This window comes from Eucalyptus grandis, chromosome 3 (assembly GCF_016545825.1).
Source record: "Eucalyptus grandis isolate ANBG69807.140 chromosome 3, ASM1654582v1, whole genome shotgun sequence".
Classification (NCBI taxonomy): domain Eukaryota; kingdom Viridiplantae; phylum Streptophyta; class Magnoliopsida; order Myrtales; family Myrtaceae; genus Eucalyptus; species Eucalyptus grandis.
The window spans coordinates 61786024-61858112 of NC_052614.1; the positions used below are offsets into that span (position 1 = coordinate 61786024).

General features: G+C 41.5%; 2 protein-coding genes across 2 annotated transcripts; both read right to left on the minus strand.

The window, feature by feature from the left end:
• Positions 1-2015: 2015 nt before the first annotated feature.
• LOC104438093 (heat stress transcription factor A-9) lies at positions 2016-5272 on the minus strand. The gene is given in 5 exon segments (XM_010051170.3): positions 2016-2314; positions 2422-3243; positions 3246-3297; positions 4380-4492; positions 4495-5272. Coding segments are annotated over 4 exon segments (1518 nt in total). The 5' UTR covers positions 5063-5272; the 3' UTR covers positions 2016-2314; positions 2422-2458.
• A 25623-nt stretch (positions 5273-30895) lies between these two features.
• Positions 30896-34064, minus strand: LOC104438091 (heat shock factor protein HSF30). Its single transcript, XM_010051168.2, has 3 exons — positions 33228-34064; positions 31319-32195; positions 30896-31211 (listed from the first exon to the last, which is right to left on the minus strand). Exons 1-2 carry the CDS (start codon positions 33909-33911, stop codon positions 31356-31358), a joined length of 1524 nt encoding a protein of 507 aa, XP_010049470.2. The 5' UTR covers positions 33912-34064; the 3' UTR covers positions 30896-31211; positions 31319-31355.
• Between the last annotated feature and the right edge of the window lie 38025 nt (positions 34065-72089).

The following is a 72089-nucleotide window of genomic DNA, read 5'->3' on the forward strand; positions in this document are numbered from 1 at the left end:
GCCCCCCCCCCACTCGACGATGCCGCCCTCCCCACGCGCGCTCCCTCGTGAAGTTCCTCCTCACGGCCCTCGCCTCAATCTCTGCTCTTTCTCTAGCCATCTCTCGTAGTCGTGGGCTCGCCTTCGCTCGCGGCCTCATCTCTACTCCCTCGCCCTCGCCTCCACCCTCCATTGTCTTTCGGACACGCGTGTCGAAACGTGTCAACAAAAGTTGACCGCGTGTCGACAAATCTGACACGCGGTCAACGCATGTCCGAGCGTGTCGACGTGTCCGACACGTATCGGATACAACACGGAAGCACGTGTAACACATCGTCTGTGCAACCTAGCCTATCGGTTTGCTTCTTAGGTTCTAGGTTCTACCATGAAATTATGCTCATCCTTATCGAAGACTATATAAAAAGATTAATACACATTGAATATAATATATAAAACTAAGAAAGTCATGGATACAAATATAGTCACATTCTCTCTATGTTGTGAGCATGATCTATAGTGATATACTCTTTTGAGAGTTGTCATTACTCACTTTAATTTGCAATTTGAAGAGTGTACAAGCATGTAGATAGAAATTGTTGATTGATAGTGGGATCTATCTATTTTGAATAGAAGCAACAGTGTTTCATATTAACTACTCACTAAATTATGAGTGGACTTCGGCCTATTGATTGCTATTAGTTTGGGAGAATGGATGTAGACTTGGCATAAACCAAACCATCATAAAAAATCTGAGTGCATCGTGTTCTATTTCTTTACTTATTTTATCATTTATCTAATGGAAGTATCTTGCATCTTATATCATCTACTATTCCTGCATCTATCAACCTAGATTGAGTAATTCCACAAAAATTTGTTATGTTTTGAAAATAAACTTAGTTGTAGTATTAGTGTTAATAGAAAGTGCCACATGATATGCACATGCTCAATGATCGACGATAGTCGGCTAGTAAGCTAGGAGTAATTTTGATACTTAGTCACCCACTTTAGAGACTAATTAAAGAAAATATTCACTTTGAGGACTCTTATAAAAAAACGACCTCCTTTCATAAGGCTATTTGAAATTTTCACGAAAAGCTTTCCCAACCGTTTTGAAGGATTAAAACTCTAATGCTAAAGAATATGCCTATGAGATTTTGTGGGACCATTGTCAATTGTTCTAAAAGCTTAAGCCTCATGGTTTATTACTTAAATTATTCTAACACTCTCTCTCATGCTTAGATTGGTCTTTTTACATTATATTAAAAGTGAACATATTTAATTGGGAAAGCAAATAAGACTTGTAGAGATATGAATTCAGAATCTCAGCTTTGATATCATATGAGATTTTGTGGGACCGTCACCAATTATTTTAAAAGCTTAAGTTATCAGAAGAATGTGTGATTTCCAATGCTTTGCATTTGTCTCCTTTAATTTTGAGCAATTTGAATTAAGTCCTCTTGAATAAGTAGTGTCCTCATGAACAAGGTCCAATTATGATATCAATCACATCCAGCAGTGATTGGAACAGCTCGCCAGTCAAATAGATGAGAATAGGACTGGTAAAGAACTCCTTGGTAGATCAGAGGAAGTAGATCTCCGAGTTAAAGGTAGCCCAAGTCAATCAGTCCATTAGTTGGTCAGTGGTGAGGCTTGGCTTCGTGCGGTTCATTACACCAAAGCAAAGCTTTCAGTGAACTATTGAAGCTATTGAGAGTACCAAATGCTGACGGTAACGAAGGTTACTGACTTTCGATGGACACGGAGTCAACAAGTTCAGTCGAATAGCGTAAGTAGTCCAAGGTTACAGAAGCATTCACCAACTTGGATAGGTCTCCCTTCTTGGCACATTGAAGCTTGCAATAAGCACACATATTAGATTCACAAGAAGCACACTGAGTTTAAACAGAAAAGAAAAAAAAAAAAAGAAACATGTCTCCCGGTAGAGAATACATGGACATGTCTTGTAACTTCTGGTTAGCATTTGGTCATGTCAAATATCTCGGAAAGCTCTTCCCATAAAAAGTGAAGATGAACTCTTTGGCACAATAAACGCTTTTATTTATTATACTAACTGGTAACAACACAAGCGCAGAAAGAAAGAAAAAGTTAGTGCAAACTTGAGAAAAGAACATCGGGAGGACTTTTATACAACGATGAAAAAGTAAGAAACTACAACAAATGTACACGAGCATATTCCATTGACCCACCAAAACCTAGTTCATTGGTTGGATTCTTCTTCTTTCCTGTTTCCGGCACATATACCTTCATGCCGTGAAGCGAATGGTGGCTTCCCTCCAGAAAAACTCCCCACTATGCAAAAGCTGCGTTATGTGATCTGGGTCACAAAAAACAGCAGCAACAATGATTCTGATGTCCAGCTTAAAATAACTAAAAGGAACCCAAAAGGGCACGAAAATAACAGAAAGGGCAGCGCGGGAGTACATGGAAATTTAGGGCATCAGTCTCACTGCTTGCTCCATCAGTTCCCTCGTGTACCCAATCCATCAATCAGACCCTCGAGTTCAAGATTAATTCCCATGTCATTCACTGTCAGGTGGTCTTCTACTTCTATGTTGTCTGCGTCATCGCCAATAACCACGTCTTCCCTGAGGAGTTTCTCGGATATCTCATGGAATACCGAAGACAAATCAGAAGGACTAGCTCTGGCCATCTGATCGGGCGTCTGACCCAGCGAAACTCTGAAATCTTCAACATCCATTGAAGGCCACGGGTTGTGCATCTGAATGGTGTCAAAATCCTCCGGCATGACCCTATTTGGCCAATGCTCCATCTGTGCCAAATCATCACTGATTCTCAGGCAATCAACGTTTGGGCTTTGAATCATGTGATCCATTGCTTCATTCAAGCATTTGGTGGCTTCAGCATCGGGACCAAGCAATTTGCTTTTCTTGCTGGATTCACAAGTCTCTAAATCTCTCTTCTGCCTCTTCTTCTGGATTAAATGCTGGACAAAGTTGGGCCTTTTGGCTGCTTTTGTGAGGAAGAGGAATATCTGCTGGTTCCTGCACTCAGCATGGTGAACCCGCTCGGTGACCTGCTCAATCTCATGCTGAAAGTTCTCCCGCTCTTCTCTTAGTTTAAGGATCTTGGTCTTCAACGCTTCCTGGTCCTTCTTAAGCGTTTTGAATTCCACTTCATTTTCAGCTTTCTGGTAATCAGAGGTGACAGTACTACTCGATGTTTCTCTATGCTCGCTGGATTTGCATCTCCTCTTTATATTCTTCAGCAAGTGCTTCTTCCCTTTGTAAACCCCTGGTTCGCAAACTCCCATCGATCTGGATCGATCTTCCTAAAACCCTGCGACATATTTTGAATTATGATGCATAAAGAATAGAAGATAGGAAGACTCTACGTCTATGAGTTCATAGTGAACCAAAGGCTAAAGAGTGAAATAAGCAGAATGAAGGCCAAGAAAGTTTCAAAGGAAGATGTGCACAAGGGGTATTACTAGGCCAATATAGAAAGAACACGGCTTATAATGCTCATCAAGGAGAGATCCTTTACAATGATCCAAATACCAGTACAAAGAGCGTGTGGAAAATTTTAAGAGTAAAGGCAAACGACTCAAAATCAATCCGGACACTACTACATATAATATGAACACAACAGTGCAGAATTATGCTTCTGGTCTTGCCTAAAAAGAAGAAAGGTATCCGAAGGCTTTACAGAACACTGGATAGAAACAAAGCAATGGCCAAAGTACCTCCGAAGGCTTTACAGAACACTGGATAGAAACAAAGCAATGGCCAAAGGAAACTTATCTTCAGCTAGAAAGTGCAAAATGGACAATTGAAACAGTAAAATGCAAAATACTAACCACTATAAAGGAACTGCTGTAGTGCATTTCTGAATCCAGTTAAGAAGATAATCTTTAACGGGTGTTCTGATAGCATGGTTGGTGGTTTCTGCAAACTACCGTCTAAAGCATCATCACTTGAATATGATGACAGACCGAGGGCTAGTAGGGGCCATCGTCCACCGGCCACTTGATGCAAATTTTTGTGAACATGTGCCGCGTGATTCATGAAATTTCATATGGAATCTGGGTATCTCGCCTACCATTTCAGGTTTCTTGGTTCCTTTTCCCTTATACTAGGGTAAAGCACAAATAGTAACCGACAAAATGGGTTAAATTGAGTCTCAACACCTGAGCAAACCTTTTGAGTGGAGTCCCTCGGAGCGTAGCCTATTGCCGCGGGGACTACCCGCTAGCTGCTGTAAGAAGACCACACTCTCGACGACATCCAAAAAAAGAACCGAAGAGTTAAACCAAAACACACACACACACACATACATACTTTATACACATCAATACAATAGATAATGACCGCAACAAATGATATAGGTTTGCTCTTATCCAAACATGAAGAAGTACCCACGTAAGTGTTGAGCTGCCTGATGAAGCTGGAGAAGTTGGAGTGCTTGAAGTATCGAGGCAGGACCTGCTTGGAGAACTCCTGCTCGTCCCACACCACGAAGCTGTCCGCCTCAAACCCCACGACACCAACGGGTCTGTCCCCGGGTCCGACACCATCTCATACGTCTTCCTCAGGAACGGCGTTGGCCCCACCTCTCCCAGCCCCTCCATCGGCTTCGCCACACCGTCCGCTACTGCCTGCCACGAGCATGACGGCAATAAAATGGTCGCATCCCTGGGATCAGCAATGGTCGGGACCTCCTCCTCTTCCACTTCCTCTTTGATCTTCGCCGCCTTCACGGCCAGAGCTGAACAGGGTTCGGGCCGGGTCAGGCACGAATGCAAGCACGACCCAGCTCCAATTTTGCCATCACCAATGGCTACTTCTGGCAAGTGACCCGAATGGGAAAGCGACCCACAGCATCCTAGCTCGCCTGCACGGGGCTTTGATTGTGACCGAGGAGAATCGGTTCGGGTTAGGTTCAAGTACAAGGGCAACTGGGACCCTATCTCGCCATGGTCGCCACCGTCAAGAACAGCAACGGACGCGATTTCTTCCCTTGATTTTGCGAAAGGTTTTTGCCTTTTCCAGCTCAAGACTTGATTCTTGGAAGAGGGTTTTGGAAAACGACACGCAAGAGCCATTGGTACGGCCGGCGGAACGCCGTCGTTAACTTGAGCTCGAGCTCAAGCTTTTTTCTTCTTCTTTTTTTCCCGTCAGAAGCTCGAGCTCAGGTTCAAAGGTGGAGATAGCATGAGAAATTTTCAAGCGAGTGAATATACATGGTAGGGTTTCGAGAGAGAGAGAGAGAGAGAAGCTTGAATTGAAAAGTGGAGTGCGCAAGTGACAACGGCGATGGCAGGTGGCCTTACAGGGGAAACGTCGAGGAGCCGCCATGCTTTTGTCTTTTGCGTCTTAGAAATGTTTTCCTTGTGGTTGTTAAAGGATTAATATCTTGAAAACTCTCAAATTAATATATATATATATATATATATATATAATATTTTTTTTAATTAATATATTTGTAATAAATTTATCTTTAATTAATACATTTATGATAAATTTATCATTTATTATCGAATTACTAAATTTGATAATACGTGACAAATGATTAGTGTACCAATTTAAGATTTTACTCTTCGGATGTCACAATTGTGATTTTTTGTGGCATTAATCTAATTTATTTAATGGTATATTTGTCACAAATATATCATTTTGAGTTTTTTTGTAGTCAAATAAAATTAATTTTGGATAAATTTATTACAAGTATATCAGTTTTTAGATTTTTTTGTAGTCATTTGGGATACATTTATTACATGTGTACCGGATAAATTTGTCACATGTATATCGATTTACAGTTTTTTAGGATATTAACTCTATTGTGATTCTATCTTTAAGCTTTTTTATATTAAAAGATTCATGTCGGCGTGGTTTAATAATAATCAATTATATTTTATAAGTTTTTTAAATAAAAAAGTCACGTGAGCATACTTAATCACGTCCAGTTGCTGTATAAGATTATGCGGACAAAGAAGATAACAGCAGCCATATTTGTTCCACCAACAAGAATAAGTGACTTCCTTTTAAGTATTTTAAAAGTGAGGTCATTAAAGTCTCCTAAAAAAAGCATGTGATTATGTTTACAGATTTTTGACCATTTATAAACTAATAGTATGGTATTATAACTACTCTTATCAAATCAAATGACGTATGGCATAAATAGCGTAAAAGCATTCAAAATTTATCTTAAGTTATTTCATGATATCATTGATGCTTAACAATTAGAAATTGTGACATTTTATGTCAGTTTCAATATTTTGTTTTTCAACTCAATGGGACAAGTTAGCTTAGGTTGACTTGGATGAGTGAGTATAGAAAATTATGCACGAATCGTGCCATCATAGGATATAGGTCATTCATATCTAGTTCTCAATATATCATTTCATTAGATTATAATGAGACTATTTATATTTTGTCTAGTATCTATTCATATGTAAGTTTAAACTTTCCGATTTAATTTTTTAGTACAGTATCGGAGTCAAGTTTTGTCCTCGCTTATGGGAATATTCGCATTACTAGTCCATGAAATTTTATTTAACATTATGTTTATGTAGCCTCGTGCTACCTATTAGACCAATTTCTTTCTTTTTTTAAGGTTTTTTTTCTTAATTGTTGAAAGTGTTAATCCTTTTCCCCACTAGCAAACGAAAACAGTGAGGATGTAGTTACCGAAGGTCTCGAGAAAAGCTGAGAGTATAAAAGTAAAGACAAGAAGGGGGAAAGGAGCAGTTAAGAATTTGTTTCTTTTCCCAACGCTTTGGGAGAAGGGAGATGGACAGGGGGCATATGCGTTTTGATTCTTTAATTATCACTTAATGTGTGTTATAGAAGCGTGGACCAATCATCATTTACTTTCGTTGCCAGCTCAATCATCTTGCTTCCCTGGACATGACAACCAAAATGTGTGTTTGTCGCGACCTCCCTTTTTGGGTGCTCTTACGTGCGGACGCATGCGGAGGCTAATGGCTCGACTAAATATTAGGCTTAATTCGGACTTTCTCATGCCCATCAATTTATGACTTAATGATTTGAGTTTTTAACCTACAAGTTAATTTTAAATAGAAGTCACAACTAATTGATTTAAGGTGGGTCAATTACAAACCCAAATGAAATATCGAGGGAAATATTTCACTTCTATGCAACTAGAAAAACTAAGAACGTGGACTTGTAATGCCTTTTCGACACCTCACCTTGTTTAAAGCTTGAGGTTTAATTTCTTCTTTTTTTGTTTGTTTTGATTTTCAAGATTTTTCCTTGCATTTTTTGAGACAATTAACCAAAAATTATTTTTTTGACTTTTTCTGATTTTTATAGAAAATATAAAGTTCTTTTATTTTTTATTTTCTGGAGAAACATAAATATGAAAAAGATAATAATAATATTAGTGACCAGGGCTGATCAGACCCGCGACTCAAACTGCCGGATTCCATGTCTTGTCCTTTCTCTTCTCTGCACACGCCAGACTAGGAAAAGAGATAGGGATCCCTTACCCACCCAGCCCGCCTATTGTCTCCTTTCATTTTTATCTTTTCTTTTGAATTTGTTTTTTCCCTTTCTCTCTCCGGTCTCTTCTTCTTCACGCTGCCCCGAGACCGATCCTCAGCATCCCATGAACCCAGAACGAAAAGAAATAATAACTGTGAAGGATCGCCCGATCCTCAACGACCACCAACGGCTACTGGAACGCTTTTGTGAACGATCATTCGAAAGTAGGGTAAAATAAGGGAGAATAAAATAGAAAATAAAACTTAGTACAGGCAAATAATATCAATATTTAGGTGATGCGAACAATATTTTTGTTAGGGCCAAATTGGTCCCCGACTTTTTTATGAAATTTTATCTTGAAAATTTAGAAAAAATTTATGTGTCAACAGTATTTAGAATAAAAAAAGGGGCATCACAAACTTCATGTTACACTTATGACACAGTTATTTTAAACTTTTTTCTGCATTAACGTGGCGCGACGCAAGTGCTATATTAAAAAATTTAAAAGAAAAATAAAACCCAAAGTTACTGTTAATCAATTGTCTTCGAAACCCATATTTTCAGCCCAACGACCTCAAATCGCTCAAGACTCTCAATTCTCAAGCCTCCCTAGGTTACAAGCCCTTAGGTCAAGCTTCAAGCTCAAGTGACCACAATGGCTAGATTTGGCTTTGAAGCTCGCCGCAACTAAATCATCGTCAAGGGACTCGCCCCTCCTAAAACACTTGCCTAGATATGAAATTTCAGATCTGCGAGCAAGCGGCGATCACGGGTGATTAAGCAAGGGCTCACCAATGTCCTTAGAGGTCTAGGCAACTTTGGGCATTGATGGACAAGGGACATAGGCGTTTTGGCTAGGCAATCGTGAGCTTGAAGACAATGAACAATAACTTTGAAGATGATGAACAATAACTTCACGATAAACAGAAACTTCGATTTTTTTTTCTTTTTTAATCTTTTTTTTATAATGCCACTCGCCACTTGTCCTTGAAGAAAAATTAATAATGTCACATCAAATTTTTAACAACAATTTTTACCAAAATCCTAATAGAGTATAAATATGTCACTCAACTATAAATTTATGATTTTTTGTGCCACAATTTTTTTTGGGTAAATGTGTCATGATAGACATTGCTTACAAAAATTAAGGTTTTTGTGACTTTTAACCTTTGGATTACGGTGATTACTTATGCATGTTTAAGACGCTTGAGCAAACATAATTATGGCAAATTGGAAATAAGGCCAAAGCAAACATGTACTTCATATCTAATCATTAAGGGTGCGTATGGTCACGTTTCTATTCCTCGTAATAATTTCTTTTCAAAAACACTATTTTCTATTTATGTTCTCGGAAATAGTTTCTGAGCATTTAAAAGCGATAGGTAATTGAACAAAATTTCAATTCCCGGAAGAGAAATGCGTTTAGTACAATTTCAAATATTTTTGTAACTTAGAATTTCTTTTAATTTATTAATAATTTTATTACATTGTTCTTTTTCTTTCTTTTCTTTTTCTTTTTCTTCTCCTTCCTCTAGTCAGTCGCCAGCCTTGGCCATGGCCGACCTGCGACCGGCCATCGGTGAGGTCCCCTCGAGCCCGGCGACTTCATCGGCCCTCGTCTGGCCGGTCATGGCTCGGCGAGGCTCAACCTCATCCTGGCTAGGTGAGGCGACCTCGCCTAGATCTAGCGAGGTGGACCTCGCTTGACCACCGCGAGGCTCTAGGAGGCCTCATCGATGGCCAGCAAGCTCAAGGCGACCTCTTGGCGAGGTCGCCGAGTCTCATCTGGCTGGTCACCAGCCTTGATGGGGAAGAAGAGAGAAAGAGAAAGAAATAAAAGAAAAGAAAAAAAAGAAAAAAAACTTGTTTCTTGTTTATTGTTTTTTGAGTTATTCCCGGAAATAAGAAACAATTTTTTTTTTCTTGTTTCTATTCCAAATCTATTCTCATGAACAAATTGTTCCTAGGAATAAAAAAATTACCAAACATGTTTTTGTTTTAATTCTATTCCAGAGAACAAAAAAACATAAACAGGTATTCCTCGAAGCATTACCCAACAAAACCTGAGTGAACGGACTGCAGAGCCCACCTATTTTGAGGCCCAGATTAGAACAAGGCAAAAGTAAAAAAAAAAGTGACTAAAATGTTTCTATGGCTGATATATCATAACCTCCCGAAACCAAATTGTGCATACTATAATTGCCAGAGCTTTGATCTTGTATCAGCTTATGATATCCAAAGAAGTCAACTCTTCTGAGTCAGGGTGATTTATCTGGATTATCGTAACATGTGTAATAAGTCCACACATGTTTCAAGCAATTCACAACCTTTCGCAAGTAAAGAAATTATTGGCGGGAGAGCTAGAATCTTTGGAAACTACATACAACGTTTAAAAAAAAAAGGCTGCCGCAACTTAATAAATTGACTAATGCAAGGCTAACGAATTTGTTCTCCGACAGATCTAAAATTCTCAATGAGGACCTGCAACTTAATAAATTGACCAATGCATGTGGTATGCACTTTGAGGTAGTGATGTCACTGGAATTCTCGGGGACGCCCAGAAGGCCTCATGCTCCTTTTGCCTGTTCTTTTTTACTTTATTGGATGCAGTCATCCAGTTCTCTAGCATTGAGCATCGGTGTGATCTGTACTCTGGCTTGACTCTCTCAAGAGATCTTGAATAGCAACAATTTCCTTTACCATTTAGGTAACATTCATTTAGGTCCCGTGCAAGCACTGAATGGTTTTATCCTTCTTCAGATGTTTTGAGCTGATGCAGTGCAGCTTCTCTTTTGGCAAATAGGATGACTCTCTAGATGCTAACTTCTCGTATACTAAGATGGGGCGATTCTTACCCGACCACGGCATGCATCTAACCGAGATTCCCTCTCCGTCTTGTTTCTGATATGATGGTGCAACAATCTCAAATCGCTAGGACTTCAATTTTTTAAATGCCATACTTTGCCAAAGATTTTGATATATGTTCCCTGAGGCATTTACTCGGAGGCTGCTCTTTTTTTTCTTTGGTGGCATCGGAAAGGAGGCTGCTCCAAGGCTTAGGGTTATCAGAAATTCTTTTTGGTCAAATCGAAGCTTTCCCTTCATTGTGCATCTTTGAGGTTTTATGTTGGGAACTTGGGATACATGTGAGAGATGATAAATTGATTTTCTAAATTTGCTGTCGATAGTATCAAGTATTAACTTGTCCAAAAGATTTTACTGATACATTTGTGCTCTTCTGATCAGTTGCAATCTTAAGAGTGGTGCAGAAGCCTAATAGATATTCTGTTAATTGCGAGTGAGGCCCGTATGTGCGTGTTGTAATTATCCTCCTCTATCGACTTACATGATAATGTAAGCTTACGATGGAAGATACTCTGGGTGTTTATGGAGCTAGAGAGGGCAAAAGCTCTCTTCAAAATTCTCCCATTCCGCAATTCTCTGTTATATGTATATACGTGCACACCTATGCTTGCATTTTCTTTTGTTTTATTGTGATCGTCTTTTGTATCTGTAAGTTACCTTAATTGCTGCTAATGTACATGTTCCGTCATGCGTGACTAGAATATTCCGTGCTCCATTTAGGTATCGGCTTTCGGTTGGCGCTCAACTTCGGATCCCGTCCAACGCATTCTCTTCAGAGCTGGTCGCTGCCTCCTCCACCCATGGCGGCAGTGGGACGCAATGGTGGACCATCCTGTTGATCCCGAGAAGCAAACTGCTTCCGTCAAAGCAGATAATCCACCCCTGAAGATGCAAATATGCTCAAGGCGACGAGACTAGACAGTGAAACTCAGCGGCTGCAATCTCAGTTGCTTTCACTTTTCTGGAGTTCCCTGAAAATATTTTCGCGGAGCGCTTCAGAGAACACATGGCAAAAGACATTGGGAAAGGGACAATTGAAAATCTTTCTTTTTCCAATGAAGTTGCCAACCTTTTGTGAGAAGGAAGATGGACCGCGCAACCGTACCAGGATTTAATTCCTTAATTATCATTTAATGCCTTGTTATCTACACGTACGCCTTGCGCAGAGTCTCATTTTCTTCTTTGCCATCTCAATCATCTGACTTCGCTTGCATTCTTGTGACATGACAGCCAAAGCGTTTTTATTTATTTATTAACATTTAGGCTCTGTTTTTTTTTTAACCGTTTGTTCAAAGGAAATAGTTTCTTGATTAACGGAAAAATTTTTCAGCATTTGACTCGTGTAGAAAAATCAGTCAATGGAGAAAGGGCATGTACTGTTTATTGATGCTCTCTTCTCGGGCGATTCCGGCACTGTTTTTGCGATCCGTCAGGTGCTGATGCCACGCAAGTTGACCGACGGTTGGGGCCGTTTTTTCGTGGCAAGAGGTGCAATTTGCAGCTCTTTAAACCCCTCCGCCTTGTAGCCTAGTACGTCTCTTTTTCGTGGGCTTCCTGGTGTGCGATGGGTTAGGGTTCCTTGAGTTCTGTTGATTGTTCCTGCTGTCATGGAATCCGAATTAGTTTGGGCCCTTTCAAGTGATGAAGGGCCGAGCAAGCGAACCTCTTTCCCTCCTGATATTGGTAGACCCGCGGTGGTTGACAATCGTGTGAATGCTCAAGGTCGAATGGCCCCGATTCCTTTAGGTGGTGTCGCAGGGCCTCGACATCCTTCTGGATTTGCGAGAGGCCGCAATAGCAGTAGGGGTAGATCCATATCAAAGCGACCTCAGCCTAGGGGTGCTTCGATTAAGCCTGCTCCTCGCTCGTGGGCTGCTGTCGCAAGTAGTGCGAATAAGGGATACGATCTGGAATTCACTCATCTGCACTTTGACAGCAATGAACCTGTTATTCAGATGGATGAAATGGATTTGGAAGTTGCAGACCCCAAGTTATTTGATTGTCTTGTGGGTTACTTCATAGGAAATAAGCTGCCTTTTAAAGTTGTTGATGATGCTTTGAGAAAAGCATGGGGTCCGGCATTGCTGGAAGTTATGTCGAACAGCCGCGGGCTGTTCTTATTGCGAATTGCGGATAGGGATTTCAGGAGGAAGATCTCGGAAGGAAGTACGGTTACTGTCGCAAGAATCCCTTTAATCCTTCAGCAATGGAAACTAGGAATCGAGTTGAACAAAGATTCTCTCCAATTTGTTCCGGTTTGGGTGAGATTGAAAAACTTACCCTTCTCCTTCTGGTCTGCTCATTCCATTGGAAAGGTGGCGAGTGCTCTCGAGAAACCTCTCTATGTAGATGAGAAAACTGAGCAGATGGCGATGCTAACTTTTGCCCGGGTGTGCGTGGAAATAACAGTGCAGCAGCCCATCTATGAGACCATTCAGCTGGTAACCATGGGGAAATCGGTTGTAGTGGATGTCAAATATGAATGGAAGCCAATGGCCTGTTTAAAGTGCGGAATCTTCGGTCATAAATGTAAAGTTTCTGATAAGGAATCGGTTCCAATCCAGTCGGATGATGGTACCAAGGATGTTGAACCCGCGTAGGTGAATGAAGCGGGGTCGCATTTGGCAAAAGGTAAGGAGGTGGCTTTTCCATCTGCTTTTGGTAGGGAAATTTCTACTGTTGCTACTAAGGATCCTCAGCCTGGTAACAGGTCCACCCATGTTGGAGAGTCCAGTTCGCCAGCAGGAAACTCACTCAACGCTCAGGAACAATTGTCGTTCCATCCTACTAACTGTTCCACCCTTGCTGAATCTGAATCTGCTTCGGGAGATATGGAATGGAAACAGGTTAAGCGAAGAATTAAGAGGCAGAAGAAGAAGGCGGCAAACACAGGCTGCTGCAGCTGCAGCTACTACTGTTTCTTTGGACTTATTCCTTCCTATTGATGAGGGCCAAGTCCTGAAACGGAAGGACATTGATCTGGAGGAGCCTTGTGAGAATTCTGAGCCTGTCCGTGAAAGATCGAACTTGCCTGCCCCGATCGCCCCTTCAGTTGATGTTCCTCTGGCCTTGTCAGAAAGCTTTGATGAGATCTCTAACTTGAGTATCCATGACGACGCTAGTGAGGATGAGGTGCAGTCGGTTGGGAAACCTGTGCCGAAAGGAAAACCTCCTATACTTCAGGACCAACTACTGCGTCTTTGTCCTGAACCTCCTCCTTCTGTGGTTCCTACGCCTGCCATAGGAAAGAGGACCTCTAGGAAGAGGTAATTCTGATCCTTGCTCTGGTTTTTTGATGAGTATCGATTTTTGGAATATCAGAGGCATGCTCAATCCTCTTAGGCGGGCTAAAGTCAGGCGGTTTGCCGCTGTAAATAAGCTGTGTTTTATTGGTCTTTTTGAAACTAAAGTGCCTGAGGATCTTTTTGATTCAGTCTCTTCCACCCTTATTAGGGGTTGGAATTGGATTTCTAACTATGAGTTTTCCCCCCGGGGGAGGATCTAGGTTGGATGGAACCCGGATCTGGTTTCCTATTCGTCTATCTCTATCAGTGATCAAGCTGTGCATGGTTCTCTTAAGTTTAATTTTTTTTTGTCTGAATTGCTGTGTCTCGGCTGTATATCGGGAACACTCATTCCCTCGCCGTCGGCCTTTGTGGGAGGATCTCATTCATTACAGTAACATCTTTCAAAATTCTCTTTGGTTGGTTGCCGGTGATTTTAACGCAATAAAAGAGCCTTCTGATCGTATGGGTGGTTCTACCAACTGGATTTACTACTTTGATGAGTTTGCTCAGTGCTTAGCTCAGGCTGAGCTGATGGATCTCAGGTATGTTGGATGCCGTTTTACCTGGTCTACCTCAGCAGGTGATGCGAGGAAGATGAGGAAAATAGATCGTGTCCTTATAAATGGAGAATGGAATCTCCAATTCTCCTACTCTGAGGCATCGTTTCTTAATCCGAGGATATCGGATCATTCACCTATGATAGTCAGGATTACGTAGCCGGCTCATAAGGGGAAGCCCTTTAAGTTTTTTGATTTATGGACTCACCACCCAGATTTCAAGGCCATTGTTCAGCAGGTTTGGACCAGTCCGGTGATAGGCGTACCAATGTTCCAATTAGTCTCGAAGCTGAAGATGTTGAAAGCTCGGCTAAGGTCTCTTAACCGTGAGGCCTTCTTCGATATTTCAGTCAGAGTTGCCGAGGCTAGGGAGGCTCTGAGGATCACCCAACTAGACCTCCAATCTGACCTGACAAGCTCTGTTCTTATTCAAGAGGAAAGAGATCAGCGCCGAGTCTTCGTTGAGCTCAGGAACCAAGAGGAATCCTTCTTTAGTCAAAAGTCTAGAATCAAATGGTTAAAGGAAGGTGATAAAAATACCAAATTTTTTGATCAATCGGTGAAGAGAAGGCAGTTATCTAATCGCATCCTCTTCATTAAAGATCCTACGGGTTCTATTATTACTGATCCGGTTTTGGTTCCTCAAGTGTTCGTCAGGTTCTTCTCAGATCTCTTATTTCCGGAGCAGGGACTAGTCAAGCCGTCCCTGGATGAGGTGAATCAGTTTGTTCGCCAGCCTCTATCCCAAGATCAAATATGCTCCCTGTGTGTGCCGGTTACGGATTCGGAAATTAAGAACACTCTCTTTTCGCTGGCTAAGGGTAAAGCTCCCGGGCCGGATGGTTTTTCGGTGGAATTCTATAAATCCAGTTGGGATATTGTTGGCCCTTCAGTGCTGCAATCGGTACATGATTTCTTCATAAATGGCCGGTTTCTAAAAGAGGTAAACGCCACCTTCTTAGCTCTCATTCCTAAAGTGTCTAATGCTAGTGCGGTTGTTGATTTTAGACCTATAGCATGTTGCAACACTATTTATAAGGTGCTCACGAAAATTTTAGCTAATCAAATAGCAGCAGTTCTTGGTGATTTGATTAGCCGGTCCCAAAATGCGTTTATAAAGGGAAGAAGAATTAGAGACAATATCCTTTTGGCGTAGGAATTATTTGCAGGGTTTCATCTTCAACCGTATTTGCCGAAATGTGCCATTAAAGTCGACTTCCACAAGGCTTATGATACCGTTGATTGGGAGTTTCTTGAGCTTGCTTTGGAAGCTTTCTGGTTTCCTCACCATTTCATTTATCTAATTATGGCCCGTGTTCGGACACCTAGATATTCTATATCTATCAATGGTGATCTTCATGGCTTTTTCCCGGGGGGGAGGGGTCTTAGGCAGGGGGATCCGATGTCTCCTTACCTTTTTACATTGGTAATGGAAATGTTTTCGGGGATCTTGCTATCTCGCACTGCAAATCCAGACTTTAAGTACTATTGGAGATGTAAGCCGGTCCATCTCTCCCATTTGTTTTTTGCCGATGATGTTTTTCTTTATTGTCAAGCCGATTGGCATTCTGTTGTTATATTGAAAAGAGGGCTCGATATTTTCTCCTCTTGGAGTGGTTTAGTTCCCAATAAGAACAAAAGTGAGATTTTCATGGCTGGTGGTGATACGTCCATTAGGAACAGAATCTTATGGGCGTTTGGCTTTCAGGAGGGGAAGCTCCCGGTTCGCTACTTAGGTGTTCCGATTATCTCTTCTAGATTAACCAAGGCAGACTGCGTTGCTTTGACTGAGCGGATTACCGCTAGAATCCAATCCTGGACACATCGTTTTCTATCTTTTGCAAGTAGGCTACAGCTCATAAAATCGGTTCTCCACTCTATCCAAGCATTTTGGACGAGTGTATTCACTCTTCCCTTTTCGGTTTTGGCCGATATCAATAGGATAATGAGGCAATTCTTATGGAAAGGTGCATCCCTAGGTCGGGGTGGTGCAAAAGTTGCATGGGATGAAGTATGTCTACCGAAAGCTGAAGGGGGTCTTGGTATTCGGAATCTCAGGGATAGTAATAGAGCCTCCATGGTAAAATTCATTTGGATCCTATTCTCAGACAAAGAATCCTTGTGGTGCCGTTGGGTGCATTCAATTTTCCTAAAGAAAAGGAATTTCTGGATCTCCTCTCAGCCTAGGACTTGTTCCTGGTCATGGAAGAAAATTCTTCAACTTAGACCCTATTTTCGTTCATCCTTCAGGTGGGTGATAGGCAATGGTTTCTCTGTCTCTCTTTGGCATGATTCTTGGCTTCCTTGTGGCCCTTTAGATGGATTTGTTCATCTTTCATTCAGGGAAGGCGTACACCTCCCTGATTGTGCAAGTGTGGCCGACCTGTTTTCCCCGCTGGGAGACACGCTCAGAAATTTCTTAGAGAGATGGGCAATTACTCTTCCATCTTTATCATCGATGCTTGACAGGTTTATTTGGTGTTGCGAGTCATCCGGTTCCTTCTTAGTTGCCTCGGCCTGGGAATCCATCAGAGTTAAAAGAACTCCTGTCAAGTGGGCCTCTCTGGTTTGGGACAATGCACTGGCCCCTCGGTATCAATTTATTTTGTGGCTTATATCGAGGAATCGCATTCCTACACAGGTGCTGCTTCTATCTTACGGCAGAATAGATTTCAATGTTTGTGCTTTTTGCAGTGATGTTCCTGACTTTGTTGATCATTTATTCTTCGGGTGTCGTATCCTGGCTCCTCTGGCCTGTTTTTGGGCCGCCGGGTGTAACATTCCTTGGAGGAATAGATGCTGGAAAGATATGATTGCCTGGGCTATGAAGTTCCTTATGGGAAAGGATTTCTATCACAGGATTGTTCGGTTCTCTTTTGGAGCCTTGTGTCATTTGATTTGGAAGAAGAGGAATGCAATTATCTTCCGTGGTGAGTCAGTGGTGATTCTTGCTCTCAAAAATCACCTCCTTAAGGTGGTTAGGGACAAGGCCAATTCCTTTACCAATGTCCAACCTTCTCCGAGAAATGATAGACTTCAAAGGGCATGGGGATTCGATCTAGCGGTCTTCTTTGCTTGTTGATCTTGTAGTCTCCGCCTTTTCCTGTTTCTTCTGGTACTCCGTTCTTAGCCATTGTTGGTAGGGCGGATGTTTGCCGTTGGCCTATATGGCTGTTTTTTCTTATCTTAGTGCCTTTGGGGCTTTCGGTTGTTTCATCTTTTACATCGGTTCCCCTCCACTCTTAGCTCTTTGAGAGTGTAGGTTATGGACCCAATCTTTTGTACTTGTCCTTTCCCTTTCCTTTTATTTAATTACCTTTACCAAAAAAAAAAAAAATCAGTCAATGGAAATAGTTTCCTGATTTAATGAAAAAATTATGCATAAATTAGGAAAATGGTATGACCAAAAAAAGGAAATTTAGAAAATTGATTTTAAAAAAAAAATCGAAAATCATTATAAAATAATGACTAGATATCGATGTTTGAATCAGAAATTCAGTGCTTGGACATCGGAATCCTAACACTCATTCTTAGATACTCGTGGCTTGGGCTCATGGCTTGGGCCTGTGACCCTAGTCCACCCGCCTAGGACTTGGTCCCTAACGTCTAGACCGGGGTCACCTGTGCCCTTGCCTAGGTCTAGGTTGGGCCCAAGAACCTGGTGTCGGTGCTTGGGTCTCCAACGCTCATGCCTAGGTCCATTGAAGTCAGGCTTGAGGCCCCACTGTTGTGCTTGTTGCCTTGATACTAGAGCCAGATCCATAAAGACTGAGGGTAGGACCTCAATACCTGTGCTCGGGTCCCTAGTTCCCGTGCACAAATTCCCTCGTACTTAAAGCTAGGTCCATCGAGGCTGAGGTCCAAGACCCTAGTGTCGATGCCCCGGTCCATCGAGGCTACCCTTGAGACCTTGGTGCCCATGACCAAGTCCCTAGCGCCCGTGCTCGAGTCCATTGAGGCTGAGCTTGGGACTTGGTGGCCCAGTGCAAGTCCACAAAGGCAGGGCTCAGTACCCTAATGCCTATGCTTGGATCCCCCATGCCTAAGCCTAAGTCCAACAAGATCGAGGCCCTAGACCCCGGTGTCTGCGTCCATCAAGGCTAGGCCTGGGACCCGATTCCCGTGCTTGGGTCTTCAGCGCTTGAACCTATGTCTATCGAGACCAAGCTTGGGACCTCGGTACCCATGCCTAGGTCTAGCCTGGATGGAGCTGAGCTTGGTCATTGAGGACCCACGCTTGGTCATCAGGCACCCAGGAATAGGCAACGGCGTCTTGAGGGCAGCCTCGATGGATCAGGACTTGAGTGTTGAGGACTTGAGCTCGAGTATCGACGACCCAGGTCATCGGGTTCCTCGCTTAGTCCTTGTGGAACCAAGCTCAGGTATTGGGGATTCGAGCACAAGCACCAGTGCGTCAAGAAGTTGTGCATGGGCATCAAGTTCTCGATTCGGCTTATATGGATGTGAAATTGGTACTTGCACTCTTGCTTGGGACCAAGTGGCCTTACATGGGTCCCTGGTGCTTGGGTTGGGGTTCATCAAGGTTGGACTCAGGATCCTGGTTCCTCGGTTATCCATGCGCAAGTCACAAGCACCCCAATAGTATATATGTATTTAGGAAACTCAAATCAGATTTTCTTGTCCAAAATTCGTTTTAAAGATTTTTGTCAAACATCGGAAAAAGTTGCCATTTCCCTGGAAAATAATTTTCCAAAACAGAAATATAACATTTTTCGTGAATCAATAAGGCCTAAATATCTAACCCCCAAAAAAAAAAGAAAAAGAAAAAGAAACACAGAGCCTAAGTACATTTAGAGTACCTCGATGTCTTATGGTCATGTCTATTTGAAATGGATTAATATCATAAAAATTCTGCAAACTGATATATTTGTATCATATTTACTTCAAATTAATTGTTATGTCACAAAAAATTCGAAATAGGTACAACATTTGCCTCAAATTAATTTTTATGTTAAAAATCCCAAATTAGTGTGCCTCGACCACATTTATCCCAAATATATTTTCGCGTCACAAAAAATTATACACCAGAACGCTAGTGTCAAATCTACCCTTCCGTAAATTGGGAAATTTGTTAAAATCTGCTAACTTTGCTCTCGATCTCAATTCATTTTCTTCATTTCTGGTTTCTTCAAGTCTGCGTGTGACGTGATTCGACGAAGATTCGCAAAAGACAGATTTCTGCCAATTGGGAAATTCTAATTGTTTGTCCAAAGCCCTTCTTCTTTCTTGGGCTTGGTCGTGACACGGGTCGACAAGAAAATTTCTAAAGAAAAGCACGTCGGCAAGTTTATCTTCGCTATAAGGAGACGCAATCAAAGCTATTCAAAAGGGTTTTAACGTAACCCCCTAACTAAAACTACGGCAAAACTAATTTCAAATCATGTCGTGCGGCCTAAATATATTTCCTTTGTTTCACAGCGTCCGTGTTCAAATTCAGAGGACCGACGCATACTTTACCAAAAAAATTGTAACTTTTCATAGTCTTTTCAGTATTTAGATAATATCATGTGTGTCATATTTATTCTTACATATATGCTAAGGCATACTAGAAGGGAGATAACTTCGATTAGACCTATGACCTACTTCAGTAAAGAGCACCTGACAATTTGGAACTCTTTCATTTTACCCTTCCGCAGTATAAATTGACTCTATGGGTCGGTTGTGTCAACTTTATGGTTGATTAGTTCCCGTCCTATTTGATATTATTCATAGGGAGAATTGTTTGTTTCGACACCCCCTTCAATACGATGATTTGCGTGAAGGGGGATCCTGTCCATTGTCAAACTGCTCAGTAGCGCAGCAGTAGCTGCAAAAGAAACTAGCTGAGGAGACTACGATAAAGAAATCCACATCGGTGATTACGGCTAGAGATGCTGGATATTTTTTGTTTTGTTCACATGCAGCATAACTCAATCAGACTCGTTCGTTTGCAGAGGCGCCTCTACTTGACATTCTCACAAGGTTACCCCAGACGACATTTTGCTTGTGCAATCCGCTGCACGGGTATGCGGTGATGAAAGTCACGGATTGCTGGCACATTGTATAGAAATTTTTTGTGAGATCTGATCTCGAAACTGTAACTTTAGAGAAAGGCTTGCCTCATGCTATCTTTGACGAAGGAGCGCTATACCACTCTGGATGATGCATATGCACTTCACTATGCCTGAGCATACTGTGATCCGGAGACCATGACCGGAACTTCTTGATCTCGGAATTGCCGATGTGAATAGTAGAAATGCAAGAGGCTTCACAGTTTTGCACGTCGCTGCGATGAGGAAAGAGCCAAAGATTATATTGGCTCTCCTCACGAAGGACGCACAGCCTTCTCATCTCACTCTGGATGTTAGAAAAGCTCCACCTATGTAAGAGGCACACAAAAGCTGCAGACTGCTTGGAGTCTGTCGAGCAAGGAAAGCCTTCGCCGAAAGATAAAAATTACAGTCAAGATACTGGAACAAGCCGAACGAAGAGAACCTTAACTTGGAGAAGCATCCTTTGCTCTTGCTACGGCAGGCGATGATCTACGAATGAGATTGTTGTATCCTGAAAAACAGAGGTAAGATACTTGGATTCTATTTGTTCCTCCTCGACTTCAGTGGTCCTTTTTTAAGATGCAGATTGAGAAGCCGAGTTTCTTTTCCTCGCAATACCATCGGTTATTAATAAAAGTGCATGTACCTATGAAGAACCTGCATGTAAATAGCCTCCTTGGATTAATTGCTATCTCCCAAGAAGTTATTTGTTTACATAAATGCTCTTTGCAAGCTCCAGCATATTATTTGTTTAGCGCTCTTAGCGTTCCTTATGGAGTCATAGGTGGAAGGTGCATTGGCATTGATCTCAGATGTTCATATCGACAGAGCTGAGGTGCTTTGGAACTCATTTGCCACTTTCTTCATGCTATCAATGGCCATCATCTTACAAATTTGTGGAGAGTGTGTGCGAACAAGAGAGAGAGTGACTTCTAAGATGAGCTGTCTTGAAGCATATCTTATGCAAACAGTCCCTTGTTATATAACCACTAGTCTGGTCGAGGCTCCATTTCTTCCTTTGCAACTTGAAACTTTCTCAATGAAAAATTTCCAGTGTCTAGCATGACAATGATCACATTGATTATATTAGGATGACAACAAAGATCTTGCGAGTTATCCCCTTTTTATGGTTTCATTTAGGTGTTTGCTGAGTTCAATGTTACCGGCTTAGCCTTTTTAGTTGGGTTCCTAGGTTAATCTACGTTATTTTCCTTGTTATATATCCGCTTGAGTTTTGTGGCAAATGGATCAGTTGGCAGCAGAGGCATCTGTTAACTTATGTCAGTGCCTCCACCTTTTGCAAGATAAATTTTTCAGATGAGTTGGTGGTTCATTTCTCATTTGAAGAACGATCTATGTGATGCTGCTAGCCTCAAAACTAAGAAGCCATATCCCATCTCTGATTTAACCAAGTTAAATAGGATTTGGGAAATAACTTTCCTTCTTTGCCAAAGGAAATGATGCAACTCAAGCAACTGATACGTTGATGCTAGAGGAAAGCTGATTCTTGTGTTAAAAGAAACGGACAAATTGGGTGATTTCCAATCAAGATGCCCAGATTTCTTATGCTACTAGTTGTGACATTCACGCATACTTTACAAAAAAATTGTTCTTGTTTTTTACTCACTTACCTGTTTCGGTATTGTTCATCGCCCATCTTTCCTCCTGCAACTGATATTACTAAGAGGCGTTTGCTGTTACACAGGTGCAAAGCCAATAGAAAAAAAAAAAATCACAAAATATCTCAAATTATTTTTACCTCAAATTTTTCTTTACGTCATAAAAAAAAATCCAACATGATATTATTAATGGATTCCAAAGGAATTTGGAAAGTCTGGGGATCAAATAAGGAGACCGGGACCACCCAATATTTTCTCTCACATAAGAAGGATCCATTGGTCTCGGCGGACCTTAAAAGAGCCCCGTGAAAGTCACATAAAAATTCCCTGGGCACGGGTCGGTGCCTCAGCCCCGCCATTGGCGGGAACGCGGTGCACAAGCGAGTAGAGGCAGCCTTCACACCTCGAAAAATATAGTGATTGGGTTAATTACCCGTAAGACTGGATTTGAATAGGTCCTTAAACAGCTTAATGGAGATAAAGGCGGGAGAACCGTCCTAGAGGTGGGAGATCCCGTACTTACCTCCCCATCCTCTCGGTCGATTGGTTAAAGATAAATTGGAAATTTGAGGGTTGCTGGGTGGTGAAGGTAGACACCAAATAAGGGTGAAGAGACACAAATAAATCCGCTGGAAATGTCTGATGTTGACTCAGGGCTTCTTGCTTAGATTAAGACAGTACATTAGGGAGTGACCCCTCTTTTCCGAAGGTTCATGGAAGCTTTGTGCATTCGTCTTGTCGGGCCCATTTATCTGTGTCTTTTTCCGCTCTCTCTGGTGAGATCTTGTCTGAATCTAGTACGAACCCACAATATCTGCGAGCGATTTGTGTGCTCAAAGGGAGAAAATATTAGGTACCCTAACAGTGCCATGCAATCCGTGCTCTAAACCATTCAGAACGTGACACCTGGACAAGTGTCAGTCCACATCGGCTCCCTCGGCTCTCTCACGTCGTTCTAATTTAAACCAGAGAAGGTTTTGCGTCTCCCATCTCTCTCTTCATTAAATGCTTTATCGTCCTCTGCACGCTTCTTCTCCCACTCCTACAAAGAGTGCCTCTTTCTCTCTCTCTCTTTAAAAAATTTCTCTCTTTTCTGCATATTTTTCTCCATCAAAGCCGCATGACGCCCGTCCTCTCTCTTTTTCAAAAATCTCTCCCTCCCAAAAGCCCGCCCGTCGCCTCCGAGCTTGGCCGCCTTCGCCGTCGCCACCAGGAGCCACTCGCTCCCTCTCTTTCTCCTAAGAGCCCCGCCGGTCGTAGCTAGGTCTTGAGTTCGTTGCGGTTGCCTTGCGGTCCTAACTCCAGCTGCTCGGTTTCATTTGGAGGAACGGCGGGCACGGACGGCGATGATTTGGTCGTCCTTGGTATGGAAGCGAGCTGCGACGACACCGCGGCCGTTGTTGTGAACGATCTCTTTCGCTCCTAAGAGCCGCGCCAGTCGTAGCTGCCGAGTCCCGACCTCGACCTCGACCGCCTCCGCGTCTTGGTCGTGGTCGCCTCCCGGTCCTAACTCCGGCTCTTCGGTCGAGGTTCGGAGGGTCGAGGTGGGGAACAGCGAGGGTTGGTGAGCTTGGAGAGGGACTTGAGAAGCCAGTTCTCGTCCTCCTCGAAGAAGAGCTTCGAGTCGGGGTTCTGCTGCTCGTCAGCCGACAGTGGTTGCTGGTCTAGGTGGAGGCTGGAGAAGAGGAGGCACGGCTCCCCAGCCGCGGGGACATGCAGCCTGCCGGCTTCAAAATCAAAAGATCGGCACACCGCCTTCAAGACAATCGGAAGAGTGTAAGAATCCGGCGGAACGCCCGCCCTCGCCATGAACGCGTACACGAGCAGCGCCTTTCTCGGGCGTCTAGCCTCGCGTACGCTCTTATGATGTTCCAGTGGAACGCGACGGGATTCGAGTCCAACAAGCGGGAGCGGATCACGTGGGCGTGTATCAGGCTCAACCCTCGCTTGTCACCGCATTCGGACAAGAGGGTCGCCACCATCTTGGCATGGGCTTGGGTCGAGCTCAGCGAATCGGGCTGCTGTCGAGATTGCGCGAGGAGGGAAGTGATGGAAGACGCATTGGCTTCGTGGTGGCGACCCTCTTGTCCGAATGCGGTGATAAGCGAGGGTTGAGCTTGATACACGCCCACGTGATCCGCTCCCGCTTGTTGGACTCGAATCCCGTCACGTTCCACCGGAACATCATAAGAGCATACGCGAGGCTAGACGCCCCGAGAAAGACGCTGCTCGTGTACGCGTTCATGGCGAGGGCGGGTGTTCCGCCGGATTCTTACACTCTTCCGATTGTCTTGAAGGCGGTGTGCCGATCTTTTGATTTTGAAGCCGGCAGGCTGCATGTCCCCGCGGCTGAGGAGCCGTGCCTCCTCTTCTCCAGCCTCCACCCAGACCAGCAACCACTGTCCCCCGGGCCGACGAGCAGAACCCCGACTCGAAGCTCTTCTTCGAGGAGGACGAGAACTGGCTTCTCAAGTCCCTCTCCAAGCTCACCAACTCCTCGCTGTTCCCCACCTCGGACCCTCCGAACCTCGACCGAAGAGCTGGAGTTAGGACGGAGGCGACCACGACCAAGACGCGGAGGCGGTCGAGGTCGAGGTCGGGACTCGGCAGCTACGACGGCACGGCTCTTAGGAGTGAAAGAGATCGTTCACAACAGCGGCCGCGGTGTCGTCGCAGCTCGCTTCCATACCAAGGACGACCAAATCATCACCGTCCGTGCCCGCCGTTCCTCCAAATGAAACCGAGCAGCTGGAGTTAGGACCGCAAGGCAACCGCAATGAACTCAAGACCTAGCTACGACCGGCGGGGCTCTTAGGAGAGAGAGAGGGAGCGAGTGGCTCCTGGCGGCAACGGCGAAGGCGGCCAAGCTCGGAGGCGACGGGCGGGCTTTTGGGAGGGAGAGATTTTTGAAAAAGAGAGAGGACGGGCGTCATGCGGCTTTGATGGAGAAAAATATGCAAAACAGAGAGAAATTTTTTAAAGAGAGAGAGAGAAAGGGGCGCTCTTCGTGCGAGCGGGAGAAGAAGCATGCAGAGAACGATAAAGCATTTAATGAAGAGAGAGATAGGGGACGCAAAACCTTCTCTGGTTTAAATTAGAACGACGTGAGAGAGCCGAGGGAGCCGACGTGGACTGACACTTGTCCAGGTGTCACGCTCTGAATGGTTTAGAGCACGGATTGCGTGGCATTGTTAAAGTACATAATATTTTCTCGCTCAAAGGGTGTCCCGAATGGAGACGAAAGTCTCTTAAGGCAGGCTTTAACAGGAGGACACCTGGCCTAGCTTGGGTGGTCATTGGTACGAGCCACATCTTCTAGTAATTGATGTTAGTCAAAGATGCAATGAATGTGGTGGATAAGCTCTCTCTTCGGAGGACACCTAGCCTAACGTGGGTCGTCGAAGGTCTGTCTCATTGGATGGAGAATCGGCCAGAGCCCATAGAGCCAGATGGCAGTCTGTTTGTCTAGCGTATAGAGCAAATCTAGGTCGAAAAATCATCGGCCAGAGCCAGACAGCAGTCTGTCACAAGGTGCAATAATTCAAAGTGGGAGTTAGGATGCCAAACGTCCGATCTCGTACGACCCCACAATCCAAATGGGCTTTCATAATTTTTTCCCTTAAGCTGTTGTCTTGAATTCTTTCATGCCAAGCTTTTTTGCAATATCTTCAAAAGTCGCCTTTCCTATTGCCTAGCTGTAATCTTGTAGGCACGTAGCCTGGCTTTACAGGTCCTTGTTGCATCTTATCCGACAGGATGATAATCGAATTCGACGTATCTTGTACGGTAATTGGAAACTTGGTTTTGCTACAATTTTCGTTGTAATATGCCTGGAATTTCAAATCAGTATTTAATGATAGAAAATCTCTGGACCGATAGGAAATCTTAAATGACAAATTCCCTTCTTTCGGTTTTTCATAAATTGATTCAGCGCGTACATTGAAAAACCCTTGATCATTTCAACTTTTGAGTTTTATTGGGAAGTTTTTTTTTTTTTGGAACAAAGTTTTATTGGGAAATTACTATCCTCCTTTATAGTATCTAACGTATACTTCTTATTGATTAAAAGAAATTTCTAATTTTATTTCAAGCAATTTAAATTTCTAAGAATCACAATCTTAATTAGTAGAAAAAACTTTACATGATTCATCCCGCATCATATCGTAACATTATTAAACTTTGTATAAGCTTTATCCTATCATGTTTTAACTTTGTTTCGAGGGAGTAGAACTCCAATGCTTAAACGTATGCCCTTCATCTAATTTCCTGTAGTTTCAACGATTGAATGATTACTACCATTGAGTAAAGTAGTGTTCTCACTAAAAAGGTCAAATTCCGGTGTCCCATCAATCAACTTCTTCCTTCTTGACATGGGGATGCTTGCAACAAGAGCCCATGTTGGATATAGAGCATATATAGAGTAATTCTCGGTTGAAAACATCGGGGCCAGAGCCAGACAGCAATCTGTTGCGATGTGTAACACAATTTTCTTGCAAAAAGGAAGGAGATTTTGTTTACGTTGACTACTTGATTAATCTCTAATTGAAGCTTTTGCTTTATCTTCTTATGTGCTAAATGTGAGACCAGCTCCAAAAATTTTAACTTTGAGCGTTTGTCACTTCATGATAACATAAAATATAGTAAATATTTGGGAACCAAGAGACTTCTCACTTGCATGTAGTTCACTGCCATTAGCAGTGTATTTTCTCGTAGGGCACAAATAACGTGCCTCTTCAATGCATGAAACTAAGGATTATGTTTGCCTAATATGTGTAGGGATACACATACATCATGCGCACTCTTGTTCCCCATAGGAAGAATTTGGGATTAGTACCATAAAAAAAATCCTAAATCGCCTAAAAAAATTCAAACTGATATATCTGTAATAAATTGATATGGATTTTCATGTGAACTTACCATATCAGTTGAGTTAATGTCACGTGTTATCTAATTCGACAATTTTATACTAAAATTTGACATAAGTTCATGGAATGTATATATGTCACGAACGTATTAGTTTATGGAGAATTATAAATCAGTTTGGAGTAATATCGACTTGGGATCTTTTATGATATTCATTCAAAGAATTTATTAAGAACGGAAAGGGATGGTTGAGAAATTAGCTTTGAAATGTCTAACGTGAACATGAGATGGCCTTAAGAGAGACGTTAAGGGAGTGATTACCTTTTGGGAACATAATGGGGTTGGAGCTTTCATTTGTCTTGGTCCGTCATTCGTGGGTATCCGCTTTATCTCATCACATCTTTGTCCGAATTTGGTAGGAGTCACATCTGTTATGTACTGAAAAGATGCACCAAATATGGATAATAATATCTATTGGGGCGGACTTTACCACGACACCTGGCCTGATTTCGGTGGTCAAAGTTCGAATGTGTGCATTTTTCTTCCTCTTCTCAATAATGAGGCAGGAACTTTGAAATTGATCCCACTTTTGTCGCAGATTCTTCAAAAGATTCGGTATATAGCCCTTGGAATTGGACGTATTCTCAAAAAGAGTCTTGAAAATAGGCTTCATTATAAATGAATAACCCTCAGCATACGCCGGCAAGCATGTGCATGACATGTGACACTTCCCAAGGTCATGATCAGCGGACATTTTCATCAAGAGGCTTTTTATTTATTTATCTATTTTTATTGTCTTTCTCTTTCTTTCTTCATCTTCCCCACTACAACATCTTCTTCCTTCTGCTTCACCCCCGTTGTTGACTTCGACACCTTTATCAGCCTCCCCAGTATCGAGCTCTTGCGCTTCATTCCCACGGGTAGACTGTGGTCGGTCTTAGTGACGAACGGGAAGTTTGTTAGGACTTGGAGGTATCATGACAAAATGAATGCTGAGTGAAGTCTTGAGTACCAGCGTGCTCAAGAAGAATTGGGCAGCAATACGTAAGGCAATTATCAACAGGAAGTTTGGATAGACTCAGAGAATTGCTTATAAAAGTAGCTCGTTATATCGGCCGAGGAAAAAAAGATTTTTTTTTTTCACATGTTTAAACAATTTGGATTAGGAGACCTAGAGATTCCTTTGATTTAATTTGTGTGTTAAAATGAATAAATAGCTAATTTCGGGGCCTAGAATCTCGAATTGAAGATATGGAGAAAAATCAATTTTATTGTTACCTATGTTATTCGATCAATTAGAAGAAGAGATTATTGACGCATATAACTTACTTTATTTAGAGAAACCTCATCATTACCTAGAAAATTTGATTATATGGACGATCGGATTTCACCGTAATTATGTTCATAAATTCCAACTACTAATTGATTTTCTTAGAGATTCTCTAACGATTGACTTGGAGGTTGATGACTAGGGATGAACGGTTCCAAGTTCTGTGAAGGTTTCACTTGGAACCTGAAATCTACCCATTGGGACATATTCCTCATTTTTTTGGAACTTGGAACCTACTATGCTTAATTTAGAATCTGAAACTTATTTTGTCATAGGCTCCAAAGTCGGTTCTAGTTCACCCAGGTTTCACAGCTATTATTAATTAAACAATTGTAGCGAATTATCACTTTTAATAATCATCATTTGTTACTACAATTCACTGACTATAACTTATATTTAGACACACGAAAAAATTAAAATATCAACAAAATAAAAGTTTCCGTCATAAAATAGAAACTCAGATTAATGGTTCTAGATTATACACTTATCATCCAATGACATGAAATACCGTAGAATCACGCGAAGACATAAACCAAGAAAAACATAAAAATTTGTTCCAAACTCTAGGTTATAGGTTCTAGGTTCCATGTTTCACAAATCTAGAACTTAGAACTTACTCGTCGAAACGGATTCCTCAATATTTGAAACTTGGAACCCACCCTGTATATCTTAAAACCTAGAACTGGACAAGTTCTTATCGGTTTGGTTCTTAAGTTCTAGGTTCTATTCTGAAATTATGCTCACCCCTATCGAAAACTATATAAGAAGATTAATACACTTTTAATATAATATATAAAACTAAGAAAGTTATGGTTACCGATATAGTCACATTCTCTTTGTGTTGTGAGCATGATCTATAGTGATATACTCTTTTGAGAGTTGTCATTACTCATTTCAATTTGTAATTTGAAGAGTGTACAAGTATGTAGGTAGAAATTGTTTATTGATAGTGGGATCTATCTATTTTGAATAGAAGCAACACGTGTTTCGTATAAACTACTCACTAAATTATCAGTGGACCTCGGCCTATTGATTGCTATTAGTTTGGGAGAATGGATGTAGGCTTGACATAAACCAAACCACCATAAAAATCTGAGTGCATTGTGTTCTATTTCTTTACTTATTTTATCATTTATCTAATGGAAGTATCTTGCATCTTATATCATCTACTATTCCTGCATCTATCAACCTAGATTGAGTAATTCCATGAAAATTTGTTATGTTTTGAAAATAAACTTATTCACCCGATATGGTTGTATTATTAGCGTCAACAAAATGTGCCACATGATAAGCACATGCTCAACGATCGACAATAGTCGGCTAGTAAGCTAGGAGTAATTTTGATACTTAGTCACCCACTTTAGAGACTAATTAAAGAAAGGGTTAATACCCTAAAAACCCCAAACCGGTACACTTTGACAAATTTTTTTTTTTTACCCCCAAACCAGTACACTTGTGACAAATTTAAAAAAAAATAAAAAAATCCTAAACCGGTACATTTATGACAATTTTATCCTAAACTAATTTATTCGACCACAAAAAACCCCAAACTGATAAATTTGTGACAAATATGCCCTACGCTAAATTAGATTAATACCACAAAAAAATCACAAAAATTGTAAATTGTGACAAACGATGCATAAAATCCTAAATCGATATACTAGTCAACTGTTACGTGTAATTTAACTTAATAATTTGACAAATTTAACAAAAACTAACAGATGTAAATTTGTCACAAGTGTACCAGTTTGGGGTAAATTTGTCAAAGGTATACCAGTTTGGAGTTTTTGGTGGTCAAAAAAATAGTTTGGGATAAATTTGTCACAAGTGTACCAGTTTGAGGTTTTTCAGGGTATTAACCCTTAAAGAAAATATTCACTTTTAGGACTCTTTTAAAAGAACGACCTCATTTCATAAGGCTATTTGAAATTTTCACGAAAAGCTTTACCAACCATTTTGAAGGATTAAAACTCTAATGCTAAAGAATGTGCCTGTGAGATTTTGCGTGACAATTGCCAACTATTCTAAAAGCTTAAGCCATTAGATAAAAGCATAGTTTATTACTTAAATTATTCTAACACTCTCTCTCATGCTTAAATTGGTCTTTACATATTTAATTGGGAAAGCAAATAAGGCTTGTAAAGATATAAATTCAGAATCTCTAACTTTGATATCATATGAAATTTTGTGGGACTGTCACCAATTATTCTAAAGGCTTTAAGTTATTAAAAGAATGTGTGATTTACAATGCTTTCCATTTGATCTCCTTTAATTTTGAGCAGTTTGCATTAGGTCCTCATGACTAAGTAGTGTCCTCATGAATAAGGTCCAATCACGATATCAACCACATCCAGCAATGATTGGAACAGCTCATCGGTCAAATAGATGAGAATAGGACTGGTAAAGAGCTCTTTGGCAGGTTAGAGGAGAGTTGATCTCCAAGTTAAAGGTAGCCCAAGTCAGTCAATCCATCATTTAGTTAGTGGCTAAGGCTTGGTTTCGTGCGGTTCATTACGCCAAAGCAAAGGCTTTCAATGAACTATTGGAGCTATAGAGAGTACCAAATGATGACGGTAACGAAGGTTGCTGACTTTCGATGGACACGGAGTCAACAAGTTTAGTCGAACAGCGTAAGGAGTCTAGGGTTACAAAAACGTTCGCCAACTTGGATAGGTCTCCCTTCTTGGCACACTGAAGCTTGCAATAAGCACACATATTAGATTCACAAGAAGCACATTGAGTTTAAACAGAAAAGAAAAAAAGAAAGAAACATTTCTCCCAGTAGAGAATACATGGACATACCTTGTAACTTCTGGTTAGCATTTGGTCATGTAAAACATCTCGGAAAGCTCTTCCCCTAAAAAGTGAACATGAACTTTTTCGCACTATAAACGCTTTTATTTATACATAACTGGTAACAACACAAGCGCAGAAAGAAATAAAAAGTTAGTGCAAACTTGAGAAAAGAACATTGGGAGGTCTTTGATACAACGATGAAAAAGTAAGAAACTACAACAAATGTACACGAGCATATTCCATTGACCCACCAAAACCTAGTTCAGTGGTTGGATTCTTCTTCTTTCCTGTGTCCGGCACATATACCTTCATGCCGTGAAGCGAATGGTGGCTTCACTCCACTCTCTCTCCAACTATGCAAAAGCTGCAATATGTGATCTGGGTCACAAAAAACAGCAGCAACAATGATTCTGATGTCCAGCTTAAAATAACAAAAAGGAACCCAAAAGAGCAAGAAAATAACAGAAAGGGCAGCACGGGAGTACATGGAAATTTAGGGCATCAGTCTCACTGCTTGCTCCATCAGTTCACTCGTGTACCCAATCCATCAATCAGACCCTCCAGTTCAAGATAGATTCCCATGTCATTCACTGTCAGGTGGTCTTCTACTTCTATGTTGTCTGCGTCATCGCCAGCAACCACGTCTTCCCTGAGGAGTTTCTCGGACATCTCATGGAATACTGAAGACAAATCAGAGGGACCAGCTCTGGCCATCTGATCGGGCGTCTGACCCAGCGAAACTCTGAAATCTTCAACATCCATTGAAGGCCACGGGTTGGGCATCTGAATGGTGTCAAAATCCTCCGGCATGACCCTATTTGGCCAATGATCCATCTGTGCCAAATCATCACTGATTCTCAGGCAATCAACGTTTGGGCTTTGAATCATGTGATCCATTGCTTCATTCAAGCATTTGGTGGCTTCAGCATCGGGACCAAGCAATTTGCTTTTCTTGCTGGATTCACAAGTCTCTAAATCTCTCTTCTGCCTCTTCTTCTGGATTAAATGCTGGACAAAGTTGGGCCTTTTGGCTGCTTTTGTGAGGAAGAGGAATATCTGCTGGTTCCTGCACTCGGCATGGCGAACCCGCTCGGTGACGTGCTCAATCTCACGCTGAAAGTTCTCCCGCTCTTCTCTTAGTTTAAGGATCCTGGTCTTCAACGCTTCCTGGTCCTTCTTAAGCGTTTTGAGTTCCACTTCATTTTCAGCTTTCTGGTAATCAGAGGTGACAGTACTACTCGATGTTTCTCTATGCTCGTTGGATCTGCGTCTCCTCTTTATATTCTTCAGCAAGTGCTTCTTCCCTTTGTGAAAACCTCGGTTTGCAAACTCCCATCGATCTGGATCGATCTTCCTAAAACCCTGCGACATATTTTGAATTATGATGCATAAAGAATAGAAGATAGGAAGAATCTACGTCTATGAGTTCATATTGAACCAAAGGCTAAAGAGTAGAAATAAGCAGAATGAAGGCCAAGAAAGTTTCAATGGAAGATGTGCACAAGGGGTATTAATAGGCCAATATAGAAAGAACACGGCTTACAATGCACGTCAAGGAGAGATCCTTTACAATGATCCAAATACCAGTACAAAGAGTGTGTGGAAAATTTTAAGAGTAAAGGCAAATGACTCAAAATCAATCCGGACACTACTACATATAATATGAACACAACAGTGCAGAATTATGCTTCTGGCCTTGCCTAAAAAGAAGAAAGGTATCCGAAGGCTTTACAGAACACTGGATAGAAACAAAGCAATGGCCAAAGGAAACTTATCTTCAGCTAGAAAGTGCAAAATGGACAATTGAAACAGTAAAATGCAAAATACTAACCACTATAAAGGAACTGCTGTAGTGCATTTCTGAATCCAATTAAGAAGATAATCTTTAACGGGTGTTCTGATAGCATGGTTGGTGGTTTCTGCAAACTACCGTCTAAAGCATCATCACTTGAATATGATGACAGACCGAGGGCTAGTAGGGCCATCGTCCACCGGCCACTTGATGCAAATTTTTGTGAACATGTGCCGCGTGATTCATGAAATTTCATATGGAATCTGGGTATCTCGCCTACCATTTCAGGTTTCTTGGTTCCTTTTCCCTTATACTAGGGTAAAGCACAAATAGTAACCGACAAAATGGGTTAAATTGAGTCTCAACACCTGAGCAAACCTTTTGAGTGGAGTCCCTCGGAGCGTAGCCTATTGCCGCGGGGACTACCCGCTAGCTGCTGTAAGAAGACCACACTCTCGACGACATCCAAAAAAAGAACCGAAGAGTTAAACGAAAACACACACACACACACACATACATACTTTATACACATCAATACAATAGATAATGACCGCAACAAATGATATAGGTTTGCTCTTATCCAAACATGAAGAAGTACCCACGTAAGTGTTGAGCTGCCTGATGAAGCTGGAGAAGTTGGAGTGCTTGAAGTATCGAGGCAGGACCTGCTTGGAGAACTCCTGCTCGTCCCACACCACGAAGCTGTCCCGCCTCAAACCCCACGACACCAACGGGTCTGTCCCCGGGTCCGACACCATCTCATACGTCTTCCTCAGGAACGGCGTTGGCCCCGCCTCTCCCAGCCCCTCCATCGGCTTCGCCACACCGTCCGCTACTGCCTGCCACGAGCATGACGGCAATAAAATGGTCGCATCCCTGGGATCAGCAATGGTCGGGACCTCCTCCTCTTCCACTTCCTCTTTGATCTTCGCCGCCTTCACGGCCAGAGCTGAACAGGGTTCGGGCCGGGTCAGGCACGAATGCAAGCACGACCCAGCTCCAATTTTGCCATCGCCAATGGCTACTTCTGGCAAGTGACCCGAATGGGAAAGCGACCCACAGCATCCTAGCTCGCCTGCACGGGGCTTTGATTGTGACCGAGGAGAATCGGTTCGGGTTAGGTTCAAGTACAAGGGCGACTGGGACCCTATCTCGCCATGGTCGCCACCGTCAAGAACAGCAACGGACGCGATTTCTTCCCTTGATTTTGCGAAAGGTTTTTGCCTTTTCCAGCTCAAGACTTGATTCTTGGAAGAGGGTTTTGGAAAACGACACGCAAGAGCCATTGGTACGGCCGGCGGAACGCCGTCGTTAACTTGAGCTCGAGTTCAAGCTTTTTTCTTTTCTTTTTTTTTTTCCGTCAGAAGCTCGAGTTCAGGTTCAAAGGTGGAGATAGCATAAGAAATTTTCAAGAGAGAGGGAGCTTGAATTGAAAAGTGGAGTGCGCAGGTGACAACGGCGATGGTAGGTGGCCTTATAGGGGAAACGTCGAGGAGCCGCCATGCTTTTGTCCTTTGCGTCTTAGAAATATTTTCCTTGTGGCTGTTAAGGATTAATATCTTGAAAACTCACAAATTGATAATATATATATATATATATATATATATATAATATTTATTTTAAATTAATATATTTGTAATAAATTCACTTTTAATTAATACACTTATGATAAATTTACCATCTACTATCAAATTACTAAATTTGATAATACGTGACAAATGACTAGTATACCAGTTTAGAATTTTACTCTTCGTATGTCGTAGTTGTGATTTTTTGTGGCATTAATCTAATTTATTTAATGGAATATTTGTCAAAATGTATCATTTTGAGTTTTTTTTTGCAATCGAATAAAATTAGTTTTGGATAAATTTATTACAAGTGTATCAGTTTTTGATTTTTTTGTGGTCATTTGGGATACATTTATTACATGTATACTCAGATAAATTTGTCACGTGTATATCAATTTACGGTTTTTTAAAATATTAACTGTATTGTGATTCTATCTTTAAGTTTTTTTATATTAAAAGATTCATGTCAGCGTGGTTTAATAATAATCAATTATATCTTTAAGTTTTTTATATTAAAAGATTCATGTCAACGTGGTTTAATAATAATCAATTCTATTTTATAAGTTTTTTAAATAGAAAAAGTCACGTGAGCATACTTAATCACGTCCAGTTGCTGCATAAGATTATGCGGACAAAGAAGAACAGCAGCCATATTTGTTCCACCAACAAGAATAAGTGACTTCCTTTTAAGTATTTTAAAAGTGAGGTCATTAAAGTCTCCTAAAAAAAGCACATGATTATGTTTGGAGATTTTGACCATTTATAAACTAACAGTTGTTTTGTAACTACTCTTATCAAATCAAATGATGCATGGCATAAATAGCATAAAAGCATTCAAAATTTATCTCAAGTTATTTCATGATATCATTGATGCTTAACAATTAGAAATTGTGACATTTTATGTCAGTTTCAATATTTTGTTTTTCAACTCAATGGGACAAGTTAGCTTAGGCTGACTTGGATGAGTGAGTATAGAAAATTATGCACAAATCGTGCCATCATAGGATAGAGCTCATTCATATCTAGTTCTCAATATATCCTTTCATTAGATTATAATGAGACTATTTATAGTTGTCTAGTGTCTATTCATATGTAAGTTTAAACTTTTCGATTTAACTTTTTAGTACAATATCGGAGTCAAGTTTTGTCCTCGCTTATGGGAATATTCGCATTACTAGTCTATGAAATTTTATTTAACATTATGTTTATGTACCCTCGTGCTACCTATTAGACCAATTTCTTTTTTTTAAAGGTTTTTTTTCTTAATTGTTGAAAGTGTTAATCCTTTTCCCCACTAGCAAACGAAAACAGTGAGGATGTAGTTACCGAAGGTCTCGAGAAAAGCTGAGAGTATAACAGTAAAGACAAGAAGGGGGAAAAGGAGCAGTTGAGAATTTGTTCCTTTTCCCAACGCTTTGGGAGAAGGGAGATGGACAGGGGGCAATGGTACGCGTTTTGATTCCTTAATTATCACTTAATGTGTGTTATAGAAGCGTGGACCAATCATCATTTACTTTCGTTGCCAGCTAGGAGATGGACAGGGGGCAATGGTATGCGTTTTGATTCCTTAATTATCACTTTTGATTCCTTAATTATCACTTAATGTGTGTTATAGAAGCGTGGACCAATCATCATTTACTTTCGTTGCCAGCTCATTCATCTTGCTTCCCTGGACATGACAACCAAAATGTGTGTTTGTCGACCTCCCTTTTCGGGCACTCTTATGTGCAGACGCGTGCGGAGGCTAATGGCTCGACTAAGTATTAGGCTTAATCCGGACTTTCTCATGTCCATCAATTTACGACTTAATGGTTCGAGTTTTTAACCTACAAGTCAATTTTAAATAGGAGTCACAACTAATCGATTTGAGGTAGGTCGATTACAAACCCAAATGAAATATCGAAGGAAATATTTCACTCCTGTGCAGCTAGAAAAACTAAGAACGTAGACTTGTAATGCATTTTCGACACCTTACCTTGTTTAAAGCCTGAGGTTTGTTGACACCTAAAATTTTAAATTAGGTTATTAATTTGGCCTTAGTTTCTTTATTTATGTATTTTTCCCTTTTTTTTCGGATAATAAACAAAACAAAGAAAAACAAAAAACAGCAAGAAAAGCAGAAGCCAGCAGCCCATTTTTCTCCCTCTTTTCCCCTCCGCATGGGCCTCTACGGCCCACTTTCCTTCTCCTCCGGCCCAGCCCTTTTCGGTCTTCTTCCTCATTCGTCCGCTCTGCAACACACGCGCAGAGGGCGCAATGCCGGATGAGCGGACGGACGGCAACGCGCGTGAAAAAGGGGGGGCAGCTGGAGGCCTGGCATCGGATAAGAACGTGGGAGGGGCAGCTGGCGTCGGATGGGACGCCGGTTCAACCGGCGGAGGCCGCTTGCCGCACGGGGACCGGCGGTCGAAGCTCCGTCGACCGGCTGCCCCTCGCCTATAAATAGGCCCTCGTTTCCGTCATTGAGAGGGCACGCCGAGAAGGATCGAAGGCCGTAGATCCTCGAAACCTCCCACTGAGAGACTTCAGAACGAGGGGCCGAGGACGAGCACGCCGAGATCCAAGGTCGGCCGGAGAAGCGAGCGCAGAGACGCGCGGAGGAAGGAGAAAGGGAGAGGGATCGAGGTCGCAACCCTTGGACACCCCATTGAGAGACTTCAGGGGGGCTGAGGGCTCGCAGCTTCGGATCTGGGCTTCGCCGGAGTAGAGAGAGAGGGACGCCGGAGAGAGGGGTTTGCGTAAGGTCTCGCCGTCGCCGCCATCTTCGCCCGTGTCGCGCCGTTGCCAAGTAGGTATCGCTCTGCCGCCGTCGCCGTTGCCATCGCTATAGTTTCCCCCCTCCGCAGTCCAACCCTCGTCACTACCGTCGCTGTCGCCGCCGTCGTCGCCGTTGCCGCCACCGTCGCCGTCACCGTCGTCCCGTTGTGCCTCGGCGCCGCGATTCGGGAACCCTAGGGTTCCCGATTTTCCGGCCGCAACCCCGGGTTGTTGGGTCGGACCGGATCGGGAATCGGGTAGGGATTCCGCAAATTGCGGGCGCGGCGGAAGACCGGGTCGCGATCGGGTCGGATCCGGTAGGGTTTCGTCGCGGAGCGGGTCGTGGACCCGGGTCGTCGGGCCGGGCCGGGCGTCCCAAACGCCCGGGTTGGAAAACCGAGCCCGCGTAGCGGATCCGACCCAACCCGGATCCGACCCGGGTCGGTTTTATTTTATTATCTTAATATATTATAAAAAATAAAAAATAAATATTTTATTTTAAAAAAAAAATCAAAAAGTGTTTTATTTTCAAAAAAATAAAAAAAATGTTTTAATTTCAGAAAATCAAAAAAATATTAAAAAATGTCAAAAAATGTTTTATTTTCTAAAAATCGAGAAAAATCAAAAAATAATTTATTTTCCAAAAATATTTTGAAAAATATTAAAAAATATTTTATTTTCCGAAAAAAATAAAAAAATAAAAAATATTCCATATTTTCCAAAAATGCCAAAAATCCAAAAAAATCCAAAATCTCATGAAAAAGCCAAAAAATTCAGAAAAGTCCAAAAAGACTTGTATTTTCCCAAAAATACCAAAAAAATCCCAAAAAATCCCTTTTGTGTCCAAAAAATTAGAAAAAGACCTAGAAAATGTTTTTCCTCCCAAAAATGCATGGAAAATCCCTCGAACATCCAAAAAACCTCAGGGTTTAAACAAGATTAGGTACCGAAAGGGCATTAGTGATTAACTAGTGTAATCAAGTCCCCGATCCTAATTTCTCTGGTTACGCAGGAGTGAGTATTTCTCCCGGTACTTCACTTGGGTTTCTAATCAACCCACCCCAAATCGATTAGTGGCGACTCCGTTTTAAAAATTGATTTATAGGTTAAAAACTCAAACTATTAAAGTTGTAAATTGGTGGCTTGGGAGAGTCCGGGCTTAATAAATTCAGCCGAGCCATTAGCCTCCTTAGGCGCCCGTACCCGATTGCGGGTGCCAAGAAAAAAAGAGGTCGCGACAACTTGGCGACTCCGCTGGGGACTTTTGAGGACTTAGGCCATTTTATCTTTGTTTAAATGCTTTGCTGACTTGGTTTTTTTTTTTTTTATGCAGGGTAATAGCTTAAAGTTTTTTATTATGTTAAAATAAAATGTTTTTGTGATTATAAACTGTTGTGCATGCTTTACTGTTTTAAACACTACACATGGCACACACAACCCGGCCGCCGAACCTGGGCCGCCATAGGATTTCTAGGATGGTGTTAAGAAAGATACGACCTTGAACGCGAGACTGCGATATAGAGGTTGCCTTTCTTTTCCCCGAATTTCTTAGCCGAGGTTAAGGGGGTATGTTGCTAACGCGAGACTGCGACGAGCGGATATCCTTTTAATCTCACCAAGCCTTCTGAGTTAGAAATCGAGCCGCACGTCCCACGCGCATGTCTTTGTGCTTGCCATTTTTCTTTAAAAAGCAAAAGTAATCCCTTTACTTTTACTCATTCTTTTTATTTGGCCCATGGCAATTTAGGATAAGCTTTTTCAAGTCCCAGGTTTATATGCGATGGGGAAAGACGATAACCGGTTCATTCCTACTCCCAAGGCGGAGCTCTTCGGATGGTGGGGTCAATTAGATCGGTTGCCCAAGAGCGCGTGAAGGCCAAAGTCGGTCATCTCCTATTGTTGATTCAAATCACTGTTCGTCCTGAAGTCATACAAGCCATGGCACATTTCTGGTGCTTGAAGACGACTACTTTTATGTTTGGTGGGTTTGAGCTAACCCCAACTCTGGAAGAATACAGCATCATCACTGGAATGCCTCTCGAGAAAAAGCTTGTTAAGCCATCGACAGGCTTCCTCCCGTGGCAAGGGTTAGCACGACTTTTAGGAACTGAAATCCATGTCATGAGACAAATTCTTGAAGGCAACCATAATACCTGCCCACTAGAATTCATGAATGCCTATTTTCAAAATCAGCCTATGACCCAAAAAAAGCGAGATTTTCCTCCCCTGGGCTTTTTGGGTTCATCATTTTCCCCATCAAAGAAATGTCATAAGTCCTAAGATGGCATGGATAGTTGACCAAATCTTGAGGGGGCAAAATTATATCAATATGATTTTAACTGAAACATTCTTGTCCTTTTAATCGTTTTAAAGACAACACGGAGAAAATCATGCGAGCCTCTCCTGAAATTTTACAAGTCTGGTTCTTTTCTCACCTAAGCGAATTCCAAGGCTTCATGCGATCATCTGGAATGAATGACTTCGAAAATCCATTACAAAAATTTATGGTTTTAGGACCATACATTCCCAATCAAAGCTGTTTAAATTGGATAAATTTCCTAAGAGACCCGGCTCCTGAGGCATTCCAATGGTGTGCTGGTTGGTTCTATGAAAAGAGAGCTCACTTTGCTTTCAAGCACCGCCATCCAATTCCGCTGCTCGGCCTCACCGGTGCTTTTTCCTATTTCCCACAACGGGTGGCACGACAGTATGGAGCCCTTCAGGAGATCCCGCCATCTTTCAAGAAGAGGACCCCTCCACTTCTCTTCACTCATCAAAATTTTGAATACATGGTTGACATTTATGAAGAAGCATGGAACAAGTGCCATCGTAAAAGAATCGTGGTACCTGAAGAGCTTGAGGGAGAAGAAAAAGCCCACCACGCCTCCATGTCCTACATCCACAACCATCGCATCCCGACAAAATGGAAGCCATTAGTTCCTCACTCAATCAGCGAGAGCAGCAAGCACGAGCAAGCAGAGCTCATGGAGAGGGATTTGGGAATGGACTGGATGCACACCTCAGAGCCAGCCCAAGGAAGCAGGCGTCCTCACAAGAACAAGGCTTCCCGTCGCATATAAATTAGCAATCATGTGCCCCTTAGTGTTAATATTGTGAAGGTTTTGTCCCATTGTTTAGGGACTTTTGTTTAATGTCTAGTATTTCATTCTCGTCTTTTCAATTGCAAGTTCTAGATGTCGAAGTCTGGGTCTATAAAATCCTCTTTTGATAAATAAGAAAGCAGTTAGACCATTGCCATGGGTCACTCTTTGTTTACTGTTGTGCTCATTCATTGTTTTCAACACAAGCAGGTAATTATGAATCGCCGACCACCAATTGCTCGTGAATGGCCTCATGCAATAGGACCCGATCGAATGATGTACAAAATCGCCTTATTAACATTGAAGACGGCGTAGGACGATGTCCATTGTCCTTCAACAACTCTCAAGACAAATGAAATCCACTCAAGCTGAGCCCAACTCTATAGTTGCCTCAAACACCGTCATGACACACCGCAAATTTGCCGGAAAATAGCCAGTACCATAAACAGTTTGAAAAGATCATGAAAAAGTTAAGCCAGCTGCAGGAGCAGAATCCCATGGACCTGTCCAATTACACCGGCATTGAGATCCCTGAAAAACTCAAAGCACCTGAATGTGAAAGGTATACTGATACCTCCCGCCCAGAGACCTACTTGCAGGCCTACCTGGTTCGAAGGATGATTCAATCATACCAATCGAGCTTGACTAGCCCTGCCTTGCGATGGTACATTGTCAGGAAGATTAGTCTCCTTAAAACCTGGAGGGAACTAATTCATGTTTTTCACCAAGAATATGATATTGACATCAACCCTGACATAGCCTTGCCTTACGAAAAACTGATGATTGCGGAGCACGAGGAACCGTTAGTCGTTGAGATAGGAGAAGATCATGTTAATGAAGCCTTGCATGATAAATGGGCAGCTGAACAACACCCTGTTATTGGAAAATTTCCCACTAGGAAAGGCAAGGAGCCTTTGTACGAGATCAAAGACAAAGAGCCTATTCAAGACTGGGGCACGACTGGACGACTCCCCAAGCTTACTCCAAGAGCTAGGGTCCAAAGAATACCAACCCCTATCAACTTGGGAAGTGAATCAGATAGTGAAACTCTAATGTCTCTCACTTCCTTTGACAGAATCGAGTTGGCAAAACGAAGGGCCTTACTCAAAAGGTCTAGACTAGAAGCCAAGAAAAGAAAGCCTAAGCAAATCAATTCAGCATCTGCCGACGAGCCACCACACCCAAGCTTCGAGCATTCCCAAGAATACAGCTTTGAAGGCTACCATCCCCAAGAATACAACCCCAAGGACTTCCAGCGTTATTTCGACAATGAAACTGACGATTCATCGTATAACTGTTTCCTAGTCTCATCCGGGGATGAAGGCCCGTCAGAAGAGGAAGCATACGTCTTTATCTGCCACGATCCTAACGAAGTACTAAGCTCTTCCTCGACCATGAGGATAGCTTCAATACTTTATCCTCATTCGGAAATTTTGACCAAGAAGAAAGCAATGGGATAATCTCGGTAGAATCCAACTTCCCGAAACAGAAAAATTCACCACTACAACAGATATGCAAAGTGGGAAAACCAAAGGGCCTAACCAAGATACATCAAGCTCGTCTTGCGCTCATAGGATCATGACCCCTGGAGAGATGTGGATACCTAATCTCCGCAAGTATAATGGCACGACTTGCCCCGTGGCCCACTTGCAGTACTTCCATGCTGAAATGAGTCAGTACTATGGCCCAATGTCATTCACAACACAGGGCCAAGAAGAGCCTTACGAGTCTGCATTACAATGGTTCATCACAGCAGATATCTACCTCATGAGAGATTGGAATGAGCTGTCTTCGCATTCCCGTGATATCAAAGCCAGATTGGGAATGAAGTGCCTTGTCGAACTTGGTTCACTTGGAAGAAGAACAATGGAGGATTTCCGAGCATACGCAGGGGAGTGGAGGGCTTTCATGATGCAAACCCACCCCAACCGGCTGAAGAGGAGTTAATAAAGCAGTTCATAGAAGTTCTGTCTTGCAAGCAGCGCTGTTGGCTGCATGGGTTACACTTCCGTAGCTTCAACAAGGTAGTCATCGCATGCGAATACTTCGAGTCTATTGAAGGCGAGGAATTCAAAGACGCTTAGCTTCAAGACCAGCACTATCAAAGCGCTCCTTTACACAGGGGTCTTCATGAGTTTTACTTGTTTTTATAATTTCATGTTTCTTATCTTGTCTAGTGTGCTACTATTGTATTTTCCATGCCAAGTATTCTATTGTGCAGTTATAATATTTCGTTTTAAAAGCATGAGGCGGTACTCCAAACCAGCCCGGTGATGCTATCCAACCATGAAAAAATATACCATCCAAGGAGAATACTGAGGGCTGGGCTTCCTCATGCTTTTTCTCCCTCGAATACATATTTTGAAAACAAAAAACACTTCATCACCAAAATCTTTCAAAAAAACAAAAAAATGATAAATTTAATCATGTTTGTCTTTCTGACTCACTCACTTCATGTCTTAGAAGATCATTCCCGTCCCCTTTGACTTAGTGCGACAGGGGGCATTTGAAGCAAGCACATTATGTGAACTCATCGAATTCAATGACACCCTGCCAAGAAAGCAGGGGCAAACAGAAAGGATCATCACGTTTCAAAATGCTCAAGGCAGGATGTCCCGAGTTCATTGACAGGACTTCCAGCTTCAACGAGCCAAGAAGCACAAAGAAGGATTTGCTTCTCTTCCTTTAAAGTGATTACTGTCAACAGGAAGAAAATCTAGACAGTCAAAGCGATCTATAGCCCCACATCCTAGACAATGATGTTGGAATCTAGAAACTTCACCCCAGACGCGTAATTGCCATCAGAAAGCTTGAGACTTTCCATCTCAGATTCCATAGAAGCTTGAGGTACATGACTTTTGCCCAATGATGCTATAGAAGGAGAAATTCCATAGAAGGAAGGCGTTGAAGATGAATCAATGACCAGCAATCATGCATACATGGTCACAAGTGAGGAAGGCCAATCGAAAGAAATGTCAAACTATGCTAAGACGAAAAGGCTGTCATCGACATTCAAACATCATCAGGAGTCAGCAAATACAAACTTTGGAGAAGAGTAATTTGGTATCGTTTCCAATACTCCCCCTTCTTTGAATTCACTTTTGACATATTCCCCCTATTGACAGGGAGCATCACAACTCAAGAACCAAACTCAATGGTTAGGCAAATCAATATTGGCCAAGCTAGTACGTGGAAATAACCCACATTAAATTCACCTGGCTTCGTGTAAAAAGACATTGTTGACACCTAATTTTTTGCCCAAATTATTGCATATAGATTAATTAATTAAAAAAAAAAAAAAAGAAAAAAAGATTTTTAAAAAAAAAGTTAAAAAAAAAAAAAAAAAAAAAAAAGTTGTGGCCAATGATCTAAATGTGACTAGCCAAGCCCAGGAGGTCAGATTGGAATTAAAATGGCAAATTGGGGCAAAAATGCAATTTCCAAAAGTTGAGGGACCAATTCGCAAATTTTGCAAAATTTCACCCGAGCCCTTAAATCATCATCTTAGCCCCCAATTAAGTTAAAATTGAACTTGGGTCAAGTCTAATTAATCGAATCGGGCAAAAAGGACGTAATTGCATTGAATTTGACATTTTCGGGCAAGAAAATGGCCAACTTTGAGGGACTCTCTTGCAAAATTGGGTGGAGACAATTACGAAAAATGGTCAAGATCTTAAACTAATATACATGAGGTTGCTAATTGATCAGAAACCGCGGCCAAATTGATGGATTAAAGCACACAAAATAGCTACCAAAACCCAGCCCACGGTTAGGTCTTAATTCGGAGCTGATAAGTAGGCATATTGGTGGCCCCACCATATCTCACTCAGCCGCCCATATAGCTCGATATTTGCACGTGATGGAAGACCATATATAGCAGTGCAAGTGGACGGAAATTGGCCAAGGATAAGCTCCTGACAGCACCGGAAAATCGCAGCAAAACCTGCACACTCAACAGCTGCAGAATTAAAAAATTGGCTAAGTCAGGAGAGTGGGTGGACTAGCTCAGTTGGCAGGCTTGGTAGGGAAAAAGCTGACCAAAAATCCCTCAATTCGGGGATAATATCACGGAAGCAAGGTATTTCGAGGGAGGAGAGAGAGGAGACGAGAGGGGAGGAGAGAGTTCGCGGTCGTCCCCAAAAAGACACCTTCAGAAGCAACTCCAGAAAAAACCCCAGAAAACCCAGATTGACCTTGAGAGAGAAAAGTGAGATTTTCACATACCTGCGGCCAAAATTAGCCAAAACCGTAAACTAGAGAGTGAAACTTCACTCAAAGATCTTTCCAACCATAGGCCGCACGTCCCAAATGGAGATTGGGAAGGCCTCCTAAAGCCCCCGAAACAGTGCCCTCCTGGCGGGCCAAGAAAGTCCGAAAATTTTTCTAAGTGTTGAGCCCGGTTGGTCACGAGTGAGAGAAAGCGAGTGTTTTTGAGAAAGTTGAGAGACAAATGGGAAAAAAATGAGTTCAAACCCAAACTATAATACATATAGTTTGGATTTGTGTCCATTGTTTCAACAAAAGAGGTCCTAAAGCTTGATTTTGGAGGTCAATAAGAACCTTCATTATCAGTTCTTTCTTTGCAGATCTTGTTTTCCAGTTGAAGAAGCCAATCTCCACGTGCCTCCCGAGGATAAGTTCTTCGTTTCCTCGGCCAAGAACCACTTGAAAACGAAACTAGGAAGCAAGGTAAGTATCCTAGATATATTTTTGTTTGATTTTGAACGTGTTTTTATAGTGAAAAGTCAAGAGGGAAACCAGCTCGGAAAACTGATTTCTGAGGCCGTATTTTTTCTAAGTGTTGAAATTTCTTCAAGAGTTGTGCATGTGTGCTTCTTAGAGAGGTCGTTTTGATGCGTTCGTTCGGTCATTCTCTGTGATGCTCCTTATATTTGAAAGATCATGTTACCTACTTTCACTTGGACCAAGTAATGTTTCCCTTAGATCTTTCATGTGATAAGTGACGGGGCTTGAATATGGGCATGCAACCTGTTTGTTTGATTTGGGTTCAAACCCAGATTTGTAAAATCAGTTCAGACTTGCATATTTGAGACCGATCTCAACCTAGTTCTTGTGTGTTTTAAGCTATTATTTCTATATGATCTTGCTCCCTGCATGTGGTAATATGATCTTGATACTTTAGTTCCACATAAGATTGTTCATGCGTTGAGATTGAAGGCCGCAAACATAGCCTGAGGAAGCTGGTTTGGGATGATTTGATGCACGCCAAGTGTTCGACGAAATGCGCAAACCAAGTTTCGATCTTGAAACGGTCGATTTGAGCTTGGTTCTTGTTATGTTCATGTACTGGGCAGTCCCATATTAGTGTAAATCGTCATATATCGGTTTAGGGAATTAATTTTAAATAAAAAATTTTAAAAAATAAAAATATGAAAATTTCAAAAAAATTATGAAAATGATGGATGATATCAAATTATGATAGAAATGACATCTAGGAAATTTTCCTAATTTTAAAAAGGTCATTTTCTTAATTTAATGATTTTTGGTATTTTATAACTATTTTTGTAAATAATCCATTTTGTGTAGATTAAAACTATTTAAAGTAATTTCATGCATATAGAGTAATTTCATGCATATTTGAACTCTCATTTTGCTCATGGGGGTCCTGTCCCGGGCGTGATAACAAGGCCATGTAATATTATTTGCCCGACTTGTATCGGGTTTACCTTTTCCGCGTTTATTTTCAAGTCATTTCAATTTCTTGGATGTTTACTTACGCGTCACTTTTCATTATTTTGAGTGTAAATTCTCTTCTAAATTATGTTAGGATTAGTCTAGACATTAAAAAAAAAAACTACAAAAACATTTGCATGGACACTTAGTGGTTTCATAAAGATTATAATTGGTAATCAAGATTGTATGGCCATTTAGATAAACAACCTTCCAAGTTAGTGGTACCGCAAGGGCGCTAATAGAAACATTGGCGTAAACAAGTCCCCGTTCCTAGAAATCTCTAGTTGCGTATGAATCGAGACAACACTCCCGTGTCTTGATTGGTTTCTAGCCGACCTCAATAGGCTAGTGGCGACTCCTAGAATTACATAGGTTGTTAATAACTAAAAAAAAAAATCTAACGTCGCGCGGGGTATGGGCTTGGGAGAGCCCGCGCCTAATCTAGGGCCATTGGTCCACCTCTTTACGCAAATACCCCTAAACCTTCTTCTTTTTCCCCGGACGGAAAAAAAGAGGTCGTGACAGCTTGGCGACTCCGCTGGGGACTTGGTTGCAAACCTTAGAGGACTTAGGCCGTAATAACTTGGTTGGTTGTTCACTAACATGCTCTTCATTTGATAGCGCGTGTCAAAGTCGCGTGGAAAACAAGGTTAGTCCGCTAACAATGTGTTAAATGTTTTTGTAGGTTTGGAGTAATAAGGGGTGGAGTGTTTGTTAACACATCTCTTTGTAGGGAGGCGTAGGAATGTATGCCTATATGGATGAAATTGAAGTGTTGTTTGGATATCAATCGATGTGTGTGCCTTTATACTTGTCTTAGCACTACACATTTACACACACAACCTGCAATCTAAAACCCCGATCGCACTAAGAAGCCCATAGGAGGTGCCAAAAGATGGAACCCGTGCGGGGAATGACCCATGGTTATCCACTTTTGGTCCCGCTCATTTTGGTTAATGATAAAGAGAACTGTCCGACGTAAGTGCGGAGTGGGGAAAACTCTTTTGATCTAATCAAAATGGGGACCTTAAGCCTTTAGAACTCCACCTTTATGTGTCAAACCTCACAAGTTTGCATCCGCATGCCTATGTGACTTAGAAAAAAAATCGTCTCTTCACCCATTGTAAGTATGATTTCTCCATCTACTTGCTCACTTTGGATTGAAATTTTCATTTTTTGAGATTCGCGGAAATCAATGGAATGCCCTTGAAAATATAGGCTTGATGCTCACTCTTAATAAATAAACATTTCAAATACCTTTGATCTAACCCCATAAAACAAATGTTTTTGTTTTCAATTGTGAACTCAAAGTCACATTTTGTATAGAAATTCTTCCAAATCAAGATTACATTTTTGGGGCATAGAATTAAAATCAAATTTTCAATAAAACTCTTTATTGGTCACATTTCAAAATTAAAATTCAAATCCCATTTTGTATATTGATTTTTCAAAATAAAAATCACCTCAGCTTCGCATGAGTGAAACCACAAATTAATTTTTTAAAATCAATGCCCCATTTGTGTATGAAACTTTTGGAACAAAGTGGGCATTCAATTGATAGTCGCGGATCGATCTTTTAATGAAATCTCCTCTTACTAATAAAATCTTGACGAAATACCAAACTCTCGTAAGTGGATACTACGGAGAAGGTATCGTCGCCTTGATTTCATTGTAAGAGGCGGCTTTATTGAAAGATCAATTTTCATTCATATATTGACATTATCTTCCTTTCGCAGGTCATGCGTGACAACCATTCCTTAAAGCTAGGACGAGAATTGTGCTTATTATGCTCCTCTATGAAAGAGCTTCTTGTACTTTATCCTTATCATTATTCCTATTAGGAAACGTGTTTTGCGTTTTGGGTTTTGATTGTGGACCTAATCAAATGCCTGTGTAAATCATACAACTCACATTTTTTAATAATGAAGTTAGAGTTCATAAAATTTATATTCTTTAAAACACTTGAAGTGTTTCAAACGGACCTTCTAGGCTGAGTTTTATGCCTTAGCTTCAAAATGTTTGAAAATGAGTTTCAAGAAGAACCTGCACAATATTTTATCTCTTCATTTAATCGCTTTTGCAGGTTAATCCACTGGATGATGCTTTGAGAGGGTAAGGTTGTAATCGTTCAATAGAGATTTCTTGAGCAACAACTAACTCAGTCATCCATTTTTTTGAACAGGCAAAATGACGGTTTTGTTCAAGATTGACAAAAGCGTGGGATTTTCCCTAACAAAGCAAGTCATGAGATGCACCAATTCATGCTCATTTATGGGCATATTTGGTTGAGCCATGAACTACTTGAATAATTTCGCAGCATATCAACTCAAACATTGTGATTAAGTGTGAAAAGAATCATCAAAGCCTTGAAGATCACAAATCTACTGGTCTAATGAAGTTCCACATGTTGGACGACCTCATATTAATTTGACATTCTTGTGGAAGAAGAAATATGTAGACATTCTTTGGCATCAAACTACTCCATTGGTTGCAAACATGAAAAAGCAACTGCAATCCCTACACTTCCAACATGGTGTCTTGGCATCCAATCCTATATGAAGATAATTATTGGTGATCTGCAAGACAACACTTCAAGATGTAGATGTACACAAGCAAGAATCCGTCATCAAATGTTGCCTTCAAATAAAAGGTGGTAATCGTTTCAAGTTAAATTCGATTTATTTTAGGAATGATTTGTCCTTGCACTTTGTGCAGATTTTAGTGAGGCAAATTACTGGCAAGCAACAAGATTACACAGGGAGGACAACTTGGTCCAGAATCACACGATCTCTGAAAGAAAAGGGTGTGTTCGTTCCAAAAGTCAAAACAACTCATTCATAAACTGACATAGCCACCCATGCTTACATATTGTGAAGTAGGAAATGCATTGACGCAGCAAAAATGGCGAAAAATCACCTAGCCTAAAAGGGGGTATGCGGGAAATTGAGTAAAGCATGAAGGGCTCAAATGAAACAGAGATTCATCAATCCAACATGATGGAGCTGCATATGGACAAGTTATCTAACCCAATGTGGCATGCATTTGACCATAAGGACAATGTCTTGCCTTCTTCAACAAAGCTACAATGAGATGCTGAATTGCCCGACTTTGAAAAAGGGTGTACTTCGTTCCTAAACCTAATGTGCCTAAGAATAGAAATAATACATTGTCTCCATATGTGTAGGAAATTTTAATTGGGGCAGATGGCCACAAAATGGATCGGGGGCATGCAATGCCTGAGTCACCCGACTTCTAAAAGGGGAAAATTTCAAATGGAATAGACATTTGCCAAGTGAATTACTGCCAATCATGAAAGCAAATCCCTCTCCATAGCCAAGGAAACGAGATGGAATGCAGTCATCATATATGCCGTAAAAGGGAGTATATCTTTCCTAAAATGAATCACGTCAAGTATGAAAATAACCTATTACGTCTCTTTTTACTTGCAGTATGAAAATAACCTACCCGTGAAGCAAGATGAAACAAAGTCAATTGATTCAGCACAAAAAGGGAGTATCGTTTCTAAATTAGTCCAATTCAATTTTGGAATATAAGTAACATGCCCTATCTCTTGTAGGAAAAGGTGCACATTGACCGTTGGAGCAACACCTTATACCAAGAAGGCATGCTAAGGCCCAACCATCCATTTTGATGGAATAAATGGAGTAAAACATCTAAGGAGCAATGCCCTCACATATCGAAACAAGGAGTGCCCTCTCCTTTCATCTTTGACGCCCACTCAATGGGTGAATTCGATAACATCTAAATGGCCTATTTCAAAGCAAGATCTTCAAGGAAATGTTAACACCTGAGGAGCAAAAGCACATGAAGAGGAAACACAAGACATTTAAAGTCAGCTACAGGAGAAGGGTAATTCGGTATCGTTTCCAAAATGCCCCTCTCTAACTTCATTATTTGACGTAGTTCCCTTGTTTGACAGGAAGTGTTGGTGTTCGAGGAACAAACTCGAGAAATTGATTTAAGCATAATCTATATCGACAAAGTAAGCATGTGGAGTTAACACATGACAAAGTCACCTAAGTTGGCTTAAAATATGCGTCGTTCTAGAGCCGGTTCAATTAAATAAAAAAAGAAGCGCCCCATAGACACTACTAGCGCTTCGGCCTGGTGGTATGGGAATGAATGAACGGTCCGAGAGGTACGGGGTTCGATCCGGAACGGCAACAAGGTTGCCATGTAAAAAAAAAATAAAATAAAAAATAAAAATTTTGCATCTCTTATTTTTGCAAAAGAAGAAAATGCTTGAACTAATGAGACCAAAGACCCGAGATTCTCTTCAAGCCTTAAAACAGTACGTTCATTCCGCTATTTGCCGCCAAATGGTGAAATTAACCAAGGGTAATGTTGTATCGTTTCCAATTTTACAATCCCTAAGGATTCATGTACTAACACATTCCCTTTTGTTCTTCGTAGGGTTGCCTGACTACTAAGACACAGGTAAGTGCCCTTCTCCTCAAAATCAAATGGAAAATAAATGGAGAATTTCCATCGCAAAAAAAAGAAGAGAACATTTAGTGTTTTTCTAGAAACAAGCGCAAAAAATGGAAATTAAAGAAACAAGTTTTCCACAAGGTTTGCAAAAATCTTTTTTTACCTTTAAATTGTCCATCCACTCGATGGATCACTCATTTCGAATCAAAGTTCTCTATGGAGATTAATCCACTCAGATGATCTCAACAAAAATGAAAGGCGATGTTGCTTATGCCAAGCGAGAAACACTTAGGATGAGGAAAGGCAACCCATTTCCAAACATGTCCTTTAAACACTGAATTCGAGTGAAAAAGAAAGCTTGTGTTGTTTAAGGTCAATGAATTCATTCGCAAGCGGTACATAGATCAAGATGATAAGAGGCATTTCTTTCCTCTATCATACACACTACAATGACAATAGTTAGCCCATTTGAGCCTTTTAATGTGAAGAATTTTCTACAAAAATACCCCTGTCAAGAACCACCCCGCGATGGGGGCAATTATGGAGGTTTGGGTTGACATTATTTGGAGAGGAAAGATGAGAAAGGTCTCTTTGCTCTCACTTGCATAAATCTTTTTGTGGTAACTTCAGGTGAATTCTTATGGACCCTCGAAACATCCCAAGGTGAAGAAGAGCATTCTTTTCTCTACCCAAACACCGATACCCTTTGCTTAAACCAAGTTGAGCCTAATTGTTCATTTCCAAAACTCGAGTGGTGATTACCTCCCCACATTGGGGCAAGGCATATGATTTGCCAAGGCAAGTGATGTTTACATGAAAATGCGGAAAGCATCTCGAAAGTTCTAAGAGTTTAAAAAGTTCAAAAGAGCAAAAGTCAAATGAAAATTAAAGGGCATGAAAAGTAGTATGCCTGGTAAAAGCAAGGCTAATGCCCATCACAAAAAAAAAAAAAAAAAAAAACAAACAAACAAACAAACAAACAAAATGCTTATATCGAAAGGGGATCACCGCAAATGCAAAAGTCATGAGAGGAAAGAGCAAAGCTCTTATTTTGCGATGATTAGTCAAGGGACTTTCAAGACAAATTCGAGTGCTTTTAAAAAAATGGATGATATGGTAATGATGCCATGATAATCACCAACTCTCAAATCCCCCTTTGACAAAAAGTTCTAAGCCTTTTGAGCTAAGCCTTTGAACCTTTCCTCGAATCAACATTACAACCCATTTCCAAAGTCTCTTCAGATTGGGATGATTCAAAGTGGAAATAAGGACTTCCCAAAGAAGATGCCGCTCGAAGAAGTGAGAGCAAGGTTATTTTATCTCATCTTAAGGTTTCTTGACTTGTAAACCCGGCGAAGATGTTGATCGGTGATTAATTCATTTCAGAGCCAATGATGCTTATCAATTGCTAAAACCATGGCCAAACCTGCACTACGGTCCTCCTAAAAGACCTCTTTGATTGGTCAATGTGTACTTATTGCGAATGATTCAAAGCCTTGCACACTGGAAGAGTGAGGTTGAGTGATCAATTTATTTCCCACATGAGTAGATGGGATCAAACAACCATTTTCTTGAGAATATGCGAGAAGCCCTTTCTAACTAATGGTCCTTGTTTGGCATACTTAACAGACCTTTCTCATAAGTCAAGGTCATTTCGACAAGGACTTTTCTCCCAAAAGAATTTGACGATTGATGATATCATCCGAGCGTGATGACAGTTTTACGAGTTTGTCAAGTTGTCGGAATTAGTTTGATTTGTTTATGCAATCATTGCCTTCTCATTACCGGTACACTTTTGATATTTGTTTCTAATGACATGTGTTGAAATTGACCTCATCTAGTATGCTTTCGCTACTAGAATACTTGTTATAATGAATACTATTTGATGTGCAATATCCATTTCAGAATATTCTCAAATGACAGGTTCCTCCAGTGAAACCATGCATTTTCAAGAGGTTCTTGGTTATCCTTAAACCTTGCAATTCCAAATGGTTCATTGGTTAGCGTTAAACCATGCAATTCCAAAGGGTTCATGGGTTAGCCTTAAACCATGCATTTTCAAAAGGTTCTTGGTTATCCTTAAACCTTGCAATTCAAATGGTTCATAGGTAAGCCTTAAACCATGCATTTTCAAAAGGTTATTGGTTATCCTTAAACCTTGCGATTTTAAAGGTTCATGGGTTAGCCTTAAACCATGCATTTTCAAAAGGTTCTTGGTTATCCTTAAACCTTGCAATTCAAATGGTTCATAGGTAAGCCTTAAACCATGCATTTTCAAAAGGTTCTTGGTTATCTTTAAACATTGCAATTCTAAAGGGTTCATGGGTTAGCCTTAAACCATGCATTTTCAAAAGGTTCTTGGTTCCCCTTAAACCATGCAATTCCAAAGGGTTCATGGGTTAGCCTTAAACCATACATTTTCAAAAGGTTCTTGGTTATCCTTAAACCTGGCAATTTCAAAGGGTTTATGAGTTATCCTTAAACCATGCATTTTCAAGAGGTTCTTGGTTATCCTCAAACCATGCAATTCTAAAGGGTTCTTGGATTAGCCTTAAACCATGCATTTTCAAAAGGTTCTTGGTTATCCTTAAACCTGGCAATTTCAAAGGGTTTATGAGTTATCCTTAAACCATGCATTTTCAAGAGGTTCTTAGTTATCCTTAAACCATGCAATTCTAAAGGGTTCATGGGTTAGCTTTAAACCATGCTTTTTCAAGAGATTCTTGGTTACCTTTAAACCATGCAATTTTCAAGGGTTCATGGGTTAGCCTTAAACCATACATTTTCAAGAAGTTCTTGGTTACCCTTAAACCATGCAATTTCAAAGGGTTCATGGCCTAGCTTTAAACCATGCTTTTTCAAGAGTTCTCGGTTACCCTTAAACCAGGCAATTTCAAAGGGTTCATGGGTTAGCCTTAAACCATACATTTTCAAGAGGTTCTTGGTCATCCTAAAACCATATAATTTACGTGGTTAGTGGGACTCCCTTAAACCACAAGGCTAGTGGGTCTGCCTTAAACCACATGGTTAGTGGGACTACCTTAAACCACACGGTTAGTGGGATTGCCTTAAACCACACGGTTAGTGGGATTACCTTAAACCACAAGGTTCGTGGGACTGCCTTAAACCACAAGGTTTGTGGGTATATCCTTAAACCACACTTTTCAAATTATTCATAGGTACATCCCTAAACCATGCTCTTTACATTAAGCTCATTTGCATTTTCATTTTACTATTGTAAAAAAAAAAAAAAAAAACATAAAAAAAAAAAAAAAAAAAAAAAAAAAAAAAAAAAAAATTAGGCGTCACCTTATCTTTGAAAGAAACCTCTTTGAGCTCCCTTCCAAAGAGGGGCAGCTGTTGACACCTAATTTTTTGCCCAAATTATTGCATATAGATTAATTAATTAAAAAAAGAAAAAAGATTTAAAAAAAGTTAAAAAAAAAAAAGTTGTGGCCAATGATCTAAATGTGACTAGCCAAGCCCAGGAGGTCAGATAGGAATTAAAATGGCAAATTGGGGCAAAAATGCAATTTCCAAAAGTTGAGGGACCAATTTGCAAATTTTGCAAAATTTCACCCGAGCCCTTAAATCATCATCTTAGCCCCCAATTAAGTTGAAATTGAACTTGGGTCAAGTCTAATTAATCGAATCGGGCAAAAGGACGTAATTGCATTGAATTTGACATTTTCGGGCAAGAAAATGGCCAACTTTGACGGACTCTCTTGCAAAATTGGGTGGAGACAATTACGAAAAATGGTCAAGATCTTAAAATAATATACATGAGGTTGCTAATTGATCAGAAACCGCGGCCAAATGGATGGATTAAAGCACACAAACTAGCTACCAAAACCCAGCCCACGGTTAAGTCTTAATTCGGAGCTGATAAGTAGGCATATTGGTGGCCCCACCATATCTCACTCAGCCGCCCATATAGCTTGATATTTGCACGTGATGGAAGACCATATATAGCAGTGCAAGTGGACGGAAATTGGCCAAGGATAAGCTCCTGACAGCACCGGAAAATCGCAGCAAAACCTGCACACTCAACAGCTGCAGAATTAAAAAATTGGCTAAGTCAGGAGAGTGGGTGGACTAGCTCAGTTGGCAGGCTTGGTAGGGGGGAAAAAAGCTGACCAAAAATCCCTCAATTCGGGGGATAATATCACGGAAGCAAGGTATTTCGAGGGAGGAGAGAGAGGAGACGAGAGGGGGAGGAGAGAGTTCGCGGTCGTCCCCCAAAAAGACACCTTCAGAAGCAACTCCAGAAAAAAACCCCAGAAAACCCAGATTGACCTTGAGAGAGAAAAGTGAGATTTTCACATACCTGCGGCCAAAATTAGCCAAAACCGTAAACTAGAGAGTGAAACTTCACTCAAAGATCTTTCCAACCATAGGCCGCACGTCCCAAATGGAGATTGGGAAGGCCTCCTAAAGCCCCCCGAAACAGTGCCCTCCTGGCGGGCCAAGAAAGTCCGAAAATTTTTCTAAGTGTTGAGCCCGGTTGGTCACGAGTGAGAGAAAGCGAGTGTTTTTGAGAAATTTGAGAGACAAATGGGAAAAAATGAGTTCAAACCCAAACTATAATACATATAGTTTGGATTTGTGTCCATTTTTCAACAAAAGAGGTCCTAAAGCTTGATTTTGGAGGTCAATAAGAACCTTCATTATCAGTTCTTTCTTTGCAGATCTTGTTTTCCAGTTGAAGAAGCCAATCTCCACGTGCCTCCCGAGGATAAGTTCTTCGTTTCCTCGGCCAAGAACCACTTGAAAACGAAACTAGGAAGCAAGGTAAGTATCCTAGATATATTTTTGTTTGATTTTGAACGTGTTTTTATAGTGAAAAGTCAAGAGGGAAACCAGCTCGGAAAACTGATTTCTGAGGCCGTATTTTTCTAAGTGTTGAAATTTCTTCAAGAGTTGTGCATGTGTGCTTCTTAGAGAGTCGTTTTGATGCGTTCGTTCGGTCATTCTCTGTGATGCTCCTTATATTTGAAAGATCATGTTACCTACTTTCACTTGGACCAAGTAATGTTTCCTTAGATCTTTCATGTGATAAGTGACGGGGCTTGAATATGGGCATGCAACCTGTTTGTTTGATTTGGGTTCAAACCCAGATTTGTAAAATCAGTTCAGACTTGCATATTTGAGACCGATCTCAACCTAGTTCTTGTGTGTTTTAAGCTATTATTTCTATATGATCTTGCTCCCTGCATGTGGTAATATGATCTTGATACTTTAGTTCCACATAAGATTGTTCATGCGTTGAGATTGAAGGCCGCAAACATAGCCTGAGGAAGCTGGTTTGGGATGATTTGATGCACGCCAAGTGTTCGACGAAATGCGCAAACCAAGTTTCGATCTTGAAACGGTCGATTTGAGCTTGGTTCTTGTTATGTTCATGTACTGGGCAGTCCCATATTAGTGTAAATCGTCATATATCGGTTTAGGGAATTAATTTTAAATAAAAATTTTAAAAAATAAAAAATATGAAAATTTCAAAAAAATTATGAAAATGATGGATGATATCAAATTATGATAGAAATGACATCTAGGAAATTTTCCTAATTTTAAAAGGTCATTTTCTTAATTTAATGATTTTTTGGTATTTTATAACTATTTTTGTAAATAATCCATTTTGTGTAGATTAAAACTATTTAAAGTAATTTCATGCATATAGAGTAATTTCATGCATATTTGAACTCTCATTTTGCTCATGGGGGTCCTGTCCCGGGCGTGATAACAAGGCCATGTAATATTATTTGCCCGACTTGTATCGGGTTTACCTTTTTCCGTTTATTTTCAAGTCATTTCAATTTCTTGGATGTTTACTTACGCGTCACTTTTCATTATTTTGAGTGTAAATTCTCTTCTAAATTATGTTAGGATTAGTCTAGACATTAAAAAAAAAAACTACAAAAACATTTGCATGGACACTTAGTGGTTTCATAAAGATTATAATTGGTAATCAAGATTGTATGGCCATTTAGATAAACAACCTTCCAAGTTAGTGGTACCAAGAAGGCGCTAATAGAAACATTGGCGTAAACAAGTCCCCCGTTCCTAGAAATCTCTAGTTGCGTATGAATCGAGACAACACTCCCGTGTCTTGATTGGTTTCTAGCGACCTCAATAGGCTAGTGGCGACTCCTAGAATTACATAGGTTGTTAATAACTAAAAAAAAAAATCTAACGTCGCGCGGGGTATGGGCTTGGGAGAGCCCGCGCCTAATCTAGGGCCATTGGTCCACCTCTTTACGCAATACCCCTAAACCTTCTTCTTTTTCCCCGGACGGAAAAAAAGAGGTCGTGACAGACATGTCATCCAGGAGCTAATTCAGAGAATAATTGACCTAATGAAGCAAGGGACATAGGACTTCATGTCCCCCTCTCACTTCAGGTTCACCCAATCATCTGCACACCAGTGAAGGGTAAAGTTGTATCGATTCCAGTTATTTGACTCTTGAAAGAGTTCATAACTAACACATTCCCTCTTGTTTGTTGCAGGATCACCCGACTATCAAAAGCAAGGATAACAAATCAATGAGAAGCATGTCTTGTTTGTTGCAAGATTAACTAACTGTCAAAAACAAAGATAACAAATCAATGAGAGGCATGACAAACTCTCCCAAGCAAAATGGCGTCTCAAGTATTGCCAAAGCAAATGACAGAAAATCTTCAGGCCTCAACTCACATTTAATTTTGGCCAAACTAATTGATCTACTTGTACATCTTCTCTTCGCGGGGCAAAAGCGAGATGCCCGATCGATTCCCAACCCCGACCGATCATTCATGTGTCATATTCCTAATCAATAGGGACAACCATCGACGTCCATTTGCGAATAACCCTTTTGATGTTCAAAATCTAACATATTTGGAAACACCATTATATTAGCCCCTAAAGTGGTCAATAAGATCTTTTGCGAGTCAAAACCGTTCACTTGTTTTGAAGAGTTCAAACTCCATCATATTCAAAATGTTGCATGTCATTTCCAGATGAATTATGCATGATGATTTCGTCTGTCTAAGTCACTAATTCCACTGAGGATTATCAGAATAGACAGCTAAGTGAAGAATACAAGATTAATTGAGCATGCTGGATGAGGCGTGTCAGAATGATGACAGGCAAGCCATATCCTACACACAGTCCCCATCTATACACTTGTGAGATGAGTGCAGAAGATTCCATGGCTGCAGGGTAAAGAGTTCTCTCGCGAATGGTACGATAACCAAAATAGTGAGAGGCATTCCATTGCTCACCCCATTGAGCCCATACATTGGTGAAGCTTCTCTCATACCCCCGTCAAGAGCAACCCCTACACCGGGACAGATTAGAAGCGAAGCAGCATCACAAGGTGAGAAGAGAGATAGAAATTTTTTTGCTCGCACTTCCATCAATCTTTGGGTGTCTTTATTGCATATGAACACTCACGTTAATTTAAGTGCCCTAGAGTCATGAAGAGCAATTCTTTCTTTACGCACCCGTATTCATTGTACAAGTGAGTCTGTAATTTTACCCTCACATCAAGATAAAGCAAAATATATTATAGCCTGAGCGCCGGTTGAAGATGAAGACTCAAGAGTCTAATAACGGTGCTTCAATTGAACTTGCCTAGGCCAGTTCCTCTAACGACAAGAATGAAAAAACATGGGCATAAAAAAGCAGTGTACCTGGTAAAAGCAAGGTCAATGCCCATAAAAGAAGAACTGGAATAAAAATAGGGGCATGAAAAAGCAGTGTGCCTGGTAAAAGCAAGGCCAATGCCCCCCAGTCAAAAATACAACAAGGAAAAAGTTGCTGTTGTGGTCCATAGAACCTCCATCTGACAAGAAAGACTAGTGACAAATGCCAAGACAGTCACGAACTCTCACCCTCTTACATGTGAGCCAAGTCTCCGTTACATTCCCATTGTAAAAGTCTCTTCAGACTAGGGGCACTTCAATTAATGTAGGATTTCATATGTCTATAAACATCACTCGAAGAAGTACGAACAAGATTACTCTATCTCTTTTCGCAGGGTTCTTGACTTGCAAACCCGGAGATGATCGTGCAACATTTTCGTCCATCAGCTTCAACCTTGATGGTCCCATTTGATGAACTACTGACCAAGACTTCATCACATTTTCAACAAAGACCTCTCACATTGGTAAAGTTGTACTGTTTGCGAGAATACTCGGACCTCTGCTGACATGATGACAGTGAGATAGTGTGGTCCTTATAAATCCTGCATCAATGGTCAGGATAGCCTTTTCCATGAGAGTGAGCGGAAAGTCCTTTCGGATCGAAAGTCCCTCATCCGGCATGCTCAAGACATCTACATTCTAAATGAAGGTTGTCTTTCAAAATCTTCCCAGTGGAAATCAAAAGATGCGAACGACAAAATTATCATGCATGAATCTCATTTGAACTCATGAATTTATAGCATATACAATCATATGTGCATATTATGCAAATAGCAAACATACTCATAGAGATCAGAGATATTGCCAAGTAAGCATGTCTCTATCCCCATTTGTCTTAAGGTACCTATCACTGTCCAGGTACTCTATTATTGACACTCAACCTATTTGAGTCATCCTTTGAGTTTGGGTGCTTACTGCTGTCTAGGTATCCCCATTGTCTTTGAGTACCGGCCACCGCTCGGATACTCCCTTTTCCTGACACTCGACATGTTCGAGTTGTCCCCAGAGTATTGATACTTGTAACTGACCAAGTATCCTTTTATCGTTGAATACCTACTGCTGTCCAAATATCATTTTGTCTTCAAGTACCGGCCACCGTTCGGATACTCCCTCTTATCGACACTCGACCTGTTCGAGTTGTCCCCAGAGTATTGATACTTGCGACTGACCAAGTATCTCTTGGAATACCTACTGCTGTCTAGGTATCCTCATATTGTCAAGTACCCACCGTTGTCCAGGTACTTCCTTTTCATGACACTCAACTTGCCCAAGTTGTCTCCAAATAATAGCAGTTGTTCAAGCATTCCACTGCTTTGTGTGCCTACGCCTACCTAGGTATGCTTTCTTACACTTGGACCAACTGAGTGGTCCCAGGTTGTATCATTAAATACTTGTGTTCATCCAAGTATTCCAGTACTTTGTACACCTGTGGCTATCCAGGTGTTCCACCCCTTTTAAGTGCCTGCGGCCATCCAGGTAAACCTCGTGCTACATTCAAGTTTATGTTACCAGGAGGTGAGAAACCTTCATGAATATCCAAGGTACGTCCTCGATATTCCCAATTACCAGGAGGTGAGAGACCTTCATGAATATGCGAGGCACGTCCTCAATATTCCCAATTACCAGGAGGTGAGAGACCTTCATGAATATCCAAGGTACGTCCTCGATATTCCCAATTACTAGGAGGTGACAGACCTTCACGAATATGCGGGGCACGCCCTCGATATTCCCAATTACCAGGAGGTGAGAAACCTTCATGAATATCCCAGGTACGCCCTCGATATTCCCAATTACCAGAAGGTGAGAGACCTTCATGAATATCCAAGGTACGTCCTCAATATTCCCAATTACCAGGAGGTGAGAGACCTTCACGAATATGCGGGGCACGCCCTCGATATTCCCAATTACCAGGAGGTGAGAAACCTTCATGAATATCTCAAGTACGCCCTCGACATTCCCATTACCAGGAAGTGAGAGACCTTCATGAATATGTGAGGCACGTCCTCAATATTCTCAATTACCAGGAGGTGAGAGACCTTCACGTATATGCAAGACCCATCCTCGATATTTCCACACGAATATCTCAGGTATGCCTTGATTCTTCCCAAATAGTTTGTACCTGTGATCGTCCAGGTACCCCTTCGATACTTGTGATCATCCAGGTATCCCCAAAGAGTTTGTACCTGTGGTCGTCCAGGTACCCCTTCGATACTTGTGATCATCCAGGTATCCCCAAGAGTTTGTACCTGTGATCGTCCAGGTACCCCTTTGATACTTGTGATCATCTAGGTATCCCCAAATAGTCTGTACCCGTGATCGTCCGGATACCCCTTCGATGCTTGTGATCATCTAGATACCCCCAAAGAGTTTGTACCTGTGGTCGTCCAGGTACCCCTTCGATACTTGTGATCATCCAGGTATCCCCAAGAGTTTGTACCTGTGATCGTCCAGGTACTCTTTCGATACTTGTGATCATCCAGGTATCCCCAAATAGTTTGTACCCGTGATCGTCCGGGTACCCCTTCGATGCTTGTGATCATCCAGATACCTCCAAAGAGTTTGTACCTGTGATCGTCCAGGTACCCCTTCGATACTTGCAAATGTCCAGGTATCCCCCAAGAATTCATAATTATGATCATCCAAATACCCCTTCAATGCCTATGGTCAGCCAAATACCCATTTCGACGCTTGTAAAGGCCCAAATATCTTTCATGTTAGTACTTGTGAATATCCAGGTACTCTTTGATATGCTTGTGAATGTCCAGGTATCTTCCAGAATTGATGCCCTGAAAAAGGTCAGCGCATCCTCCCGAGAAAGGTCGGGTTCCAACTGGTGTCTTCGACAGAAGTCAAACGCCCCACAAATCGATGCCCTGAAAAAGGTCGGCGCATCCTCCCGAGAAAGGTTGGGTTCCAACCGGTGTCTTCGACGACAAGTCGGACGCCCCACAAATCGATGCCCTGAAAAGGTCGGCGCATCCTCCCGAGAAAAGTCGGGTTCCAACCGGTGTCTTCGACGTAGTCGACGCCCACAAATCGATGCCCCGAGAAAGGTCGGTGCATCCTCCCGAGAAAGGTCGGGTTCCAACCAGTGTCTTTGACAGAAGTCAGACACCCCAACAAAACAGATGCTCTGAGAAAGGTCGGCGCATCTCCCGAGAAAGGTCGGGTACCAACTGGTGTCCTCGATACAAATCAGGCACCCACAAATGAAATGCCCCGAGAAAGGTCGGTGCATCTCTCGTCAAGGCGACCGAAGAAAGGTTCGGGTCCTAGACAAATCATTGATTGTTTTAACAGGCGACCGAAGAATGGTTCGGGTCTGGAAGAGCGATCTCCGTCACGGCGACCGAAGAATGGTTCGGGTCCGAGACAAACCACGATTACTCCAACGGGCGACCGAAGAATGGTTCGGGTCTGGAAGAGCGATCTCCCGTCAAGGCGATCGAAGAAAGATTTGGGTCCTAGACAAATCATTGATTGTTTTAACAGGTGACCGAAGAATGGTTCGAGCCTTGGAAAAGCAATCTCCTCATATCACCGGGTAAGATGATGCCTTGATACTTGCCAAAACTCGGGTTCACACCCTATCTCACTCACTCCCGGTAAGTAACTACGGTATCTTCTTATCTGTCTTAGTATATGTAAAGTTATATTGCTCTTTTCCTACATAAAATAATAGATCCCAAATAAAATATAATCTACTGCATATGAACGGACAAAATTTAGGTATCAGGTTTGTTTTTGAATGTAACCTCTACGAACTCACCTTCAAAGATGGGCAGCTGTTGACACCTAAAATTTTAAATTAGGTTATTAATTTGGCCTTAGTTTCTTTATTTATGTATTTTCCCCTTTTTTTTCGGATAATAAACAAAACAAAGAAAAACAAAAAACAGCAAGAAGAAAAGCGAAGCCGGCCAGCCCATTTTTCTCCCTCTTTTCCCCTCCGCATGGGCCTCTACGGCCCACTTTCCTTCTCCTCCGGCCCAGCCCTTTTCGGTCTTCTTCCTCATTCGTCCGCTCTGCAACACACGCGCAGAGGGCGCGATGCCGGATGAGCAGACGGACGGCGACGCGCGTGAAAAAGGGGGGGCAGCTGGAGGCCTGGTGTCGGATAAGAACGTGGGAGGGGCAGCTGGCGTCGGATGGGACGCCGGTTCAACCGGCGGAGGCCGCTTGCCGCACGGGGACCGGCGGTTGAAGCTCCGTCGACCGGCTGCCCCTCGCCTATAAATAGGCCCTCGTTTCCGTCGTTGAGAGGGCACGCCGAGAAGGATCGAAGGCCGCAGATCCTCGAAACCTCCCACCGAGAGACTTGAACGGGGGCCGAGGACGAGCACGCCGAGATCCAAGGTCGGCCGGAGCGCGAGCGAGAGACGCGCGGAGGAAGGAGAAAGGGAGAGGATCGAGGTCGCGACCCTGGACACCCCACCGAGAGTTCGGGGGCCGAGGGCTCGCGGCCGGATCCGGGCTTCGCCGGAGTAGAGAGAGAGGGACGCCGGAGAGAGGGTTCGCGTAAGGTCTCGCCGTCGCCGCCATCTTCGCCCGTGTCGCGCCGTTGCCAGCGTGTATCGCTCGCCGCCGTCGCCGTTGCCATCGCCATAGTTTCCCCCTCCGCAGAGTCCAACCCTCGTCACTACCGTGCCGCCGTCGCCGCCGTCGTCGCCGTTGCCACCGCCGTCGCCGTCGCCGTCGTCCCCGCTGTTGTGCCTCGGCGCCACGATTCGGGAACCCTAGGGTTCCCGATTTTCCGGGTCGCGACCCCGGGTTGTCGGGTCGGACCCGGATCGGGAACCGGGTAGGGATTCCGCAAATTGCGGGCGCGGCGGAAGACCGGTCGCGATTCGGGTCGATCCGGGTAGGGTTTCGTCGCGGAGCGGGTCGTGGACCGGGTCGACGGGCCGGGCCGAGCGTCCCCAAACGCCCGGCCACGGCGTCGTTTTAAAATAAAAAGTCGGGCCCGCTACGCGGCCGTCTGCCCAGGGTTGACCCGGTCGGAACCAACCCGCGGATCCGACCCGGGTCGGTTTTATTTTATTATCTTAATATATTATAAAAATAAAAAATAAATATTTTATTTTAAAAAAAAATCAAAAAGTGTTTTATTTTCAAAAAATAAAAAAAAAATGTTTTAATTTCCAGAAAATCAAAAAATATTTAAAAAATGTCGAAAAATGTTTTATTTTCTAAAAATCGAGAAAAATCAAAAAATAATTTATTTTCCAAAAATATTTTGAAAAATATTAAAAAATATTTTATTTTCCGAAAAAATAAAAAAATCAAAAATATTCCATATTTTCCAAAAATGCCAAAAATCCAAAAAAAATCCAAAATTTCATGAAAAAGCCAAAAAATTCAGAAAAGTCCAAAAAGACTTGTATTTTCCCAAAAATACCAAAAAAAAATCCCAAAAAATCCCTTTTGTGTCCAAAAAATTAGAAAAAGACCTAGAAAATGTTTTCCCTCCCAAAATGCATGGAAAATCCCTCGAACATCCAAAAACCTCGGGGTTTAAACAAGATTAGGTACCGAAAGGGCATTAGTAATTAACTAGTGTAATCAAGTCCCCGATCCTAATTTCTCTGGTTACGCAGAGTGAGTATTTCTCCCGGTACTTCACTTGGGTTTCTAATCAACCCACCCCAAATCGATTAGTGGCGACTCCATTTTAAAAATTGATTTATAGGTTAAAAACTCAAACTATTAAAGTCGTGAATTGGTGGACTTGGGAGAGTCCGGGCTTAATAAATTCAGCCGAGCCATTAGCCTCCTTAGGCGCCCGTACCCGATTGCGGGCGTCAAGAAAAAAAGGTCGCGACAAGGTTTAATTTCTTCTTTTTTGTTTGTTTTGATTTTCAAGGTTTTTCCATGCATTTGTGGAGACAATTAACCAAAAATTATTTTTTTGACTTTTTCTAATTTTTATAGAAAATATAAAGTTATTTTATTTTTTTATTTTCTGGAAAAACATACATATGAAAAAGATAATAATAATATCGGTGACCCAAGCTGGTCAAACCCGCGACTCAAACTGGCGGATTCCATGTCCAAGATAAACCTGAATCTGTTCAGCACCCGATTCGTCTCCGGCCCGGCCGACTGCCGATCGCGCCTCCAAATGGTTGGAGAAGATTTCCCTCACTTGATCTTTCTATTATTATTTTCTCTCTTCCTATGGTATTTTTTTTTTATATTGTTTATATTCTCTCTCTCACGTTTGTCAGACTAGATGAGAAAGGAGAGACCCCTTTTGTCCTCTTCCACTTTGGTCTTTTAGGGGGCGCGTGATAAAATTTCTACTTCTTTATTTCTCTGTTTCTCTGTTTTCTGGAACAGGTTTAGAACAGAAATCCATTTGGTAACGCAATTTGATTTTTCTATTTTTTGAACAGATTTCTATTCTAAAAATAGATTTGAAGAAGAAATCAGAATCTGAAATTTTTAACTTCTCAATATCTATTTCAGAAATTGAGAAATCCATTTCTGACCAGAAATCGATTTCTGTTCTAGAAATTTTGTCATGCGTACCCTTATTCCTTATGATTTTTTTCATTTTTTCATTTTTATGTCTCTCTCGTTTTCTCTCTCTGTTGTCTTGTCCTTTCTCTACTCTACACACACCAGACTAGGAAAAGAGATAGGGTTCCCTTAGCCACCCAGCCCGCCTATTGTCTCCTTTTATTTTTATCCTTTCTTTTGATTTTTTTCCCTTTCTCTCTCCGGTCTCTTCTTCTTCACGCTGCCCCGAGACCGATCCTCAGCATCCCATGAACCCAGAACGAAAAGAAATAATAACTATGAAGGATCGCTCGATCCTCAACGACCACCAATGGCTACTGGAACGCTTTTGTGAACAATCATTCGAAAGTAGGGTAAAATAAGGGTGAATAAAATAGAAAATAAAACTTAGTAAAGGCAAATAATATCAATATTTAGGTGATGCGAACAATATTTTTGTTAGGACTAAATTGGTCCCTAACTTTTTTTATGAAATTTTATCTTAAAAATTTAGGCAAAATTTAGGTGTCAACAGTGTGGGATAAAAAAAATGGGCATCACAAACTTCATGTTACACTTATGACACAATTATTTTAAACTTTTTCTTTGTTGACGTGGCGCGACACAAGTGTTACATTAAAAAATTTAAAAGAAAAATAAAATCCAAAGTTACTGTTAATCAATTGTCTTCGAAAATTTCAGCCCAACGACCTCGAATCGTTCAAGACTCTCAATTCTCAAGCCTCCCTAGGTTACAAGCCCTTAGGTCAAGCTTCAAGCTCAAGTGACCACAATGGCTAGATCTGGCTTTGAAGCTCACCGCAGCTAAATCATCGTCAAGGGACTTACCCCTCCTCAAACACTTGCCTAGATATGAAATTTCAAATCTGCGAGCAAGCCGCGATCACGGGTGATTAAGCAAGGGCTCACCAGTGTCCTTAGAGGTCTAGGCAACTTTGGGCATTGATGGACAAGGGACGTAGGCGTTTTGGCTAGGCAATCGTGAGCTTGAAGACAATGAACAATAACTTTGAAGATGATGAATAGTAACTTCGCGATAAACAGTAACTTCGATTTTTTTTCTTTTTTAATCTTTTTTTTTTTTATGATGCCACTCGCCACTTGTCCTTGAAGATGAATTAATAATGTCACATCAAATTTTTAACAACAATTTTTACCAGAATCCTAATAGAGTATATATATGTCACTCAACTATAAATTTATGATTTTTGGTGCCACAAATTTTTTTTGGGTAAATGTGTCATGATAGACATTGCTTACATAAATTAAGGTTTTTGTGACTTTTAACCTTTGGATTACGGTGATTACTTATGCATGTTTAAGACGCATGAGCAAACATAATTATGGCAAATTGGAAATAAGGCCAAAGCAAACATGTACTTCATATCTGATCATTAAGGGTACGTATGGTCACGTTTCTATTTCCGTAATAATTTTTTTTTCAAAAACATTTTTTTCTATTTCTGTTCTCGGAAATAGTTTATGAGCATTTAAAAGCGTTAGGTAAGTGAACAAAATTTCAGTTCCCGGAAGAGAAATGTGTTTGGTACAATCTCAAATATTTTTGTAACTTAGAATTTCTTTTAATTTATTAATAATTTTATTACATTGTTCTTTTTCTTTCATTTCTTTTTTTCTTTTTCTTCTCCTTCCTCTAGTCGGTTGCCAACCTTGGCCATGGCCGACCTGCGATCGGCCACCGGTGAGGTCCCCCTGACTCCGGCGACTTCATCGACTCTCGTCTGGCTAGTCATGGCTCGGCGAGGCTCGACCTCATCCTGGCTAGGTGAGGCAACCTTGCCTAGATCTAGTGAGGCGGACCTCGCTCGACCACCGCGAGGCTCCAGGAGGCCTCGTCGATGGCCAGCAAGCTCAGGGCGACCTCGCCAGGGGCTGGCAAGGCTTTGGCGAGGTCGTCCGGTTGCTAGCCTCGGTGGGGAAGAAGAGAGAAAGAGAAAGAAATAAAATAAAAGAAAAAACTTGTTTCTTGTTTCTTGAGTTATTCCCGGAAATAAGAAACAACTTTTTTTTCTTGTTTCTATTCCATATCTATTCTCAGGAACAAAAAAATTACCAAACGCGTTTTTGTTTTATTTCTATTCCAGATAACAAAAAAACAAAAACAAGTATTCCTCGAAGCATTACCCAACAAAACCTGAGTGAACGGACTGCAGAGCCCATCTATTTTGAGGCTCAAATTAGAACAATGCAAAAGGAAAAAAAAAAAAAAAAAGTGACTAAAATGTTTCTATGGCTGATATATCATAACCTCCCGAAACCAAATTGTGCAATTTTAGGTCAATTTGAACATTCTAATTCATTATTTAAAGCCCTTATTCTTTCTTGGGTTCTTTATCTTGAACTAAATTACAAGAAAGCTAATTTCAAATTATAGCGTACTATGTTTGGAGTCTAAAAATCTTTCATTCCTTTTGTGGCTTCGAGCATGAGAACTTGTAACTTTCGTGTTTGAATTCAGAGGATCCATGCTTTCATCAATCTTCATGTCATTTGGTTGCTTAACTTGTTTGCACACTAAATGAATGCCGCAACTTCTTAGAGTCCCCTCTAATGCTTGAAACAGTACCATAAATTGACTGCAATAATTTAGCAATTTCGAGTCAATCCCACGGCATTTGCCGTGGAATGTATAGAACCCATATGTGGTAAAAATCCCATGAGGAGAAACAATCTACACAACCAAAAGTTTCTTGATGGTCAAAAAACAAATGGATCTCGCGCAAAATACTAAATTCCTTCTTTTTGTTGAATCGACAATAGCATGAAAGGTTAGGTCGGCTATGTTATAGTATGATTCCGAAGACACAGGAAACCTTGTGAGTCCTTTCATGCTTTGACGGACGAACAACTTTGGGGGACTTGATTCCTGAATGATAAACGTCAACTCGAGTCTCTCCAAACAATCCTTGCCATGTGGAACATATACACTTGAGACACAAACATGTGCACGAGAAGAGAGAGAGAGAGAGAGAGATCAATTGACAGCATACTGTAATTGCTAGAGCTTTGATCTTGTATTAGCTTATGATAGCCAAAGAAGTCAACTCTTCTGAGTCAGGGTGATTTATCTGGATTATCGTAACATGTGTAATAAGTCCGCACATGTTTCAAGCAATTCACAACCTTTCGCAAGTAAAGAAATTATTGTTGGCGGGAGAGCTAGAATTTTTGGAAACTACATACAACGTTTAAAAAAAAAAAAAAAAAAAAAAACTGCTGCAACTTAATAAATTGACTAATGCAAGGCTAACGAATTTGTTCTCCGACAGATCTAAAATTCTCAATGAGGACCTGCAACTTAATAAATTGACCAATGCATGTGGTATGCACTTTGAGGTAGTGATGTCACTGGAATTCTCGGTGACACCCAGAAGGCCTCATGCTCCTTTTGCCTGTTCTTTTTTACTTTATTGGATGCAGTCATCCAGTTCTCTAGCATTGAGCATCGGTGTGATCTGTACTCTGGCTTGTCTCTCTCAAGAGATCTTGAATAGCAACAATTTCCTTTACCATTTAGGTAACATTCATTTAGGTCCCGTGCAAGCTCTGAATGGTTTTATCCTTCTTCAGATGTTTTGAGCTGATGCAGTGCAGCTTCTTTTTTGGCAAATAGGATGACTCTCTAGATGCTAACTTCTCGTATACTTAGATGGGGCGATTCTTACCCGACCACGGCATGCATCTAACCGAGAATCCCTCTCCGTCTTGTTTCTGATATGATGGTGCAACAATCTCAAATCGCTAGGACTTCAATTTTTTAAATGCCATACTCTACCAAAGATTTTGATATATGTTCCCTGAGGCATTTACTCGGAGGCTGCTCTTTCTTTTTTTTTTTTTGTTGGTGGCGTCGGAAAGGAGGCTGCTCCAAGGCTTAGGGTTATCAGAAATTCTTTTTGGTCAAATCCAAGCTTTCCCTTCATTGTGCATCTTTGAGGTTTTATGTTGGGAACTTGGGTTACATGTGGGAGATGATAAATTGATTTTCTAAATTTGCTGTCGATAGTATCAAGTATCAACTTGTCCAAAAGATTTTACTGATACATTTGTGCTTTTCTGATCAGTTGCAATCTTAAGAGTGGTGCAGAAGCCTAATAGATATTCTGTTAATTGCTAGTGAGGCCCGTATGTGCATGTTGTAATTATCCTCCTCTATCGACTTACATGATAATGTAAGCTTACGATGGAAGATACTCTGGGTGTTTATGGAGCTAGAGAGGGCAAAAGCTCTCTTCAAAATTCTCCTGTTCCGCAATTCTCTGTTATGCATCTACGTGCACACCTATGCTTGCATTTTCTTTTGTTTTATTTTTATCGTCTTTTGTATCTGTAAGTTACCTTAATTGCTGCTAATGTACATGTTCCGTCATGCGTGACTAGAATATTCCGTGTTCCATTTAGGTATCGGCTTTCGGTTGGCGCTCAACTTCGGATCCCGTCCAACGCATTCTCTTCAGAGCTGGTCGCTGCCTCCTCCACCCATGGCGGCAGTGGGACGCAATGGTGGACCATCCTGTTGATCCCGAGAAGCAAACTGCTTCCGTCAAAGCAGATAATCCACCCCTGAAGATGCAAATATGCTCAAGGCGACGAGACTAGACAGTGAAACTCAGCGGCTGCAATCTCAGTTGCTTTCACTTTTCTGGAGTTCCCTAAAAATATTTTCGCGGAGCGCTTCAGAGAACACATAGCAAAAGACATTGGGGAAAGGGACAATTGAAAATCTTTCTTTTTCCAATGAAGTTGCCAACCTTTTGTGAGAAGGAAGATGGACTGCGCAACCGTACCAGGATTTAATTCCTTAATTATCATTTAATGCCTTGTTATCTACACGTACACCTTTCGCAGAGTCTCATTTTCTTCTTTGCCAACTCAATCATCTGACTTCGCTTGCATTCTTGTGACATGACAGCCAAAGCGTTTTTATTTATTTATTAACATTTAGGCTCTGTTTTTTTTTTTAACTGTTTGTTTAATGGAAATAATTTCTCGATTAATGGAAAAATTTTCCAGCATTTGAACCGTTTAGAAAAATTAGTAAATGAAAATAGTTTCCTAATTTAATGAAAAAATTATGCATAAATTAGGAAAATGGTATGACAAAAAAAAAGGAAATTTAGAAAATTGATTTAAAAAAAAATCGAAAATCATTATAAAATAATGACTAGATATCGATGTTTGAATCATAAATTCAGTGCTTGGACATCAGAATCCTAACACTCATTCTTAGATATTCGTGGCTTGGGCTCATGGCTTGGGCCTGTGACCCTGGTCCACCCGCCTAGGACTTGGTCCTTGATGTCCAGATCGAGGTCACTTGTGCCCTTGCCTAGGTCTAGGTTGGGCCCAAGAACCTGGTGTCGGTGCTTGGGTCTCTAGCGCTCGTGCCTGAGTCCATTGAAGTCGAGCTTCAGGCCCCATAGCTGTGCTTGTTACCTCGATACTAGAGCCGGATCGATAAAGACTGAGGGTAGGACCTCAATACCTATGCTCGAATCCCCTATGCCTTGGCTCAGGTCCATCAAGGAGTGCTTGGGTCCCTAGTTCCCGTGCACAAATTCCCTTGTACTTGAAGCTAGGTCCATCGAGGCTGAGGCCCAAGACCCTAGTGCCGATGCCCTGGTCCATCGAGGCTACCCTTGAGTCCCTGGTGCCCATGACCAAGTCCCTAGCGCTCTTGCTCAAGTCCATTGTGGCCGAGCTTGGGACTTGGTGGCCCAGTGCAAGTCCACAAAGGCAGGGCTCAATACCCTAATGCCTATGCTTGGATCCCCCATGCCTGAGCCTAAGTCCAACAAGATCGAGGCCCTAGACCCTGGTGTCTGCATCCATCAAGGCTAGGCATGGGACCCCGATACCTGTGCTTGGGTCTTCAACGCTTGAACTCGTGTCTATCGAGACCAAGCTTGGGACCCCGGTACCCATGCTTGGGTCTGGCCTCGATGGAGCTGAGCTCGGTCATTGAGTGTCACGCCCCGAACCCTGAGCGCGCGCACATCTCACTACGGTCGATCAAATGCGACATTCCCAGGTAGTGTCGCCGACCCATTCATTTTATTACGCATGCGGAAGCGAAACAAATCCCCTGACAAAATTTAACTTGGGATAGAAAAGTAGGCAATCAATCACAATACCAAACACATAGATTTAAATACAACTCTGGACTGTCTACAAAATAGACCAGCTCGACAAAAGGGGAACCATCCTAAAACCAACTAGCGGGACACGTTCACCGATACTTCAATCTCCACCTTTCCAGGACTTAGGGCTTCGGGTCCTCCACGACCGCCATCTAGGCACCTGAAATTTTAATCCCACAACCGGGATGAGACGATGTCTCAAAAGTTCAACCCCCAAACCCCTATTAGAAAGAAAATACACCCGGGTGGCCTAGCCACGTCACACGTAAGACTTACCTCGTCTTAATTCCTTCCCCGGACATTAGCACAATTTATATCACACAATCTCGGGTAGTAATAATAATTCAAACAATTGGAAAGCCATCACTTTCATATAAATCATAATCGCACTTTCAGACACGCATTCCAATTATCATTCATCACCACACAAGGGCATAGCCTACTCGCAGTCGGCTATCTACTAACATTACGGCATTTCTAGAAGAATAAAGGTCCCAGTCGGCCTAGCCACTACTGCGACCCGAGCCACGTCACTCTCCTAACAGCTTTTCTAGAAGAACAAAGGTCCAGTCGGCCAAGCCACTACTGCGACCCGAGCCACGTCACTCTCCTGACGGCATTTCTATAAGAACAAAGGTTCAGTCGGCCAAGCCACTACTGCGACCCGAGCCACGTCACTCTCCTGACGGCATTCTATAAGAACAAAGGTCCGGTCGGCCAAGCCACTACTTTGCGACCCGAGCCACGTCACTCTCCCGACGGCATTTCTATAGAATAAGGATCCAATTGGCCTAGCCACTACCGCGACCCGAGTCTTTCAACCAAAGACACAACAATTAGATAATTAATTGCACCAATCATCACTCAATTTGAATATCTAATCATCAAATTCAAAATCTGAATACACCGCAACGATCGGCACAAAATTCTGAGAATTTAGGGTCCCAAAATAATTTTCGAATTTATTAAATAACTAAATTTATTCCGAAAATTAATATAATAATAATATCCATATTTTTCACGATCCACGCTCAATTTATAATATCCATTCATCAATTTCAAAATCCGATTACACCGCAGCGATTGGCACGAAATTCTAAGCAATCGGGGTCAAAATAATTTTTCCATTTTTTTAAATTAATATTTTAATAATTTCATAATATAATATAATATTATAAATTCCAGAATTCGAAATCATTAAATAATTCAAAAGTAAAACCCTATTATGTCACATCAAGGCTTTATATTAAAATAAACATACTTAACTTTAAACTAAACACACTTTAACTTAATTAAGCATCTTAATATAATCATCAACCAAATAAACTAATCTAACCACCTAAACTTACTTAACTTAGACTAAGCACACTTAGGGCATCATTAACCGTCTAATCAAGATTTAGTGAGCTAAACTCACCGGATTAGCGAGCCGAGCGGACCAAAACGACGGGGACGACGCGAGGATCGACTTTCCTCAAAGCGGGCCGAGCATCCGAGCTCGGGAAGACGGCCAAAACGGGTCAAAA

What these genes read in the sequence shown, in the direction of transcription:
- LOC104438091 (XM_010051168.2), bottom strand. Translation starts at nt 33,911, where the DNA reads ATGGCTCTTGCGTGTCGTTTTCCAAAACCCTCTTCCAAGAATCAAGTC. An exon ending in TCAGGCAGCTCAACACTTAC is followed by an intron (nt 32,196 to 33,227) that starts GTGGGTACTTCT and finishes AATATGTCGCAG; the next exon opens with GGTTTTAGGAAGATCGATCC.